Source organism: Palaemon carinicauda, chromosome 8 (genome assembly GCF_036898095.1).
Source record: "Palaemon carinicauda isolate YSFRI2023 chromosome 8, ASM3689809v2, whole genome shotgun sequence".
Lineage (NCBI taxonomy): Eukaryota > Metazoa > Arthropoda > Malacostraca > Decapoda > Palaemonidae > Palaemon > Palaemon carinicauda.
The window spans coordinates 169,488,109-169,560,197 of record NC_090732.1 but is presented as its reverse complement, the minus strand read 5'-3'; the positions used below and the strand labels follow the sequence as shown (position 1 = coordinate 169,560,197).

Sequence of the window (72,089 nt, the reverse complement as noted above, 5' to 3'; positions counted from 1 at the left end):
GTGCTAGTGCTTCTAAAACAGGCAAGAAAGGTTCTAGAGTAGCATGAAACTAAAATGACAAGAAAGGTTCTAGAGTAGCATGAAACTAAAGAAGGATATGGTCCATAAGTTACTGAGGTTGTTTAGTGCCATTAGAGCACCTGAAGGGTCTTTGCACCATCCTTTTGACCCCTAGCTGTGACCTGCAATTTGATATTGTAATTTACCTCCATTCCCCTTTCCCTTCTAACATCTTGACTTTGAACTTGTAGTGCAACTGTGAGGATCCCCACTACCCCTGTTGCATCTCAGGACCAAGTGGTCTATCCCCTGGCAACCAGTGTTTGGCCATATGGCCCAAACTTGACAAGACTACAACCAGGGTCACTAGACTTTTCAAGACAAACAGTTATGCCTTTTGAGTGTTGATTGAAAACCTGGTTACACAATCAACTGATGAGACTTCATTTCGTTAATCTTGTAAATTCTTGAAACTAATGGGCTTTCACCTGGTTACATGATAAACTATGATGACTTTTATGTAAGTCCATAAGTCTCTTTAGAATGGCCTAAAAAAATTATACTTCTTACCAAGATCTCTTGATGGAGAAAATGTTTGTGGTAGCTCAAGTCCAGTTGATTACTGCCTAATTTCTATAACTCCCATAATATCTAAAGGTTGTTTAATGTCTTTTGGCTGAACATCTAAACGGGTAATCATCGATTCTCTAGTTTACAATTTGGCTTTTGTAAATGCCTTGGAGCATGTGATGCCCTTCTTACAATCGCCAATGCTGTACAGAAATTCCTTGATTGTGGTCAAGAAGTTCTTGTGATTGACCTTGATTTAAGTGCTGCGTTCAACAGTGTTAATCATCAGGCTCTTATTTTAAAACTCTAGCAGCTGGGAGTAAGTGGGTCTCCTTAGCATCATTATTGAATTTTTAAGTAAAAGATTGCAAAGAGTTGTTGTTGATGGACACTAGTATGTGTAGCTTGTAGGAATGTGACATGTAGTGTTCCTCATGGTAGTTTTCTTGGCCCATTACTTTTCATACTATATACACATATATGATTTGGTGTGTTGCTGAATCCCTTAACACAGTTCTAGCTAAAAATAGTGCTTGGTGCAAAATCTGGGACATGAAGTTAATTGTAAATAGGTCAAGGATAGTGGCTCCTTAACATCTGGATCTCAGATTTGGTAATGTTTCTTCATCTCTGTATGACTTACAATTTAAGGTGTGATTCTTGGAGTTCTAACAAATAGTAATTTAGTAATATTTTTACAGGTAAATCCGATTGTGGGCCACAATGATACAAGACTGAAGCATTTTATTGAACTGAAATTGGTGAACAAGGAAAAATCAAGCCTAAGATTCTTCAAGCAATATACAATGAAAGTTTTGTTTGGTGTTGAATTGTTTAGGTTAGTATTTTAATGGATCCATTTTAATTTTCTCATTTTAACTTTATTGGGAGATTATGCATGATAATTTTGACTGTATTTGGTGCTTGTTTTATACAAGTTGTACAGCGTACTGTGCTCATAATTATGAAAAAATTTCCCTGGATGAATTTCAAGTTAACGATATGGCATTATCACCTCTATACAGCCCAAAATTAGATGAAAGGTAATGGCTGTTTGTCTAATTGGATGTGCTAGTGCTTCTAAAATAGACAAGAAAGGTTCTAGACTAGCATGAAACTAAAGGAAGATATGGTCCATAACTTACTGCGGTTGTTTAGTGCCATTAGAGCACCTTTATACATTACTGAAGGGTCTTTGCACCATCCTTTTGACCCCTAGCTATGGCCCGCAATTTAATATCTAATTTACCTCCATTCCCCTTTCCTTTCTAACATCTTGACTTTGAACTTGTAGTGCCACTGTGAGGATCCCTACCACCCCTGTTGCATCTCAGGACCAAGTGGTCTATCCCCTGGCAACCAGTGTTTGGCCATATGGCCCAAACTTGACAAGACTACAACCAGGTTCCCTAGACTTTTCAAGACAAACAGTTATGCCATTTGAGTGTTGATTGAAAACCTGGTTACACAATCAACTGACGAGACTTTGTAAATTCTTGAAACGAATGGGGTTTCACCTGGTTACATGATGAACTACTGGACTTTTAATTTAAGTCCATAAAAGTCTTTTTAGAATGGCCTAAAAAAAATTAAACATCTTACCAAGATCTCTTGAGGGAAAAATGTTTGTGGTAGCTCAAGTCCAGTTGATTACGGCCCAATTTCCATAACTCCCATAATATCTAAAGGTTGTTTAATGTCTTTTGGCAAAACATCTAAACGGGTAATCATCGATTCTCTAGTTTACAATTTGGCTTTTGTAAAGGCCTTGGAGCATGTGATGCCCTTCTTACAATCACCAATGTTGTACAGAAATCCCTTGACTGTGGTCAAGAAGTTCTTATGATTGACCTTGATTTAAGTGTTGCGTTCAACAGTGTTAATCATCAGGCTCTTGCTTTAGAACTCCAGCAGCTGGGAGTAAGTGGGTCTTCTTAGCATCGTTATTGAATTTTTAAGTAAAAGATTGCAAAGAGTTGTTGATGGACAGTGAGTGTAGCCTGTAGGAATGTGACATGTAGTGTTCCTCATGGTAGTTTTCTGGGCCCATTACTTTTCATACTATATACACACATGTGATTTGGTGTGTTGCTGAATCCCTTAACACAGATCTAGCTAAAAATAGTGCTTGGTGCAAAATCTTGGACATGAAGTTAATTGTAAATAGGTCAAGGATAGTGGCTCCTCAACATCTGGATCTCAGATTTGGTAATGTTTCTTCATCTCTGTATGACTTAAAATTTAAGGTGTGATTCTTGGAGTTCTAACAAATAGTAATTTAGTAATTTTTTTTACAGGTAAATCCTATTGTGGGCCAGAATGATACAAGACCGAAGCATTTTATTGAACTGAAATTGGTGAACGAGGAAAATGAAGCCTAAGATTATTCAAGCAATATACAATGAAAGTTTTGTTTGGTGTTGAATTGTTTAGGTTAGTATTTTAATGGATACATTTTAATTTTCTCATTTTAACTTTATTGGGAGATTATGCATGATAATTTTTACTGTATTTGGTGCTTGTTTTATACTAGTTGTACAGTGTACTGTACTCATAATTATGAAAAAATTTCCCTGGATGAATTTCAAGTTAACGTTGTGGCATTAACACCTCTATAGAGCCCAAATTTAGATGAAAGGTAATGGCTTTTTGTCTAATTGGATGTGGTAGTGCTTCTAAAATAGACAAGAAAGGTTCTAGAGTAGCATGAAACTAAAGGAGGATATGGTCCATAAGTTACTGAGGTTTAGTGCCATTAGAGCACCTGTATACATTACTGAATGGTCTTTGCACCATCCTTTTGACCCCTAGCTGTGGCTCGCAATTTGATATTGTAATTTACCTCCATTCCCCTTTCCCTTCTAACATCTTGACTTTGAACTTGTAGTGCAACTGTGAGGATCCCCACTACCCCTGTTGCATCTCAGGACAAAGTGGTCTATCCCCTGGCAACCAGTGTTTGGTCATATGGCCCAAACTTGACAAGACAACAACCAGGGTCACTAGACTTTTCAAGACAAACAGTTATGCCTTTTGAGTGTTGATGGAAAACCTGGTTACACAATCAACTGACGAGACTTCATTTTGTTAATCTTGTAAATTGTTGAAACTAATTGGCTTTCACCTGGTTACATGCTAAACTAAGATTAAAATCTCACTAGTCATGTAAGTCCATAAAAGTCTGTTTAGAATGGCCTAAAAAAAATTAAACTTCTTACCAAGATCTCTTGAGGGAAAAATTGTGGTAGCTCAAGTCCAGTTGATTACTGCCCAATTTCCATAACTCCCATAATATCTAAAGGTTTAATGTCTTTTGGCAAAACATCTAAATGGGTAATCGTTTCTATAGTTTACAATTTGGCTTTTGTAAAGGCCTTGGAGCATGTGCTGCCCTTCTTACAATCACCAATGCTGTACAGAAATCCCTTGATTGTGGTCAAGAAGTTCATATAATTGACCTTGATATAAGTGCTGCTTTCAGCAGTGTTAATCATCATGCTCTTGTTTTAAAACTCCAGCAGCTGGGAGTAAGTGGGTCTCCTTAGCATCGTTATTGAATTTTTAAGTAAAAGATTGCAAAGAGGAGTTGTTGATGGACACTACAGTGTGTAGCCTGTAGGAATGTGACATGTAGTGTTCCTCATGGCTGTTTTCTTGGCCCATTACTTTTCATACTATATACACACATATAGTTTGGTCTAGAAAACAAGTGCATTGCAAATGCAGATGATGTTCCTCACAGATTTTTGCCTCAATTCCATGTGCTGATGTAGATCGTGGGTTTCTGAATCCCTTAACACAGATCTAGCTAAAATTAGTGTTTGGTGCAAATTCTGGGGCATGAAGTTAATTCCAAACAAAACTCAAAGTATTATTGTAAATAGGTCAAGGATAGTGGCTCCACATCATCTGGATCTCGGATATGGTCAGGTTATCTCTGTATGACTTAAGATTTAAGGTGTGATTCTTGATGGTTAATTTACTTTTAAGAAACCCGTTAGGCCCCTCTCTCCTTTAATTGTACAAAAAAATGGGTTATTGATCACAACTTTCAAGATGTATGGTAATCAATCTGTTCTGAAGTGTTTTAATTCTTTCATTCTGCCTTGTTTTGAGTATTGTTCTCCTCTCTGGTCTTCAGACAATGAATCTCTTCTTAATTTGTTGAACAAGAACTTACGGTCTATCAAATTCCTTAGTTCTAATCTAGATATTAATCTTTGGCACCATCATTCAGTTAGTTCGTTATGCATGTTGCATAAGGTATTTCATAATTCTGACCATCACTTTCATTCAGATCTCCCTCTTAATGAGAGAATGCCTTGATGAAGTCATTAAGCTTCAGCACGGCATTTAATTCCCGTGCTGAAACTTGGTGACGGGCAAGAGGGCTCTCGAACTTGGGGAAATTGCTCCCCCAGTTCGAATCTAAATTTCTCTCTTTTACCTTTTTCTTTTTCTCAATACTACTTCGACCTTATCCTAATTTCACAAACTTTCTTTAGTCTTGCTTTCCAAACTCTATGAGAAAAATTTCCCTCATTATATGTGTGTATATATTATGTACACATATATTTTTTTTTTTTTTCTTTTCTCCTATGGCTTGGATGTTTTCACATCCATTGTAGCCCCGGCGGGGATGTTCATACATCCTTTATTGCTGCCTGCTTTGATGAGTGGGAGGAGGTATCACGGTTGGGAGGTGTTTGCATTCAAAGCTATATATGAGAGTATTGGATGATTTCAGCCATCCCGAAGATGGTTTGGACCTTTTTGGCGGAACTATTCTCAAGTGTTGGGTCTTCGGAATCCAGGGGGATCCAATGCTTGGGGTAGGACTCTCGGCTTTTGGCCGGAAGCCCGTCATTATAGATATGGGGAGGATGATTCCATAATTTCTTGGTCTCAGTCCTAACAGGCGGGTTCAGCTTACACCTGTGCCTCTATATCTGTTTTGATGCTATCCTTCGGGTAGGGTATGGAGTGGACCATCTGGGAAGTATACTCTCATTGTGCCGATAGTAGAGAGTGCAAATTTCCTTTCCGACGCGTGATGGCCTAACATTCTCGAGCAGGTACATCAAACTAACTCTTTTCCCTCTCTTTACTATAATGGATTCTTTAAGGAACGAACCCCCATCCCCTGGATACGCTGACTCTCCCCCGGCACTGTTGACGACCTCTGCTAATGTGATAAGGGATAGCTCTGTTGATGACCTCGGAACGGGAAAGGACCATTCTACTGATATTTCTAAATCGAGTAATTTGGGTAACACGAGGAAACTTCGAATCCTCCATGTTACACAAATTTCAATAGAAACAAATTATGATGATCTATGTAAAGCATTTGAATGCTATGGATGCATAAAAGAAATAAGGATGAAACTTGAAGCTGAAACTTGGGATTCATGGATATCTTATAGTAGTTATGACGAAGCATTTAGTGCAATAAGTAATTTGAATAATATTAAAATTAATAACTTGAATGTCGCGGCTGCTCTCTGCGATAAGGTACCAAAAGATTTAGATGTGTACAGGCCTGCCGATTGGTTGGAAAAAGGCGCAGATTTAGTCATGCCCTCCCAGAGAAATCCAAAACCACCGATGTGGCTTATAGCTGAATCAAAGGGGGTTACAGGGAATTATTTTAAAATATGCAAATTGATTCAGAAAAAAGTAGGAACTATTGCACCAGGCGATATATCTCGTTTCGGAAAAAATAGTTTTCTTATCCATGCCAAATCCAGTACACAGTCGGTAATATTGTCCAATATGAAAATAAATAATGATGACATTAAGTTAGATGTCAAACCCCACCTAAATTTTAGCTACGGAAGGGGCGTAGTTTTTAACAGAGACCTATATGATTTTACAGAGGAGGAGATACTGGCCATGTGTCCATTAAATGTTTGGAAAGTTCATAAAGTCCCAGGTACATCAATGATAATCCTTACGTTCCAGGATGCTGATGTACCTTTTCATATTATCGAGAACGAAAGGATTAAAGTAAGACCCTTCAAGCAGAAGCCATTGCAATGCTTTAATTGTTTTAAATTTGGGCACCCGTCCAAAGTTTGCAAAAATGAGATGATGTGTGGTATTTGCTCTAAATCTTACCATGGAGAGTGTGCACTTGGAGCCAGGTGTTTAAATTGCAGCTCGAATCACAAATCCACAGACAAGATTTGCGAGCTATATAAGTTGGAGGAAGCTGCCCTCAACAAATCAAACTTAGAACACATAAGTGTGACCCATGCCAAAAGATTATTAAATAAATCAAATACATATGCTAAGGCATTAAAATCAAACCAACCTAGCACTGCCAATAGCTCCAAAAAAAGTATACTATCTGACAAAATGTCAAATAACGAGGTAACCTTATCACCTCCTGAGGCTTTACCACGGTGTATTAACACTAGGTCATTGCCCATTGCTGTACAGCCTTCAGCCGCCATTACAAAAAGTAATACAAACCTCTCTCAGGCCATGTCCTTGCCTGATCTGATGGAGGTTCCACTTAAGACTAACTTACCTGATGCACCTGTTGTGGGAAAGGTGCAAAAACCTCGAATCCCACCATCTATTAATCGCAAAAGAGAGAGACCTCCATCTCTCTCTCCACCCTCCATTAGAAACGTTAAGGTTATGACATCAAATAAATTTGATGTTTTGTCTGTTGATGTTTCTAATGAACCAGAAGATGGACTGAATAAATCAGAAATTCAAGTTGAGGTCCACCATCCACCTCAACAAATAGATAAAAAGAATACAAAGAAAATCACCAACGTTAAACCCAACATAACAAGACCACCTCTGAAGAAACCTACTGGTAATAATGTTACATTAAAAACTGCTAATGGGAAGACCTCATCCAAGATGTCTTCCAGAAATAATCCATAGTTTTCTCCTCCATTTTGCAATGGAACTGTCAGGGTTTGAGGGCGAAATATGAAGAACTTAAGCTCCTAATTCATGAGCATTCCCCCATAATTGTATGTCTACAGGAAAGTATGCTTGATTCTAACACTCCTAGTCCTCGAGAGTATGTTAGCTATAGAACACCATATAATCAACAAGCAGGGAGCCATGGCGGAAGTCTCGTGTACATTCGTCGAGATGTTCCCCAAATACCCATGTCTATACGTACAACCCTGCAGGCAGTTGTTGTACAAATTGATATAGGGAGAAAATATACAATATGCTCTCTGTACTTACCTCCAAATGATATTTTATATGATTTAGCAGAGGTCATTCAACAACTCCCTCAACCTTTTCTCTTACTGGGAGATATGAATGGTAGACATCCTTTATGGGGTGATGTTTTGGCCAACACAAGGGGCAATATTATCTCATCAATTGCGGAGAATGAGGATGTGGGACTCCTTAATACAGGAGAGCCCACACACTTCCATGTTCAGACAGGTACTTTGTCATGCATTGACCTTTCAATTGCAAGCTCTAACTGCCTTCTTGATTTTGATTGGAGGACATTAGATGATTGGCATACTAGTGATCATGCACCAATCATTATAAACACCAACAAGGGTCCGCCTTTGCAAAGATCGCCACGTTGGAATCTAGACAAGGCAGACTGGGTTAAATTTTGTGAGCTAAGTGAAATCGAAGGGAGAGCAGAACAGTTTGAAAGTGTTGATGATGCCATAGACCTACTGAATGGAACTCTTCATACAGCAGGAGTCAATTCAATTCCCAAAACAACAGGGTTATTCAAACGACGACCAGTCCCGTGGTGGTCTTCAGAACTAACTGCACTCCACAGAGCCACAAGAAGATCTCTAACACGATTGCGTAGACGCAGAACTGATGAGAATTTAATAATGTACAAGAAATGTAGAGCACAGTTCCGTCGTGCCATGAAAGAAGCAAGGCGCCAGTCATGGATGTCTTTTGTTTCCTCTATTAACAGTAGAACACCACCATCTTCTGTGTGGAGGAAAGTAAAAAAGATAGCTGGCAAATTCACCCCCAACCCACCACCAGTGTTGAAGGTGAATGGCCAGTATGTAACTGAAGCAAATGAAGTTAGCAATGCCCTGGCTAATCATTTTTCAAATGTATCCAGCAAGTGTGAAGGAGCCCCTGGTCACCAGTATAGGAGCACTGAAGAAAAGAAAATTTTAAATTTTGCAACAAGAAGGGAAGAGTCGTATAATTCTCCTTTCACTGAAAGAGAATTTGATTCCGCACTTGCTCATTGCAACGATACAGCCCCTGGACCCGATGGAATTCCATATGCAATGATTAAACATGTACATTTTAATACAAAGCTATTTATTTTAAGCATTATTAATAGAATATGGCATGATCATAGCTACCCAAGTGTTTGGGAACTAGCCATTATTTTAGCCTTTTTAAAACCCGGTAAAGACAAGTTTTTAGCAGCAAACTATCGTCCTATTACATTGACATCTTGTTTATGTAAAATCATGGAGAAGATGGTCAATGCAAGGCTGATATGGTACCTTGAAAAGAAAGGTATTTTATCACCGATTCAATGTGGATTCCGAAAAATGCACTAAACGAATGATGTGTTGATACGACTTGAGTCATCTATTTGTGAAGCCTTTGCTTCCAAACAGCACCATGTTACAGTATTTTTTGACCTTGAAAAGGCATATGATACCACTTGGAGATATGGTATTCTTAAAACCATTCATGAATTGGGATTGAGAGGAGAGCTGCCACTATTTATTCAGGCATTTCTTTCACGTAGAGTTTTTCAAGTGAGAGTGGGGGAAACTCTATCAGAGAGTAAGTGCCAGGAAGGAGGAGTTCCTCAGGGTAGTGTGCTGAGTGTAACCCTTTTTGCACTAGCAATTAATGGGATATCCTCAGCCATTCCCCAGGATGTTCTCTCAACATTATTTGTGGATGATCTCTCAATATCATTTGCTGGCACTAGAATGGCAATGGTTGAGAGAAAAATCCAACTCTCTATTGATAAAATTATCCAGTGGGCTGACATGAATGGATTTAAGTTCTCGACAAGTAAAACTACCATTGTCCATTTTTGTCGTATCCGGGGAGTACATCCAGACCCGGATATATACATTAAAGGTCAACGGATACCATGTGTATCGGAAACCAAATTTTTAGGTTTGATATTTGACTGTAGACTTACATGGGTTTCTCACCTAAAAGCGCTAAAAGCTAAATGTGTTGAAGCTCTGAATATCTTAAAAGTATTGTCCCATACATCATGGGGGGCAGACCGCAATACTATTTTAAAATTATACAAGGCCTTGATTTTTTCCAAAATTAGTTATGGTTGTGAGGTATATTCTTCAGCCACCCCAAGCCGGTTAAAAATATTAGACTCGATACATCATGCAGGTATTAGATTATCTACTGGAGCTTTTAAAACCTCGCCTATCCCAAGTCTCCTTGTTGATGCTGGAGAGTTACCTCTAGACCTTTACCGAATGTCTTCCATTCTTCGGTATTGGTTTAGATTGCAAAGACTCCCTAGCTCTCTAGCCTTTCAGACTGCAAGCCTTGTAAGACACGCATCATACTTTGAGTTGCACCCAAAATCTCCTCAACCTTATGGCTTTCGGGTGAAACGATTTTTAAGTAGTCTGGATATAATTAGAAATAAGGTACTTCCATTCAAGGTATCATCAACACCTCCATGGAAATTACCTGACATATCATTTTGTAAATACTTTATTGGAGTTAAGAAGAATATGACTGACTTAGAATCCAGGTCTCTTTTTATGGAACATGTCGAAGAACATAGGGGATCGACTTTTATATATACTGATGGCTCCAAATCTGATGCTGGCGTTGGATTTGGAGTACATAGTAATGATTTTAATTGTAGAGGTGCACTTCCTCTAACAGCTTCCATATTTACTGCCGAACTGTATGGCATATTAACCGCTATTGAGAAAATAGCTTTGGAAAAGGAGGGTAATTTTACAGTTTTTAGTGATGCAAGGAGTGTTCTTCAAGCTTTAGAAGTTTTTAATTCTAGTAACCCTCTAGTTTTAAAGATTTTAGAATGGCTTTTTATTATTGGACGGAAAGGTATAACTGTTCGATTTTGTTGGGTTCCAGCACATGTAGGTGTGTCTGGGAATGAGAAGGCAGATTTACTGGCGAAGAATGCGGCATCCGAGTTGTTACCAAGGAGGTATCCCATTCCATGTAACGATCTCCTACCTTACATCAAGAAATTGGTTTGTGATAAATGGCAACAGCACTGGGACAGTCAAGACGGCAATAAAATGAGGGAAGTAACAAATATCATATCACCTTGGAGGTATAACATGATTCCCCGAAAATGGGAGACGACTCTTTGTCGTCTCCGTATTGGTCACACACGGTTGACACACGAGTTTCTGCTGAAGGGCCAACACCAACCGTATTGCGAGGACTGCTTAGTACCTTTAACAGTGAGGCATTTGTTGACCGAATGCCCTAATTTTACTAACTTAAGAAATAGATATCTGTTTGAGGCTCAAGGTGAGGATGGCAGGTTTATCCTTGCCAAGATTCTTGGACATGATGTGTCTTACTATGCGAGCGGAATTTTTAGATTTATTTCAGAAGCAGGTCTTCTGAAAACTATTTAACTATTTTAATGACTTCTTAATTTTTATGGTTTTAATCGAATTCTCTTTTAATTTTCATATACAGTAAATGGTATCGGCGTCAATGACCTTAGATGTCAGGATGCCAGAAAACTTTCAATCAATCAATCAATCCATTCAGATCTTCCTGGAGAATACCATACTGTCTGTAATACTGCATATGCACTTACTTATAAAAGTCTAGCCTTCTCCATCATGTCTCAATACTAAACAGTATTCTGGAAGTCTTATTCCATCTTTGACAAAGTTGTAGAATGATATTCCTAAATCAGGTAATTGAATCTGTGGAACTTCAAAAGTTCAAACATGCACCTAATGTTTTTATGTCGAATACGCTGACAAATCTCTCTAGTTTATATATATGAAAGATCTATTTTAATGTTACTGTTCTTAAAATTATTTTTATTTTAACTTTATTACTTGTAGTTTCCTTATTTCCTTTCCTCACTGGGCTATTTTTTACTGTTGGAGTCCTTGGTCTTATAGCATCCTACTTTTCCAACTAGGGTTGCAGCTTAGCTAGTAATAAAAATGTTGTGGTACTGGGCGGCAGTTGCCAGAACCTTGATAATTCTTCATTGGCCTTTATCAGCAGTCACCAGAATCTACTCCTAGTAAAGAACTTGGGTTTGTATAGCTAAGAAAAATACAAATTACTTTTAAAATTTGGAATACTGTAGTTTTTAAAATGATTAGGGTTATGTTCACAATATACCCCTTTGATAAAAATTGCAAGTAACTAATTTAAACAGCACCTTTAAGTAGACTGCTGAAAACCTTGTTACATTTTTTTTTTTTTTTTAAGTTTCAAGAAATTCTGTATCCTTCAATTTTTTTTTTTAGAATACTGTAGCACAAAACAATTAAATACAGATGTTTGAAAATGTTTGAAAATGTCAAACATAGAAATTCCACTTTCTCATTAAATACATGTTTGTTATTCTTTAAGAAAACATGTAATGTCTTGGAATACAAGCTATTAGTAGTACTTTTAAAGTTGGTGTCATGTTACTTGATAAAAAAAAAATAGTCACAAGTAGGGCCTAGTTTGCTTTAATTGTTTCTCGGTAGTTTAATTTTTGGATGTCAGTTTGGGAAGTATATATCTTCCTATCACAAATAGATTTTTGGTCACAGTTATTTTGCTACATTTAATTAATTAAATGCCTGATCACTTCTATTTGTAGATAAATTTCATTTGGTTTTGCCTTATGAGTTGAACAATGTTACCTGGTTTGGCGATACTATTTTAAGGAATTTATATCCTTGAAAACCTCAGATTTTAACTATGTTGTATTACCAGGGTTATATTAAATACCCCTTCTTACATATGATCACGTTTTATTTGAAGGGTTTACAGCCTAATAGTAAAACATGCATACATGGCCGTCCAGGTGAAATTGCTTTATTCTTGCTATCAATTTCCTTGTCTACAGAAATTATCAAATTTTTAAATGGTTCAACAGAGGTTATGCATGCACTTGGGTTTTTGGGGCTTCAGTTAGTTTTAATATGCACTAGAAATATGTATTTTCTCTGTAAACTCAGTGGGTGTAAGCTCTGTTTTATTCACACAAATTGTTTTTTTCCACTGCTTTCCTTCAAGAAGGTTAATGTAAATATTCTTTCCTCTTTACTGCTTTGTTCACTAACTCTTGGAAAACCTAGGTTTTTGTATGATAAACCCTTATCTATGATTTTCTGGCTCTTATAGGTGTTCTCCCTGCCATTTTCATATCAACAGTACTTCTGACAAACCGTTCTCATCCCTCTTACCTTATTACTTGTTTGAACCATAGTTGCACTTTGGCTCCGAATGGCATCCCAGCTGTAGTGCTGGGCCATATGGTCCAGATTCCATAAATTGAATAAATCTGTTTTTTTTTTTTCAGTCTTTGTTTTACTGACTTGGCTATAGTACTCCAGCCATAAATCTTGAAATTCTGATGTTACACTTTTTCAAAGTCTGCCATTGTTCTTGTCAATGTCAGCATTTCAAGTACACAAATTGGTGCAGGAGTTCAGTACAATCTGTCTATATGTTCTCCACCCATAAATATTATGGGTGGGGACAATGCAAGTTGTTACATGGTGTAATCATGGAGATTTTCTTTACATGAGAGAGTGCTGAAGTGGTTATTGAATCATAAGTGTAATAGCATTCATCCTGAGATATTTACAAGAGAATATATATAAGGAATTACTTTTCCTATGGGTTCCAATATACTTTTATTAATATAAGTGACTTTCTTATTGTATATATCATTTGGAACTTGGAGTTTTCAATATTAAACTTAGCCGGTGATCATATAGCTGTCAGCTCTGCTGCCCGACAGAAAAACCTAAGGACAAAATACGCCAGCGATCGCTATACAGGTGGGGGTGTACATCAACTGCGCCATCTGTCGAGCAGGTACTCAAGTACTCCATGTCAACACAGAACCAATTTTCTCTCTGTCGTGCCACTGGCAAGACCTACTAAATACGCTGTTACTAACTGGATTTGTTTTCACAACTATTTGGTGAAGTACACTATTCTAGTTTTGAGCTTTCGCTATGCAGGGGTTTTATCTTCATCTCAAAACTTGAACTCGTTTTGGATAGATTTAATTATGGTGAAAAAGAGAGTATGGACTCTCTTTCACTTTTAAATGGCCGACCCTTCCCTTAGACGGAAGTGTGTTTAGGTTTTTAGTAATTTTGCTTAACACGTTATAGATCTATATATTTTATATCTCTCCGCCTTTATTAGGCCTCTTCGATTAACTTTCCATTTATTATAAACATATAAAAATAAATTTTTATGTTCTGTTTATATGCGACCTTTCTTGATAGTAGGCGGTCCTAACTTGGAACCGAAGTTAATCAACGTTGAGCCCGTTATATCGTATTTAGCCTTTAAAGAATTTAAAACTTTTTAAATTTAATGTTTTATGAAAGAATTTCTTTGACAGTCTCGTACTGTTTTCAAAGATGAACTAACGTTTAGTTTTTTAGACTACGCAGTTGTTGACGTTCAGGACGTTCAACATGCGCTCTATCGTTACGATAGAGAGTGTGTGTATCACGGTTTCACTTTGCAGTAAGAATAATCGATTCTGACGTTTCGTTCATTCTTTCTTAGCTTAAATGGTTTAAATTCTAAATTAAAGGAACTTTTTATTTGGAAAACCTTTTTAGTTTTTTTTTTTTCCTTTAGCCAAATAACATGTTTTGACGATATATAATTGGGCTCTTCTCTCAGGTGCGATATCAAGAGAGAAAGAGAGAGAGAGATAGAGACGGAGGGAGAGAGAGGAGAAAAAACGTTCCGTTCAAGCGGGTAACGTTGTTCTCGCGTTACTCTCCTCCCTAGTCGCTGTACGGGGAAGAAGGTAAAACGTTTCTAGGGTTTTATTCTTGTCCCCAGGCTATGTACGGTGAGAGATTGTAAACGTAGTTTATTTGAACTAGTGTTTAGTCTCTTTCCCAGCCACTGAATTCTTTATCTTTATATATGTTTTTTGTTTTTGCTAGTATTAATGAGCTGCATTATACGACTGTTTTCGCAATTACTACCTTTTAATGAAGGGTAGAATTGCGTGTTTCAGGTAGAAATCAGTAAAAGTTTCGATTTCAGTGAAATAAGTGCAAAACAGAAAATCTAAGTGATAAAGTGATATGCGCAAAGTGTTACAGTGTTGCGTCCGAGGGTTCGTCTGTTCGTGCCTGTCGTTCACCTAGTCCGGGACCTCTTGCAAGCTCCCAAGCCCAGGGGAGAAGTAATGTCGAACGACTTATGGGTTCGTCAGGCCTTGATCAACGAACAGACGTTTCCCTCCGTGGTTTCGGGCGTATCTACCCAAGATCGCCCCACCCACACAAAGACGAGAGAGCCCATTTACTTCTCGTCTGCGGAAGAGGTTTCTCGTAAGAAACCATGGACCAAGGTCTCGCAGCTTATTAAGCGCAAGTCGGTCCCTTCCGCGCAAGTCCAACGGCCCAGTTGTAGCCACTGGGTCAGTTCGGATTCGCTGCAGTCTTCCGACGACTGCTCACCTCCTAAGAGAGGCAAAGCGGTACCGCAACAGGCATTAACACCGTCTGTTGCCGCACCTGCTGCTGTAGACCCTAAGTGGTCTTTGCTACATTCTATGCAGACACAGTTAGCATCTTTTATGCAGGAGTATCGTGCGGAGAAGGTTGACGCTGCACCCGTTAGCCTACAACCAACCACGGTTGTGCGTACAGTAGACGCTGACGCTACCTGCTCCCGCACTCCGGCTGTGAGAGTTCCACCTCCCATGCGCAGTGTACCCTGCCAGCCGCACGTTGACGTTCACAGACGCACGGAACCCTCCGTTGACGTTCGCGAGTTACAACAACAACCTAAGTTGTTTTGTTTTGACGCGGTGCGTCAACCTCCACATTCTAGAGTTGTTTTGAATGCTCAGTATAGACAGTCAAAGCAGTCTCGAGTGAACACTGTATGTCCTCACGCACCTGTTGTGGTTGACAGTTCAGTTGTTGACAGTTCACAGACTGTCAAGCAGTTACATGACGTTGCCTTCTGGTCTGCTACTAATGCACCAGTGCTGTATGTCCTCACGCACCTGTTGTGGTTGACAGTTCAGTTTTTGACAGTTCACAGACTGTCAAGCAGTTACATAACATTGCCTTCTGGTCTGCTGCTAATGCACCAGTGAGACCCTCACTGAGATAACCTAGCTTTTCTCGGACAAGGTTCCTGTAGATGAGAAAGTGCTGTTCTCCCTCCTACTGATATTCCTTTGAGGACTCTGTCATTTGGAGAGGAGCCTTAAGCTGCTTAGCCTCCTATGGACTTTAATTAAATCATGATGATTTTTTAAGGATCTTCGTCCGGATCTTGTAACTGCTGCTCCTCGTTCGCCTAACGTCAGAACTTACACTAGGCCTAGCTACTTCGAAGCCGTTGTTGTTAAGCTAGTGCTCTCTCGCTCTCCTAGAGAGCGTTACGTTGGCTAGGCGACTGGTTTTTGCACCAGGAGGAGTTTTAGGGATACAGCCTTTGATTTCCCTTCTTTTAAACTGGCTTATAGAGCGAGAGTCTGATAGGACACGAGAGAAGTTCTCGGCTTGGGAGTTCATGCCTCTGCCCAGATAGACTTCTCAATTCTGGTAGACTCGCCCTGGCGCCTAGCCAGGAGACGCTCCAAGTTGTTTACAGGTCAACTTCTCAACTTTTGTCGAGCCTTTGAATTTTTGCTGTACTATTATGTCACACATAACAAGGCTTCCATTGATGGTAAATGGTTCCGCCTCAGTCGCTAACCCCGTCTGTTGCCACACCTGCTCCCGTAGACCCTAAATGGGCTTTGCTGCAAGACATGCAGTCCAAGCTTGTGTCCTTGATAGAGGACTTAAAATACGGAGAAGAACCTTCTGGCCAACAACCTTCCAACCGGTTGGTTGTGCGCCCTGTTGACGATGAGGTATCCTACTCGCGTCTGCCAGTTGAGGTGGTTCCTCCACCGATGCGACCCAGTGTGGGTTGCCAGTCGCACGTTGACGTTAAGCGACGCTCGGAGGTGGTTGTTGACGTTCAGTGTGTCACTAGGAAGACGTTCAACAACCAGCAGAGGTGACTTGTTGTGACGCAGTGCGTCAACCTCAGCAACCCGGTAGGGTGTTGACTGCACAACCCAGACAGTCTAGACAGTTTCGGGTTGACGCTGTACTTCCTCGCGCACCCATGGTTGTTGACAGTTCACAGACTGTGCAGCAGTGCCATGATATTGCGTCCGGCTCCGTCACGCATCCACCAGTGCGACCGGATTCAGCGAGTCAGACGTTGCCCACTCCGTTGCCGTTTCCTCATCGGTTTCGGATGAGGAACCCTCTGATAAGGACGTTGCTGAACAAGACGATCAACCCCCAGCCCTGCTATCCATCCAGAAGATGCTGAAGAAGGAACGCTGCCCAGTCAGGCTGTGGATGAGTCTGGTAGGGACACTCATCCGTGGATCAATTTGTGTCACTTGGAAGACTACACCTCCGTCCTCTTCTATACCATCTAGCTTTTCACTGGAAAAAGGACAAGACGCTAGAAGCGGTCTCGATCCCGGTTTCCGGAAAGATAAAGTCTGGTCTGACTTGGTAAAAGGACTACAGTGATACCTCGGTACTCGACCATAATCCGTTCGAGATCCGTGTTCGACCTCCGATTTGTTCGAGTACCGAATTTTTTTTCCCCATAAGAAATAATGGTATATATTCTATTCCGTTCCCAAGCACTCGAACAGGCCCAAAATATTAATAAAACGTGTACCTAAACAACAATAATTATCTAAATGTGTATGAAATTGGTCAGAAAATCCTATAAAACAATTTTAAACCATTTACTGTACTAAAATAAAACAATTTTAAACCATTTTCTGTACTGTAGTGAACATACCTTTGAGCAGCGGTTCGATGGCATACAGGGATGGATGTGGAGAGGATGGAAGGGGGAGGTTACTGCTTGGAAGGAGAGTCCCCTTCCATGATGTGGCGGGGTAGTTCTCCTTCAGGAGTTGTTTCTCTCTCCAATGAAAGGGTGGGCAGATCTATTTCAGGGGTTTCTTCTCTTCTTTGTCTCTTCTTTGGAGGAGAAACAGGCTTTGATGTAGCAGCTTTCTTTTCTTTTGTGAAAAACTGGTCTATTGTTAATTGTTTCTTCCTCCTCTGCAGTATTCTTCGAAAATGATACATGACACTATCATTAAACATATGCACTGCCCGGTTTGCTACTGCAATTTCTGGGTGGTATTTTTCAGCAAAAGCCTGCACATCTGCCCACTTGGAACAAATTTCATTGATGAGAGAACTTGGAACATCCTCCCTTACCTCATCCTCTTCTGAAGATTCCTGCTCCACAATCAGATCCTGCTGCTGTTGTTGTTGCAGGTGCAACAATTCCTCCACAGTCAACTCGGTAGAATGGCTTTCTACAAGCTCATCAATATCATCCTTGTCGACCTCAAGCCCCAAACTCCTGCCCATGACAACAATTTCCTCAACGACATCAGTGTCATCAGAAATTACAGGGGTAGCAGTGCTTGGACCCGCCTCTGGTTGGAAACCTTCAAACTCCCTCTCTGTGACACATGATGGCCACAGCTTACGCCAGGCAGAGTTCAATGTCCTATAGGTCACACCTCGCCAAGCTTGGTCAATCATGTTAACAGAGTTGAGGATGCTGAAGTGTTCCTTCCAGAATTCCTTTAGGGTCAACTTCGTGTCACTGGTCACTTCAAAACACTTTCTGAAAAGGGCCTTGGTATAGAGTTTTTTGAAGTTTGAAATGACCTGTTGGTCCATGGGCTGGAGTATGGGAGTAGTATTGGGGGGCAAGAATTTGATTTTGATAAAGCTGTATTCTTCTTTCAAGTCATCCTCGAGACCTGGAGGATGTGCAGGAGCATTGTCCATAACCAGAAGACATTTCATTGGCAAGCTCTTTTCAATGAGGTAAGCCTTAACCTGGGGGGCAAACACTTCGTTTATCCACTCAGTAAAGAATTGTCTTGTAACCCAAGATTTAGTGTTCGAGCGCCACATAACTGGTAGTGCACTTTTACAAATATTATTTCGTTTGAACACCCGGGGGTTGTCCGAGTGGTACACTAACAAGGGTTTGATCTTGCAATCGCCACTTGCATTTGCACACAGCAACAATGTTAGCCTATCTTTCATTGGCTTGTGACCTGGCATCTTCGTCTCGTCCTTGGTAATGTACGTATTGGCTGGCATTTTCTTCCAAAATAACCCAGTCTCATCACAATTAAAGACTTGTTGTGCGATCAAATTTTGTTCATTTATGTACCGATCGAATTCCCCCACGTATTTATCGGCTGCAATTTGATCCGAACTAGCTGCCTCCCCATGCCTAGTAACACGATGAATACCTGTTCTATTACGAAACTTTTCAAACCAACCCCTGCTCGCTTTAAATGTAAATGAATCACTTTCACTGGTACTCGGACTTTTCTTCACTAATTCTTCATAGATATGCAACGCTTTTTCACAAATGAACGCTTCACTAACACTTTCCCCGGCCAACTGTTTTTCTTTAATAAATATTAAAAGCAACTTTTCCATCTCCTCAATCACTTGTGGCCTTTGCTTAGTTACCGCCGTAACTCCCGTTGCAACATTCGCCTTCTTAATTATTTCTTTATGCTTTAAAAACGTAGAAATGGTCGACTTCGCCATTCCGTATTCTACCGCTAAATCGGACACTCGTACACCATTCTCATATTTCGCTATAATTTCCTTCTTCAACTCGATCGTTGTTCGCACTGTTTTCCTCTTCTCCTTCCCCTTAACACTCATTACTTTCTTGGGACTCATTATGAAAGCTAAAAAAGCAATTAAAAGCACTGAAAATCACTAAATCACAACGAATGCTGATCGCGCGTTGTCTGAGTGACGCTCTCGAGAGAACTGATGCTTCCCGAACAAGCGAGAGTGGCCGAGATGGCGCGATCATCACAAAGCCCATGCGGTCGTCACGTGTTCGGCTGGTCGAGTACCGAATTTTTGGTCGAGCACCGCAGCAAAAATTTCTCGAAAATTTTGGTCGAACTCCGAATTGTTCGAGTATAGAGTCGTTCGACTACCGAGGTATCACTGTATATCAACCTTAGAGAGGGTCTTCCCCTGACTGTTCAGACTCCCAACCACGTTCTCTTCTCGGACGCATCGGACGTAGGCTGGGGTGCGACATTAGACGGTAGGGAATGCTCGGGATTATGGAACTCGAGTCAAAGGACAATGCATTTCAACTGCAAGAAGCTACTGGCAGTACGTCTGACCTGGAAAAGCTTCAGGTCTCTCCTTCAAGGCAAAGTGGTGGAGGTGAACTCGGACAACACCACGGCTTTGGCGTACATCTCCAAGCAAGGAGGGACCTACTCTCTGACATAGTACGAGATCGCAAGGGACCTCCTCACCTGGTCAAAAGGTCTAGACATTTCACTAGTAACGAGGTTCATCCAAGGCAACTTGAATGTCATGGCAGATTGTCTCAGTCGGAAGGGACAAATAATTCCAACAGAATGGACCCTCCACAAGGATGTATGCAAGAGACTTTGGGCCACCTGGGGCCAGCCAACCATAGATCTCTTCGCAACCTCAATGACCAAGAGGCTCCCAATATTTTGCTCACCAATCCCGGACCCAGCAGCAGTTCATATAGATGCCTTTCTACTAGATTGGTCACATCTAGATCTATATGCATTCCCTCCGTTCAAGATTGTCAACAAGGTACTGCAGAAGTTCGCCTCTCACGAAGGGACAAGGTTGACGCTAGTTGCTTCCCTCTGGCCCGCGAGAGAATGGCTCACCGAGGTACTTTGATGGCTAGTAGACGTTCCCAGAACACTTCCCCTAAGGGTGGACCTTCTACGTCAGCCACGCGTAAAGAAGGTACACCAAGGCCTCCACGCTCTTCGTCTGACTGCCTTCAGGCTATCGTAAGACTCTCGAGAGCTAGAGGCTTTTCGAAGGAGGCAACCAGAGCGATTGCTAGAGCAAGGAGAACATCCACCCTTAGACTCTACCAATCGAAGTGGGAAATCTTCCGAAACTGGTGCAAGTCAGTATCCGTATCCTCGACCAGTACCTCTGTAACTCAAATAGCTGACTTTCTCTTATATCTGAGGAAAGAACGATCTCTTTCAGCTCCCACTATCAAGGGTTACAGAAGCATGTTGGCATCAGTCTTCCGTCACAGAGGCTTAGATCTTTCCAACAATAAAGATCTACAGGACCTCCTTAAGTCTTTTGAGACCCGAAGGAGCGTCGTTTGGTTACACCTGGTTGGAATTTAGACGTGGTACTAAGATTCCTTATGTCAGACAGGTTCGAACCGCTACAATCAGCCTCCCTGAAAGATCTCACCTTTAAGACTCTTTTCCTGATATGCTTAGCCACAGCTAAAAGTCAGTGAGATTCATACCTTTAGCAAGAACATCGGATTCTCATCCGAAACGGCTACATGTTCTACAACTTGGTTTTCTAGCCAAACACGAGCTGCCTTCTCGGCCTTGACCAATATCGTTCGATATTCCAAACTTATCGTATGGTTGGAAATGAACTAGAAAGAGTCTTATGTCCTGTAAGAGCTCTTAAGTTCTATTTAAAAAACCTTTACGAGGCCCGTCTGAAGCTTTATGGTGTTCAGTTAAGAATCCATCTTTGCCTATGTCAAAGAATGCTTTATCCTATTTTATCAGACTGTTAATACGAGAAGCTCATTCCCATCTGAATGAGGAAGACCAAGCTTTGCTGAAGGTAAGGACACACGAAGTTAGAGCTGTCGCAACTTCCGTGGCCTTTAAACAATTTAGATCTCTGCAAAGTATATTCGACGCAACCTATTGGAAAAGCAAATCAGTGTTCGCGTCTTTTTATCTTAAGAATGTCCAGTCTCTTTACGAGAACTGCTACACTCTGGGACCATTCGTAGCAACGAGTGCAGTAGTGGGTGAGGGCTCAACCACTACAATTCCCTAATTCCATAACCTTTTTTAATCTTTCTCTTGAAATGTTTTATTATTGTTTTTGGGTTGTCCGGAAGGCTAAGAAGCCTTTCGCATCCTACTTGATTTGGCGGGTGGTCAAAGTCATTTCTTGAAAAGCGCCTAGATTAGAGTATTTGATGAGGTCCTTTAGTATGGGTTGCAACCCTTCATACTTCAGCTCCTAGGAGTCGCTCAGCATCCTATGAGGATCGCGAGGCTCAGTAAGGAAGACGTACTTAAAAAGGCAGAGTAATTGTTCAAGTCGACTTCCTTACCAGGTACTTACTGTATTTATTTTATGTTTGTTATTTTGAATAACTGCTAAAATGAAATACAAAATACTTAGCTCATAATAATGTCAACATATATGCTGGTCTCTACCCACCCCCCTGGGTGTGAATCAGCTATATGATCACCGGCTAAGTTTAATATTGAAAAATGTTATTTTCATTAGTAAAATAAATTTTTGAATATACTTGCCCGGTGATCATAAATTAAAGGACCCACCCTTCCTCCCCAATAGAGACCCAGTGGGCCGAGGAGAAAATTGGTTCTGTGTTGACATGGAGTACTTGAGTACCTGCTCGACAGATGGCGCAGTTGATGTACACCCCCACCTGTATAGCGATCGCTGGCGTATTTTGTCCTTAGGTTTTTCTGTCGGGCAGCAGAGCTGACAGCTATATGATCACCGGGTAAGTATATTCAAAAATTTATTTTACTAATGAAAATAACATATTTCTAACAAATATTTTTTTTACAGGTAAATACTATTGTGGGCCACAATGATAAAAGACATGGAATTTAGTGATCTGAAATTGGTGAACAAGGAAAAATCAAGCTTAAGATATTTGATCAAGTAATATACAATGGAAGTTTTGTTTGATGTTGAATTGTTTAGGTTAGTATTTTAATGGATGCATTTTAGTTTTTTCATTTTAACTTTATATGGGAATTATGCATTATAATGTTTACCGTATTTGGTGCTTGTTTTATACAAGTTGTACAGTTGTACTGTACTCATAATTATGAAAAAAATTCCAAGGATGAATTTCAAGTTAACGATGTGGCATTATCACCTCCATACATCCCAAAATTAGATGAAAGATAATGGCTGGCTGTGTAATAGGATGGCACTAGTGCTTCTAAAACTAGACAAGAATGCTTTGAAAGTAGCATGAAACTAAAGGAGGATATGGCTTATTAGTTTCTGAGGCTGTTAATTGCCATTAGACCACCTGCTCCGTTGCAATTTACACCAAATTAAAGGGTCTTTACACCATCCCTTTGACACCCAGCTGTGGTCCACAATTTGATATTCTAATTTATCTTCATTACCCTTTCCTTTTTAACATATTGACGTTTAACTTGTAGTACAATGGTTGTGGTGGCTTATTGAAACATTCTTGCCTGGCAATCTGCTGGACTGGGTTCTCAGTGCTACTCACTCGATATTTCTTGTAGTGTATGCAACCTCGCCATTCTTGTGAGCTAAGGATGGGGCGTTTGGGATACCCTATTGTATCTGCTGAGTCGGCAGCCATTATTTGGTCCCCGCTGGTCCTAGTTTGGTTGGAAAGGATGCTTGGCTCTGATCGTATGTATACATGGTCAATCTCTAGGGAAATGTTCTGCTAGCTAGAGTAATGTCACTTTTCCTTGCCACTGTCATTTGTGAGCAGTCTTTAAACTGTGAGGATCCCCCCACCCCTGTTGCAGCTCAGGACTGATTGGCTTCTCCCTGGCAACCAGTGCTAGGCCATATGGCCCAAATTCTACAAAACTAAAACTAGGCTCGTTTATTGGATTTTCAAAGTTGAATGGTTTGTGTCATATGAAATTTTCTTTTAAAGATCATTAAAATTATTCATTGTGTTTTAGACCTGATAGTCATGTAACAAATTTGTACTATCTTGCAGATATAGCTGGAGATTTTATGGACAAGTTGAAGAATGGTTTTAAAGTCAATTAGCTGACAGTGGTTGCTTTTAGGACGACATTTTTTGGTTCATATTGAGGTAAATTTTTTCATCATTAGTAATATGTTATTTTGTCCTTTTACTAACTGTTTCTTTAAGTTGAACATTTAGAAGATTAGATATAAAAACTGTTTATTTGTTGGTGTTGTAGATGAATTTAATGTAACAATTTTACACTGTCCATAATTTATTTCATACCTATATTTTATGGCATGTGTGTTCAAAGAAAATGGAATATTTTACTTAATCAAGCATATCCTTTTAATGAACACTAATATAACTTAATGTTTACATTTCTACTGCTACTATTGTTACTATTCTACTAATACAATTACGACTACTACCATAACCACTATTACTACTATATCTCGCCATGGCTTGTAATACTACTTGGATTACAACTGTTGTTGCTGTTATTACCAGCATTTGGTTGTTGCTGTTATTACCAGCATTTGGTTTTACATTCACACTGCTAGAGTGGTATTCTAGATAAGTATAGCCTAGTAGCCAGAGGGGCTCTTTGCCAAAGAAATTCTGTGCCCTATGTTTTCCAAAGGGGAACTGATGTTGCATCAGGAGTGAGAGGATATTTAAGTTAGAGTTAACTAGCTGGCTAGCTATTGTTCAAGAGTAAATACCCTCTTACATACATATACCAAGGCACTTCCCCCAATTTTTGGGGGTAGCCGACATCAAACAAATGAAACGGAAAAGGGGACACTCCTCTCTACGTTCCTCTTAACATAAATAAATGTAAAGCATTATTATATACTTGTGATATTTCTTATTTGCTATTAGATTTGGAGGATGGGGTATGTAGAGAAACCAAAGGTACTAGTGTTAGTTTGACCCAAGATATCCTGTCAGTAAGGTGTCGAAAGTACAGTAGTTCGCTAATTGAAACTGCACTCAAAAATATTATGGGTGGGAACATTGCAAGTTGTTACATGGTGTAATCATGGAGATTTGCTTTACATGAGAGTGCTGAAGTGGTTATTGAATCATAAGTGTAACAGCATTCTTCCCGAGATATTTACAAGAGAATATAAATAAGGAATTACTTTTCCTGTGGGTTCCAATATACTTTCATTAATATAAGTGACTTTCATATTGTATATATCATTTGGAATGTGGAGATTTCTAACAAATAATAATTTTTGTTTACAGGTAAATCCTATTGTGTGCCCCGATACAAGAATGAAGCATTTTAGTCATTTAAAATTGGTGAACAAGGAAAAATCAAGCCTAAGGTTCTTAATCAAGTAATATACAATGGAAATTTTGTTTGATGTTGAATTGTTTAGGTTAGTATTTTAATGGATGCATTTTAATTTTCACATTTCAACTTTATAGGGGGATTATGCATTATAATGTTTACTGTATTTGGTGCTTGTTTTATACAAGTTGTACAGTGTACTGTACTCATGATTATGAAAAAAAATTCCATGGATGAATTTCAAGTTAACGATGTGGCATTATCACCTCCATACATCCCAAAATTAGATGAAAGGTAATGACTGGCTGTCTAAGAGGATGGTAAGCGTGCTTCTAAAAATGGACAAAGTTTTGAAAATAGCATGAAACTAAAGGAGGATATGGCTTATTAGTTTCTGAGGCTATTTAGTGCCATCAGACCACCTGCTCCATTGCAATTTACACATTACTAAAGGGTCTTTGCACCATCCCTTTGACACCCAGCTGTGGTCCACGATTTGATTTTCAAATTTATCTTCATTACCCTTTCCTTTTTAACATATTGACGTTTAACTTTAAAGTACAATGGTTGTGGTGGCTTATTGAAAACATCCTTGCCTGGCAATCTGCTGGACTGGGTTCTCAGTGCTACTCACTCGATATTTCTTGTAATGTATGTAACCTCGCCATTCTTGTGAGCTAAGGATGGGGCGTTTGGGATACCCTATTGTATCTGCTGAGTCGGCAGCCATTATTTGGCCCTCACTGGTCCTAATTTGGGTAGAAAGTGTGCTTTACTCTGATTGTATGTATACATGGTCAATCTCTAGGGAAATGTTCTGTTAGCTAGGATAATGGCACTGTTATTTGCCACTGCCCGACCCACCCCCGTTACAGCTCAGGACAGTGGCTTAGCCCCTGGCAAACAGTGCTTGGCCATATGGCCCAAATTCCACAAAACTATAACTAGGCTCGTTTATTGGATTTTCAAAGTTGAATGGTTTGTTTTATATGAAATTTTCTTGTTTGAAAATCATTAAAATTGTTCAATGTGTTTTAGACATGATAGTCATGTAACAATTTTTTTACTAACTTGCAGATATAGCTGGAGATTTTTTGGAGAAGTTAAAGAATGATTTTAAAGTCAATTAGCTGACAGTGGTTGCTTTGAGGAGGACATTTTTGTTTGTTCATATTGAGGTAAATGTTTTCATCATTAGTAATATGTTAATTTGTCCTTTACTTACCATTTCTTTAAATTGAACATTTAGAAGGTTATAGATCTAAAAGCTGTTTATTTGTTGGTGTTGTAGATGAATTTGTTGTAACAAATTATCCATAATTTATTTTATAACTATTTTTTATAGCATATGTATTTAAAGACAATGGGATATTTTCGTTATTCAAGCAAAACCTTTTGATGTACACTAAAAGTAACTTAATGTTACCATTGTTTCTGCTGCTACTATTGTTACTATTTTACTAACACTTACGATTACTACTACTACCATAATTACTATTACAACTATATCTCACCATATCTTTTAATACTGCTTGGATTACAACTGTTTTTGCTGTTATTCCCAACATTTGGTTATACATTTATACTGCTAGTGTTGCATTCTAGATAGCTGTAGTCTGATAGCTAAAGAGACTCTTTGACGAAGAAATTCTGTACCCTATATTTCCCAAAGGAAGTGAGAGAATATTTAAGCTAGAATTAATTAATTAGTTAGCTATTATTCAAGATTAAATACCTTCTTAACCAAAATAAATGTTAAGCATCATTGTATTCTTGTGATAGTTTTTCTTTGCTCTAAGATTTTGATGATGGGGAATGTTGAGAAACCAAAGGTACTCCTGTTAAGTTTGACCTAAGATATCCTGACAGTAAGTTGTCATAAGTACAGTAGTTCACCGATTGAAACTGCACTCATGAATATTATGGGTGGGAACATTGCAAGTTGTTACATAGTGTAATCATGGAGATTTGCTTCACGTGAGAGAGTGCAGAAGTGGTAATTGAATCATAAGTGTAGTAGCATTCATCCTGAGATATTTAGAAGAGGATATAAATAAGGGATTACTTTTCTTTTGGGCTCCAATATACTCTAATTTAACATTGACATTCTTATTGTACATGTCATTCGAAACTTGAGTTCTAACAAATAGTAATTTTTATTACAGGTAAATTCTATCGTAGGACACTGATTCAAGATATAAGAATTTTATTGATCTGAAATTGGTAAACAAGGAAAAATCAAGCCTAGGATTCTTAATCAGGTAATTTGCAATTTAGGTTGTTGTTCGATTTAAAATGTTTTATGTAGTATTTTACAGTAATTGACACATTTTAATTTTCTCTTTAACTTTATAGAGAGATTGTACATCATAACTTTTACTGCATGTGTTGCCTGTTTTATAGTTGTATAGTATACATGTAATTATGAAAAAAAAATTCCATAGATGAATTTTGAATTTATGATGTGACATTATCACCTCCATACAGCCCAAAATTGGATGAAAGGTAATGGCTGGCTGTCTAATAGGATGTGCTAGTGCTTCTAAAATAGACAAGTAGGTTTCTAAAGAAGCATGAAACTAAAGGAGGATATGGCCCTTAAGTTACAGAGGTTGTTTAGTGCCATTAGAACACCTTGCTTTGCATTTTACACATTACTAAAAGATCTTTGCACCATCCTTTTGACCCCTAGCTATGGCCCATAATTTGATATTCTAATTTACACCTCCATTCCCCTTTCCTTTTTAACAACTTGACTTTTTACATATAGTGTAACTGTGAGACTCTCCTACCTCTGTTGCATCTCAGGACTGAGTGGCTTTCCCCCTGGCAACCAGTGTTTGGCCATGTGGGCCAAATTTGACAAAACTACAACCAGGCACACTAGACATTTGAAGACAATCTGTTATACCCTTTGAGTGTTGATTGAAAACCTGGTTACATAATCAACCAACGAGACTTAATTTCGTTGATCTTGTGAATTCTTGAAGCGAATGGGCTTTCACTTGGTTACATGATAAACTAAGATATCTTTTAATCTCACCAGTCTTGTAAGTCTTTAAACCAAAGTCTTTTTATAATGACCTAAAAAAAAATTATATTCTTCCCAAGATTTCGAGGGGAAAAAATGTTTGTGGTAGCTCAATTCCAGTTGATTACTTCCCAGTCTCATATTGTCTAAAGTTTTTTAATGTCTTTTGGCAAAACGTCTAAATAGATTTGCTGAAGGTAATCATCGGTTTCCTAGTTAGCAATTTGGCTTTTCTAAAGGTCTTGAAGCATGTGATGCCCTTCTTACAATCTCCAACACTACAGAAATCCCTTGATTGGGGTCAGGAGGTCACGAAGATTGTGAGATTGGCCTTGATTTTATTACCATCTTTAACATTGTTAACCATGAGGCTCTTGTTTGAAAACTCTAGCAGCTGGGAGTAAATGGGTCTCCTTAGCATAGTTATTGAATTTTCAAGTAAAAGATTGCAAAGAGTTGTTGTTGATGGACACTAGTGTGTGTAGCCTGTAGGAATGTGACATGTATTGTTCCGCATGGTAGTTTTCTTGGCCCATTAATTTTCATACTATATATACACATGTGGTTTGGTCTACAAAACGAGTGCATTGCAAATGCAGATGATGCTCCTTGAGGCTTTTTGCCTCAATTCCATGTGCTAAATGTAGATCTGGTGTTGCTGAATCCCTTACCACAGATCTAGCTAAAATTAGTGCTTGGTGTAAAATCTTTGGCATGAAGTTAATTGTAAATAGGTCAGAGAGAGTGGCTCCTCAACATCTGGATCTCAGATTTGGTAATGTTCCTTGATAGCAAATTTACTTTTGAGAAACTCAGACCTGTCTCTTCTTTAATTGCACAAAACATTGGGTTATTTATCAAGTCTTTTAAGTGGTTTGGTGATCAATCTGTTCTGAAGTCTTTTAATTCTTTCATTTTGCCTTGCTGCAAGTATTGTTCTCTCTGGTCTTGTCTTAATTTGTTGAACAAGAACCTGGGTCTATCAAATATCTGTCCTGGTCTAGATATTAATCTTTGCCACCATCGTTCAGTTAGTTCGTTATGCATGTTGCATAAAATCTTTCAATTCTTACCATCCCTTGCATTCAGATCTTCTCGGACAATACCATCCTGTGTGTAATACTAGGTATACAGTTTCTTCTAAAAGTCTGGCATTCTCCATCATAAGTCTCAATACTAAACAGTATTCTTGAAGTTTTATTCCATCTGACAAAGTTGTGAAATGATATTCCTAATCAGGTAATTGAATCAGTGGAACTTCAAAAGTTCAGACTGATTTTAATGTTACTGTTCTTAAAATTATTTTTATTTTAACTTTATTACTTCTCTTGTATTTTCCTCTCTTGTATTTTCCTTATTTCCTTTCCTCACTGGGCTGTTTTACTGTTGGAGCCCTTGGGCTCACAGTATCCTACTTTTCCAACTAGGGTTGCAGCTCAGCTAGTAATAAAAATATAGTGGTACTGGGCGGCAATTGCCAAAACCTTGATAATTCTTCATTAGCCTTTATCAGCTGTCACCAGAATCTACTCCTCATAAAGAACTTGGGTTTGTATAGCTAAGAAAAATACAAATTACTTTTAAAATTTGTGATAGTTTTTAAAATGATTAGGGTTATGTTCAAAATATATTCCTTTGATAAAATTTGCAAGTAACTAATTTAAACAGCACCTTTAAGTTGACTGCTGAAATCTTGTAAAATTTATTGTTTTACAATTTTCAAGAAATTCTGTATCCTTCATGTTTTTAGAATAATTTAGCACAAATCAAATACAGATCGTTTGAAAAAGTCAAACATAGAAATTTCACTTTCTCCTCACATACCATTTAGTTATAATTCAAGAAAACACGTAATGTCTCAGAATACAAGCTATTGGTAGTACTTTTTAAGATGGTGTTATGATACTTGATAAAAAAATAGCCATAAGTAAGCTTATGCCTTGCTTGCTTTGATTGTTTCTAAGTAGTTTCATTTTTGTGTGTCAATTTGGAAAGTATATCTTCCTATCACAATTAGATTTTTGGTCACATAGTTGTTTTGCTACATTTAATGAATTAAATGCCTGATCACTTCTATTTGTAGATAAATTTCATTTGGTTTTGCCTTATGAGTTGAACAATGTTACCCGGTTTGGCGATACTATTTTAAGGAATTTATATCCTTGAAAACCTCAGATTTTAACTATGTTGTATTACCAGGGTTATATTAAATACCCTTCTTACATGTTATGATCACTTTTTATTTGGAGGGTTAACATCTTAATAGTAAAACATGCATTAAGTGTAGAAATACATGGATGTCCGGGGGAAATTGCTTTATTCTTGCTATCAATTTTCTTGCCTACAGAAATTGTCAAATTTTTAACTGGTTCAACACAGGTTATGCATACACTTGGGTTTTGTGGAGTCAAGTTAGTTTTAACCCTTTTACCCCCAAAGGACGTACTGGTACGTTTCACAAAACTCATCCCTTTACCCCCATGGACGTACCGGTACGTCCTTGCAAAAAAATGCTATAAAAATTTTTTTTTCATATTTTTGATAATTTTTTTAGAAAATTCAGGCATTTTCCAAGAGAATGAGACCAACCCGACCTCTCTATGACAAAAACTAAGGCTGTTAGAGCAATTTAAAGAAAATATACTGCAAAATGTGCTGGGGAAAAAATTACCCCTTGGGGGTTAAGGGTTGGAAATTTCCAAAGAGCCTGGGGGTAAAAGGGTTAATATGCACTAGAAATATGTTATCTCGACTGCAAATTCCAGTGGGTGTAGGCTCTCTTGTATTCATACAAATTAATATCTGACATTCAACCTTTCATCCTAAGCATCACTGTTTTTTCCACCCCTTTCCATTAAATAAAAGGTAAAAGTAAAAGTTCTTTCCTCTTTACTGCATTGTTCACAAACTCTTGGAAAATCTAGATTGTTGTATGATAAACTCTTTTCCATGATTTTCTGGCTCTTCCTATAGATGTTCTCCCTGCCATTTTCATATTTACAGCACTTCTGATAAACTGTTCTCATCCTACCTTATTACTTGTCTGAACCATAGTTTCACTTTTTCTCTGAATGGCGTCCGTAACTGTAGTGCTGGATCATGTGGTCCAGATTCCATAAATTGAATAAAACTGGTTTTTCAGTTGGGAGGGGACCCCCAGTTCCTCATTTGTAGTACTCCAACCATAAATCTTAACATTCTGATGTTACACTTATTCAAAGTCTGCCATTGTTCTCGTCAATGCCAGCATTTCTTGTACATAGAGTAGGTGCAGGCCTTTTGTACAATTCAAGTCTACTCTGTTCTCTAGTAAGGGAACATTTCTATTGACTAGTAGTTCAGCTCATTGGCTCTGCAGCACTCCTTCAGGCTTAGATGCACTTACTTTTATCCTTCTATTTTGCTGTCAAACTTTTACTTAATTGTAATTGATGGATTTTACCCTAAATGTACCTGGCCGCTGAATAGCCTCTTAGTCCCAGTTCTTGGACATGTAGTCTAAATCCATAAATCCAATCCAAGAAACACAGTACTGTGGTCCAGTTATCTCCATTTTCCCATGCTGGTCTCTCAGTTCTTGTTAAATGTTCTGCCTTTTGTAAGGCTTTCCCATGTATCACATGGTTTCTACCATTTACATACACATTTTATGTAATTTATCACATCTTGTTACATAATTTAGTACACTGTATATGCACACACCTTTCACCCGAAGCAATGTGGCCAATATCCTTATTGAATCTATTCAGGTTATCTCTCGTCATCATTAACATTGTTTTACTTTTTTAGTTCTCTCCTCCCTATTACATTCTTCCACAGAAAAATCTTTCCACCTCTTACTCACATTTTGTTGTCAGCACTAGATCATCAGAAAGTATCTTCCAGGGACCAATTTCATGTACTAAATTGTAGCTTCCTCTATTACTATGAAAAACAGCCAAGTGCTCCATGCTGATTCTGGTACATATCTGACTTTTGATACCCCTTGTCAATACCTTAAGTGAGAAGTAATGTTATAGTAGTTACATCACTAAATAAATGAAACTTTCTGGTTTACCTTCCCTTAGTAATGCCATTTTAAAGTTACTTCTGATAATCCTTGGACTCTCGTACTTTTTCAAAGACTTTTTTTTTACAAAGCCTCTTTTGGCTCGATGTTCCCCCATTGATCTTTCTGTTATGTCATGATCCTTTAGTTCATATTCATTCTATTCAGTCAGGATATTTTGAAAACCCTGCCTCCATTTATTCAATACTTTTTCAATATCAATTTCTACATTTATCTACTGTATCAATAATTTCTAAGCAATTTTAACCATTTATTTTCTTTTGATGCTATATTTTTTTTACTTTGAACAATTTATTTTTGTTTCCATGCTTTTTACCATCTACTGCCATTTTTACTTCATAATTTTTTAACTTAAAATAGCTTGTAGTAATTTTCTATCAACCCAACCTAAGCTCCACTAGTATTACATAACAATCCAAAATTCTTCACGCTTTGTTTTCTGATTTCTACTAGACTGATGATTGTATAATCCTCATTAACAAGATCTTAGTCTTCATTATTCTGATTAATTCACTTGACCTTTTATCACATATTTTGCTGATACATCCTCGATTAGTATGTCTACTCCATTTTACCCTCTTAAAAAAAAAAGTAATTCTAGAGAAAGTAAACTCGATGTAGTACAGTATTTGTTTTCAGATGAAAATTAAGACTTTGTAATTCTAGAGAAAGTAAACTCGATGTAGTACAGTATTTGTTTTCAGATGAAAATTAAGACTTTGACCAGTAAAATGTCTATATTTGTTGGAGTCTTTACTTGGTTTTCATGAATTTTTTTTTAATTTATAGTAATGGTACTTCGGTTTAGGTGTTTAATTCGTTGCAGGAACAAGCTTGTAAATATGAAAAAGTTTATCGTAAGAAATGAAGGAAAATCACTATGCATTCCACATGTCCATAAATGCTTATACACATTTTTTTTTTTTTTTTTTTTTAAAGGTTTGCAATGAATGTCATATAAAGAGCAAATAACACCTAACATGAAAAATTAATACAAATTAAATCCTAATAAAAAATTTAAACATTGTCAGTAACTCTCACTTTACATTTTAGGAGAGTTATGTCTGGTGTACAGGAGACAAGACAGAGGATGAAGAAGGGATACTGCTTGGGGAGCAAATCTTTCTCTATGAGAACTTCAGGTAAAGTATCTGAGTTCTTGATTTATGTTGCTTTTTCATAAAGTGTTAGTTCATACTTGGATAGAAACCTTAGTCATTTAATTTTGTTACCTTTGGTGTAGCCTCTTACGACCAATTGAAGAATTATCAATCTGGCAGTGTGAAGAAGGCTGTATCATCCACCTTAGGTCTGGTGCGTTAGTGCTTGTGGCCGAGATCCCCATTCTGCTCCTGTTCGCCACTTTGAATGGTTTTCTGTTACTGACCTCTTCAGCACTTTTATTCTTTATCATCTTGAGCATGAGTGTGAAGTAAGTTCATGTGTAATTGCCCTTTTGTTGAAGGGCACCCTTGTGGTAAATTTATGACCTACATTGACGTTGATCCTCATCTCGTTCGTCCTTTGTGCAGAGGACATGGGTGTTCTATGGATTCTCCTTGTGATGTGTGTAGTAAGTGGATTATCCTCCCAATGGGAGAAGTTCAGTTGATGCAGGAAGAAGGCCAGGTGTGATAGTTCTTTTCCAACTGCTTCAGCCTCGAAAGAGAAATAAAGCTGAAGCCATCCCTTTCCAGGCCAGATCTTTCTTTGGCTGTTTCGTTTCAGTCTCGAAACTTAATTATGAAGAATGATAATTAACCTTTTGATAGTGGTTGTTGGCATAGTTTTTCCTGCCCTTCTTAGCGAGCCAAGACTTTAAGCTTCTGCCTTCATCTCGGCCATGGGTATTGTGCAGGCCCATGTTTATGGGTTTTCAGTCTTATTTAATAATTTAAAATCCTCATTTGCCCTATCCTCCTATAAGTGTGCTTTGCACTTGCATGAAACTTTATCTCAAAAATAGGAAACCAAGGGAATTTTTCTGTTTACGTTCCATAAGTTTTCTGTGCTTGTGACCTGTAAATTTCCTTGCCATATGTATATTTTGTCATTCTTCAAACTATAGTATGTAAAACTCATTTAAAATTATAGGCGTGATTTTTTTATTTCAAATTTACTTTGGAGAAGCTCATTTGGTTGGTTTCATCTCCAATTGAACTACAAAATGTTGGCCTAGTCTGATAATTGATAAGATACATGAGGAAATAGTTTTACTAATTAATAAATTTTACCCTGTTTTGAATATACTTTTGCTCCTCTCTTATTGCAGCTGCTGACACTCATAAAATGTTGGAAAGAAATATGGGGTTTGTTGAATTCCTAATTTGGATTTTTAGCTCTGACAGTCATTCACTTCTTTGTGCATGTTGTATAAGACTGTTCATGATTCAAATCATCTATTGCATTCAGATCTTCCTAGGTCTATGGGGCCAGATATGAAAATCAGGCCCCCTCCAGAGGAATTTTGGACCTTTAAAAATTGAAGTCTTTAATTCAGTACTTTCTGTTGGACAAACAGCATATCTCAACAATCACTTATCCCTTTTAACCACCAAGCTTTTTTGCAAATGCAGGTATTTTTCCCCCATATGTTATAAACTCTGACATTATTAAGCTAGAGATTTCGGTCTGTGGGTTTGTAATTTTTTTTTTTCTTGGCCATTTTATTGATGTTTCATGTGTTGAATGATCTTATATGCAAAATGTAGCTAAATTTGCTGAACTAAAAAAATTTGTACTTTTGTATTCTTATCATATTTTCCCCTCAAGTTTAGACATCCTACATTTTTTGTTTCTCACATTTTTTGTTTCTTATATATTTAGTTTTTGTTAATCTTTCTCCTCATATCCTGGTTAGATCATATATATTGTTTATCAAATCTTTATCTTCAAAGAAGTGATAACATAATTGATAAGTATTGCAAAATCTGGTACTAGACATCATGCGAGAAAATTTTGACCCCCGCTAGACATCATGCGAGAAAAGTTTGACCCCCATATAAATTATAAAAAATTAATTCATTACTTTAAATGAATGACATAATTTACAAAGTGAACAGATTGAAAAGTATTCAAAATTCACATATCATATTTACACTTATACTATTTACAAAATTAATTTTTTTTTTCTTTACAGGGCATGTTGTGCTCTTGAATGAGATGGTCTTGTCTGGAATTAAAGGCATATATCTTCAAGTATCAAGTATAAAGTCTACTGCGAGAAGCAAAGTACACTTCAAACATGGAACTAATTGGGTATTGTCTCTGCTATACCGTGTAGACACTAAAGTCTTTAAGATTTGGTTCGCATGAAATCTGAAGAAGAATGTAACTTTAAGACTTCAATTCCAAAGAAAATGCAGGGTAAAAGAATCTGAAGAAGAATGTAACTTTAAGACTTCAATTCCAAAGACAATGCAGGGTAAAAGAATCGGAGATGAACAAAGTACAAATTGCTGTTGGCACGAAGGTAAACATGTAGTTGGCACAAAGGTTACACGTGCATTTATGTGTAAGACATTGTAAATAAAACTAATAAGTAACAGGACTAGCTGAAATTTTCATATCTTTTCTTTCAATTTATTTATGTATTAGGTGATCTGCACATGATTACTGTTATTTATTGTTACAGTGGTCTATTTCCACTCAACCAGTAGTATCTTGGGCCTAAATATCAAATTATTTGTAATAGCTATTTTGAAAGGGTAATGAATATACAAAAGTATTCCTATAAAAAAATTTCGAACCAGCAGTTTTACATTTAACATAAGGGTATCTTGTAATTGTGCTTGGTCTGCATACTACTGTATTACTTTTATTTCTGCGTCTCCAAGACTGAGGATCAAGTCTTGGAGACGCAGAAGAAATAAAAGTAATACAGTAGTATGTTGACCAAACAGTTATAAGATACCCTTATGTTAAATGTAAAAACTGCTGGTTTGAAAATTTTTTTTTATAGGAATACATTTGTATATTCATTCTCCTTTCAAAATAATATACTACAAATAATGTGATATCTTGCCTAAGATACACAGGTTCAGATGAAATAGGCCACTGTAAAAAGGAACCAGCCATGTCACAGAACTGGCAGGTGAGGCGAGCAGGACCATCATATGTCATCAACTCGTTCTCAACTGTGTGTGGGCCAACTTCTCTTGGTGGATCCTGGGTATCAGTAGCAATAAGGGTAAAGAACCCACTCGTTTCCCACACTGTGCTGCAGTTTTCTTGAATATAGTAGTTTCATGGGTATTGAACACAACAGTTTACTTGAATGAAGTAGTTTCATGGGTATTGGACACAAAAGTACATGGAACTACCAGAAGCATTCCAACACGTAATTCCAGTTTGGTATTCACTTGCTGAAAAAACAAAAACCATCTTTGAAATCTAGTGATGATCATAGCATTTAGTATTTTGCTTAGCGTAGTCTTTGAATCTAAGCGTATATAGTAAAATTACTAATATTTTCTGGAGCTTTTTAAGCATAACAGAAACACTAACATGCTGAAAATTTATATCTAAATCAATAATTGAAAACCTTCAATCAAAATATTGCCCACATTTTAGTTTTATCAGGTCAAACCAACAAAATAGCTTTATGACAAAAGAATACAGCAGAAGTCATATTCAAATTAACAATTGTAATTGTATCAGGATTCTAAATGTTATTTTTTCTATTGAGCTGTAAGGAACAATGTTATCTCACATAGTGTGTCTATGAGTACTTGGAAATAATTATCCTGAACACACTAAACCATTACCTACAAGGGAAACTAAATAACATGTATGGTTTTATAAACAAAAAGTACCCAATTCTGCATATATGAGGTCATGAGAGGACCAAACACAGAGATCATCATCGACCTAAAATGGGCACTCCACAAAGCAAACCATGAAGTCCATCAAACATCATGAGCAGTAACCTGCTATACATCATCAAAGATTACCTAGTAGACAGACAGTGCACAGGCTAATTTCAGGGACCGATGTCATCATGGAAGACACTCAAGTTGGGAAAACCCTAGGGAGGTGTATTATCACCAACATTATTTAATGTACTTATGAGCATTATAGACATGAAGCAGCCAAAGGGGATGAGAAGGAGCATATATGCAGATGACATAGTACTCAAGATTGAACTATACAAGAAGTACACAAAACACTAGACCAGATCACCAAAGTCTGGCCTCACCATTTCTACTGATAAGACAAAGATCATCAGATGAAAAGGAAAAGAGGGACTGCAACTTCACAATACAAGGACATAAGACAGAATAAGAAAACTCCTACAAGTAAATGGGTGTGATTAAAACACCACCACACTGACAAGTGATATGGGTCAAGAGTCTATGTAACCTAAGGATCAAGACACTGGCAACGCGGGACATCATGTCAACTGTCGGAATGCTCAAAAACCTACATCTTGATACGATCCATCATTCAATACAGGGGCAGCTACCTGACAATTATCACCTAAGAGGCAGGCTAAAATATTAGTGAGCATTCAGCGTAAGGTAATCAGAATTGTCTATGAAATCCTGATGTGTGGTAATGCTCACATTCTGAGAAAGGAGGTAGGACTGCCAACCATACAACAGCGCCTTAAGGAAATAACAGCTCAATAACTCATAAGAACAGTAGCTGACAAAGATGAATATGAATGTAGGGACAGACTGCTAAGTGGGTCGAAGGCATCTACAAAGTGCCAAACAAAAGTAAGAGCAAACTAATGCAATGACAACGTACAGTAGAAGACAACACTGAAGCAAAGGCGAAGTACAAAACACACAAAATGGCATTCGTGACATACCATCGATATCAGTGGAATGGAACGAATCCATACGAGAAAGAGACAGTGTGGGGTAAGAATTACAAGAGTTCCTAAGAAAATTGGAAAACATAATAAGGAGTAACAGTATACACAGATGGATCTGTACTCAATGATGGAAAAAGTAGAGGGTGGGTGGGTTTTGTGGGACTTCACAGAGGGTCTAAATTGTTAGTGATGGGAGCTCCAGTACTCTTAAAAGATTACCAGGATTCTAGACAGAATCAAGTTGGGAAAGAAATACAGCAAAGACATCGTTTTGGTTAGCAACAGCAGGAGTATCTCTAACCAGTAAGAATAGAGAGTCTAAAACATACATGTGGAGAAGACTACAAAAAATAAGCCAGAACAACAACAAAGGAGGGTCAGTCAAGTTCATCTGGACCCCCTCACACGGAATACTGGGAAATGAGCGAGTGGATGTCTTAACCTGAAAAGGTGCGGGAAATCAAGTCCAGTATGACAGCAATAACAATATCTTCCATCAAGAGGAAGGTGGGAAGAGAGAGAGCTGATAAAATGGAAGAGACAATGACAATAGTAATACCGAGTCAGTTAGGAGATACTGTAGCTTGCAATCAATGGGAAATCAGTACCATCAAATTACAATGCCATCTATCTCCACAATCGCTGAAAATTAAAGGCAATGTCCAGAATAAGTATGGGGTACTCATACATGTGGAAAGTTACGAGAGTAAACACAAATGCAGAGAAACCAGTCATTACCAAGTGTAGAGTCTGCCACAGACGGGATAGTCATACTCTACAACACTACATTACCTACGGGATTGTCTGCCCTTACAGGGTATATGGTTGAAGAGCTCAGATGAACATGGCTTCAGAGAACACTTCATTTGTCCAGATGTACTTGAGCAAACTATAAGCATAGCAACACGATTAGCATCCTCCAGATAACGAAGACGACCAAATGATATTGTATGTCTTCTGTTCCAGATCACTTTGTTGCCGATTTGTGTATCAGGATAACATTTAGTCATTACTTAGCCGAGTGTCTTATCAACCTGGAAAAACATTATTATATTAGAATACAGGTGGAAAAGCTTCAAAGTTCATTAAGATGTAATATTCATTTGATACAGACCATCCTTCTATTTCCCGGAGATTTATTCAATTTATTGTCTATCTCTATATCAGTATATAGCACATAGTCCTTAACTAGCCAAGTACCTTATCAGTCTGGAATCACATGGAAACATGTCAGAGTGCAAGTGGAAAGGCTATTAAGTTTACTACAGTAATATGCATTACATACTAAACCCAAACTGTAAATAATATGTACGGCAAACCTTCTACTGTGCAACAGTAAGGCGCCTCCTGTATATATTGCAGGCCTTATCTTTAATAAATATGATAAATAATATTTAGTTGAAAACACACCCAAATCTATTGTATATAGAAATACCATATAAAAAGGCAGAATTACTCGGGATGAAAACACAACTAGTATAAAACTCCCAACTCGCAAAAGTATGACTATCTCGGGTAGCAAAGTTTATAATTTTCAAACTAATCTTTTTGATACTATATATTTAGAAGTTTGATATACAAAAATAATTTCCATACTTTTAAACCAAAACACTAGTTCCATTTGCATATAATACTAACATTCTCCGAGTGTTTTCATAGTGAACACAAGACCTTAGAAATAAAGTATAGCATTGCTGTATTGTTTATGATATACACTGTAACAATATTTGTTTATGTCAATAAAATTCCAGGACACAATCATGTTGACCCAAATAGCAATCTGATGCCCAATTCAACTTAATACTTCAGACAGGTTATAGGTAAGAATATATGTTGCATGTGTATGTGATATTTTATACAGTATATAAGCACTGTAAACAAAGTACAACGTAAAATAAAACTAAGGGAAACCATAGAACAAGTAAAATAAAAATGAAAAAAATAAAGGATCTTTCATAAATCACGAAAAGCATTGGAAATCCAAACCTCTAATACAAAGAAATAACTTATCCACAACCTAATATAAAAATAAGCATGAAGCACCAACCAAGAATGTTAGAAAAAGCAATGGTTATCCATAACTTAATAGCATCATCAAATAGCCAGGGTTTTAGGCATGTGCACAAATAGCCAGGATTACGTACGTGTACAAATAACCAGATTTAATACTACTAAGGTCAAATGTAGAGCTACTACAGAATCAAATGTAGAGTCATACAAACTATTATATTCTCCCCAGAAAAATCTCAAAACTCAAGAAATCTATGAGCTAAAAACTGTACTTTCTTTTGCAATACATACAAGAATGAGATTAAGAATCTAATCAACATAAACATGAGTGAATTGACAATTTATGCAAGAATAGTACAGTATTTGAATTCTACCTGCATTGAAAAAAAAAATTTAGCAAATACAAAAGCTAGAACCATTACAAGAAACAAATTGAAAAGCAGTGACAGTTTGTGAGGAAGTGATAGTATAAAGCACAATGGAACTATGTTATCATTACAGCTTTGTAGAAAATGTTAGTTTCGCAATGAATATTTCCTTTACTGTACATAAGGAAAACCTACAAGACAATGAATATTTCCTTTACTGTACATAAGGAAAACCTACAAGACAATGAATATTTCCTTTACTGTACAAAAGGAAAACCTACAAGACAATGAATATTTCCTTTACTGTAGATTAGGAAAACATACATGACCAAAATTTCCTTAGATCAACAAAGAAAAACCAGAGGGTTTATGATTAAAGCTTTTTTTTAGTTATGCTCAAAACAAGTCCCCCCCACCATTTGTTATGCTGAAGGTGAAAAATTTTTTTTGGAATATACAGCACGAAGAACATGGCAATCAGATTGATGTATGTACCATCATATAAAAGTATATCAGGCCTGCAGCCCATTACTCAAAATGATCCACAGAATTATTATTACCTAAGCTATAACCGTAGTTTGAAAAACTGAATGCTGTAAGCCCAAGGGCTCCAACAGGGAAAATAGTCCAGAGAGGATAGGAAATTTAAAAACAGAATAGTTTGCCCGAGTGTACTCTAGAGAACTCTAACAAGACATAGGAAGACCATGGTACAGAGGATATGGCACTACCCAAGACTAGAGAACAATGGTTTGATTTTGGAGTTTCCTTTTCCTAGAAGAGCTGCTTTCCATTAGCATACCAATGTATTAAGATAAAAAATAATCCCAAAACATCACTTAAATAGGTATAAGAATGAACAACAACAGTTGCCTTGTCTGCTGCGAGCAATAAGCTGAACCTTTTGTAGGGTATCATAAGCACTTGAGTCTTGCCTTTAAAAAAAAGAAAAAAGATGGGGATGAGCAAAACTACATAATGTAACCCCAAACTAAACAGAAGTCTACAAAGTACCATCATATGATTAAGAAAAAATAAGTCTGAACAAATAATTTGTAAGTACCAGACCTTTGTCTAACCAAAGACAGGTGGGAGCTAGAATCTTTAAATTAAAATGCAGCAGCTAATTGCAACAGATATTCAGCTAGCTGAAGCAGAGGAAAGAGTAATAGCTGCTGATGAGATGAGCAGCTGTTGACATTCATCTTGCCTAAAAAAAATTCTTCTACAAATAAGAACAAATTTCAGGACCAGAAGGGTAAGTCCTAATTAAAATTTGAGGGGCTTTTTCAAGTAATACCATATAACACCTAAAATATATTTACTTGCCTAATGCACAGGCACTCCTTAGAATTAATGATAAAGACAATCCATCAGACTGTTTGTAAGAAAAATAAATATATTCTGGATCATAATACTAATGCATGTAAAAAAAAATATTGTACTTGACTTTAAATGGTAAAAAATCCAGGCCTCACAGAGTTGAGAATTCAAGCTCTATGAAAAAATATTGACCAAAAACAAAAGAAATTTAAAGTGATTGGAAATCAAGCATATTACAAACCATTTAAGTTATTAGGAAGTCAGTCATGAGTGGAGCATAAAACAAATAGTTTGGACACAACAGAAACTAACTTTAAATGAATAATGTAACTCAAACGTAGGAAAATTTTTCCTACTAAGGAAAAGGAAGTTAGTTTAGAATAAAAATTTCAAGCTCAGAGAGAAACCATTTAGAATTATCTTGGGACTTAGGCACATTACAAGGCTTCCAGACTCTACTAAAGTATGTCAACAGAGTGGAACTAAAAACAGAAAAAGAAAAACCTTATGACCAGAAAAAATGTATTGTACAATAAAAACCCTCAGACTATGGAGTTAAAAAATCAGGGAACAAACTTCAAATCTGAGAAAAAGAAACTACAGATTAATCATTGAATTCAATGGAGTAAATCCCCAAGAGAACATAAACATAACCAAAATGTAATTAAGAAATCAAGCATAGAATATAAATTTCAAATGTGAGAGATGGAAATTCTGTATAAATTTTTCAATTGAAGAATCCATCACACTATAGACAATGAAACACTGTGATGAAGCAAAAAACATTCTAGCACAAAATGAATACTTTTAGACCTTAGAGGAGGAACTTCTAGATAAACCTTGAAATTCGAGTACAATCACTCTGACCGTGAAAAACAAAAAGCTGAACAGATGAAATAAAAACAAAAAACAAAAATCAAACATTCTAAAAAAATCTTGGACATCAAGCATAAAAGGAATCCAACAGACTTTGGAGAGAGAAAAACAGATACTAATAATTTTGATTACTAAACAACTTCAGACCAGTGAGAAATAACTTAAAATTATGTCCTAGGTAACACATGCTTCCTGCTATGGAAAGACACCAGAAAGGAAAACTGTCTATCTTTCCTTTCTTTCTAGCCAGATGCCAGATAGGCTTTTCAAGCCTGTCAGTCAAAACAAAGTATCTCAAGTATAAAATACCAATGTCAGACCTTATAAATAGAAATTCCAAATGAATTTCAGAATCAGTATATAAATTCCAAAGAATATTGAAAAAGAGAAAAAGAGAAAAATATAGTAAAACACATGAATGAAGAACTCGAACATAGAGCACAAACTAAGAGCACAATCACCAAATGAATCTTCAACTTTAATCTGAGTCCAAAATCTGGGATACTGAGGTATGACCATTGAGATATATTACAGATTGCTAAAATTCACAAAACACAAAGCAATTCCTCCATGAATTACTGTTACGTTTAAAAAGTTAGTTTACCCCAATCAGTTAACAATCTTTACCTCCATATTGTTGGCAAGAATGGCCTACTTTTAATCAATTTCTTCTTACTTAATAAAAATGTTCTGACAAAATTTCCTTTAAGGATTTGTTTCCAATGTATATGTTACGAGTTGAAAACTGGACAATCTTAAATATAATATTATTATTCATTATTATTATTACTATTATTTGCTAAGCTACAACCCTAATTGGAAAAGAGATTTAATTATTTTTTTGCTTCTTATGTTTGCAATGTAAGATTTCAAATTTAAGTGTGCCAAAGATTAAACCCAAGAATTTTACTGTTTGGTTGGTATGGATTAGGTGATTTCTAATGTTTATATCTAGACCCTAATTTTTTGCTCCCTCTTGTAACTTTGAGAAACATGATTGATTTAGTTTCTTCTATAGAAAGTTGGAAGCCTACTGTACTAACGAAATCAAAGAACTATAATTACTTTTTAAGAGAAATGCTGAGTAAATTTGATTATGTAAAATATTATAGAATCCTCAATTTATGTAAACTATTTGTCATTCCATTTTATAATCGATTTACATTTATTTCACTGTAATTAAGAATGTCACTATGAACACTTTCCTGTGGGACACCATTTTCCAATCTACATACTTCAGCATAAATGTTATCTAAATGTCCCTGAAAAGTACACTTTGTAAGATCCATTTAGTACAGTATGTCTCCATGAACTTTCATAAACCCTTTTGATGCCAAGAAGTATGACAACAATTACTTATTTTTCTCTAAAATCTCCTTTGAACATGGTATTCAAAGGAACAATGGATTAGCTATAGATATATTTTTCTGTGATCTGTCTCAAGGTAAGGTTATTACATTGTTTTTTAAAACCAAATGTATCTTGAATTTACACTTTTTCCATAGTCTTCATACAGACAGCTTGTTAACCTTATGGTTCAAAAGTTTGATGGATGACTAGTGATTGTCTTGATTTGCTTTTGCTAGATGATAGCACGTCACCATTCAACTGGAAAATTTCTGTCCGAAGATGGTTACATAATTAAAATAAGTAGGTATTGACTAGATTCTGTTTTATTTATATTCACGTTACTATGTCAAGATTTTCCTGACACCTAATTTACTCCATGTGTCTTCCATGTATATCAGATATTGTAAGTGAATCATAAAACTCCTTGCTCATGTCTTGGAAGTCGTGTCGTGTGTTTCATACGTGGATTTTTAAAAATGTTTGGAATAAACTGTTTCCATTATTTTTTTTTTTTTAATACTTCATTACCATCTTTGATCAATTCCAGTTCTGTGGAGTTCACTGATATGTTTCTCAGCTTGTATGACAGGTCCTTAAAGACTAAATATAATTCTAGGCTGGAGAAATCTTCCTTTGACTTGCAATACTGTATTAATCTATCACCTTGATACTTATCAATTGTTGATTGAAATGGAAAATAAACGTAAAATTGATATGGAAAATAAGCCTAGAAACGTAGTGGAAAATAAACCTAAAATTAAACGGAAAATAACCGTAAAATTAAAAAGAAAATAAATCTAAAAATTAAATGGAAAATAAAACTAAAACATTGGCCTCTAAAGGTTGAACTGCTTAGGAAATCCATAGGAATGAGAGGAAGAGTACAAAATAAAAATGGTATAAATCTTAACAAAAAACTAGTCAATCTCAATGAAAAAAGCTTGAAAATATAAAATTACAGCAATATATGAACAATGTAATCTCACATAGTGTGTCTATGAGTACTTGGAAAGAATTGTCCTGAACAGACTAAACCATTACCTACAAGGGAAACTAATTAACTTGTATGGTTTTATAAACAAAAAGTACCCAATTCTACATATATAAAGTCATGAGAGGACCAAACACAAAGATCTTCATCGACCTAAAATAGGCACTCGACAAAGCAAACCATGAAGTCATCAAACCACATGAGCAGTACCGTGCTATACATCATCAAAGATTACCTAGTAGACAGACAGTGCACAGGCTAATTTCAGGGACCGATGCCATCATGGAAGACACTAAAGTTGGGGAAAACCCTATGGAGGTGTATTATCACTAACATTATTTAATGTACTTGTGACCATTATAGACATGAAGCAACCAAAGGGGAAGAGAAAAAGCATAAATTCAGATGACATAGTACTCACGTTTGAACTATACAAGATGTACATAATGCACTAGACAAGATCACCAAAGTCTGCAATAGCACTGGCCTCCTCATTTCTACTGATAAGACAAAGATCATCAGGTGAAAAGGAAAAGAGGGACTGCAACTTCACAATACAAGGACATAAGATAGAACAAGAAAACTCCTACAAGTACATGGGTGTGATTAAAAGACCACCACACTGGCACAAGTGATATGGGTCAAGAGTCTATGTAACCTAAGGGTCAAGACACTGGCAACATAGGACATCGTGTCATCTGTCGGAATGCTCAAAAACCTACGTCTTAATACGATCAATCATTCAATACAGGGCCAGCTACCTGGCAAATATCACTTAAGAGGCAGGCTAAAATATTAGTGAGCATTCAGCTGAAGGTAATCAGAATTATCTATGAAACCCCAATGTGTGGTAATGCTTACATTCTGAGAAAGGAGGCAGGATTGCCACCCATACAACAGTGTCTTGAGGAAATAACAGCAGGACAACTCATAAGAACAGTAGCTGATTAAGATGAATACAAATGTAGGGACAGACTGCTAAATGGATCGAAGGTGATAACGTACAGTAGAAGACTACACTGAAGCAAAGGCGAAGTACAAAACACATGAAATAACACCCAGTGACATACCATCGATATCAGTGCAATGGAACGAATCCATACGAGAAAGAGACGGTGTGGGGCAAGAATTACAACGACTTCCTTAAAAAATTGGAAAACATAATAAGGAGTAACAGTATACACAATTGGATCTGTAATCGATGATGGAAAAAGTGGGAGAGGGTTTTGTAGCTTTGTGGGAGTTCACAGAGGGTCTAAATTGTTAGTGATAGGAGCTCCAGTACTCTTAACAGATTATCAGGATTCTAGACAGAATCAAGTTGGGAAAGAAATACATCGTTTTGGTTAGCAACAGCAGGAGTATCCCTAACCAGTAAGAATAGCGAGGGTCATCTGGACCCCCTCACACAGAATACTGGGGAATGAGCGAGTGGATGTCTTAACCTGAGAAGGTGCGGGAAATCAAGTCCAGTATGACAGCAATAACAATATCTTCCATCAAAAGGAAGGTGGGAAGAGAGATAACTGATAAAATGGAAGAGATAATAACAGAATAGCAATAGTCAGTCAGTTAGGAGATAGCTTGCAAACAATGGGAAATCAGTACCATCAAATTACAATGCCATCTATCTCCGCAAGCGCTGAAAACAAAAGGCAATGTCCAGAATAAGAATGGGGTACTCATACATGTGGAAAGTTACGAGAGTAAACACAAATGCAGAGAAAACCAGTCATTACCAAGTGTAGAGTCTGCCACAGACAGGATAGTCATACTCAACAACACTACATTACCTACGGGATTGTCTGCCCTTATAGGGTATATGGTTGAAGAGCTCAGATGAACATGGCTTCAGAGAACACTTCATTTGTCCAGATGTACTTGACCAAACTATAAGCATAGCAACACGATTCGCATCCTTCAGATAACGAAGACGACCGAATGATATTGTATATCTTCTGTTCCAGATCAAGTATTCACTTTGTTGCCGATTTGTGTATCAGGATAACATTTAGTTATTACTTAGCCGAGTGTCTTATCAACCTGGAAAAACATTATTATATTAGAATATAGGAGGAAAAGCTTCAAAATTCATTAATGTGTAATATTCATTTGATACAGACCATCCTTCTATTTCCAGAATATTTATTAAATTTATTGTCCATCTCTATATCAGTATAGCACAGTCCTTAACTAGCCAAGTATCTTATCAGTCTGAAAAAACATGTAAACATGTCATAGTACATGTGGAAAGGCTATTAAGTTGACTACGGTAATATGCATTACCTACTAAACCATAACTGTAAATAATATGTACGGCAAACCTTCTACTGTACAACAGTGAGACGTGCCTCCTGTATACAGTATAATGCAGGCCGTACCTTTAATAAATATTATAATATTCAGTTCAAAACACATCAAAACCTATATATATATATATATATATAGAAATACCACATAAAAAGGCAGAATTACTCCGGATGAAAAAACCACTAGTATAAAACTCCCAACTCTCCAAAGTAAGACTTTCTCGGGTAGCAAAGTTTATCATTTTCAAACTAATCTTTTTGTTACTATACATTTCAAAGTTTGATTACAAAAAAAAACTAATTTCCATACTTTTAAACCAAAACATCAGTTCAATTTGCATATAATACTAACATTCTCCAAGTGTTTGCATAGTGAACGCAAGACCTAAGAAATAAAGTATAGCATTGCTGTATTGTTTATGATATACACTGTAACAGACGAATATTTGTTTGTCAATACAGTTCCAGGACACAATCATGTTGACCCCCACCAGCAGTAAAGCATAGGTTAAATATAGTTTGTTTTTATTGATGCTTAATTTAACTTAATACTTCAGACAGTCCTTAGAGATCAGGTTATAGGCAAGAATAAATGTTGCATGTGTTATGTGATATTTTATACAGTATATAAGCAATGTAAACAAAGTACAACGTAAAACAAAACTAAGGGAAACCACAGAACAAGTACAATTAAAAAAACCCAAGGATCGTCCATAAATCAAGAAAAAAAATTTGAAATCCAAACCTCAAATACAAAGAAATAACTTATCCACAACCTAATATAAAAATAAGCATGAAGCACCAACCAAGAATGTTAGAAAAAGCAATGGTCATTCATAACTTTATAGCATCAACAAATAGCCAGGGTTTTAGGCATGTGCACATAAGAGCCAGGTTTAAAACAACTAAGGTCAAATGTAGAGCTATTAAGAATCGAATGTAGACAGTCATACAAACTATTATATTCTCACAAGAAAAATTACCTCAAAACTCATGAAATCTATAACCTGAAGATTGTACTTTCTTGTGCAATACATTCAAGAATGAGATTAAGAATCTAATCGACACTGACATGAGTGAAATGAAAAATTCTGCAAGAATAGTACAGTATTTGAATTCTACCTGCATTGAAAAAAAAATTCAGCTAAGACAAAAGCTAGGATCATTACAAGAAACAAATTGAAAAGCAGAGACAGTTTGTGAAGAAGTGATAGTATAATGCACAATGAAACTATGTTATCATCACAGCTTTGTAGAAAATGTTAGTTTTGTAATGAATATTGCCCTTACTGTACATAAGGAAAAACCTACATGGAAATGAATATTTCCCTTACTGTACACAAGGAAAAACCTACATGGCAATGAATATTTCCTTTACTGTAGATTAGGAAAAACATACATGACCAAAATTTCCTTACATCAACAATGAAAAACCACAGAGGGTTTATGATTAAAACTCTTTTAGTTATGCTCAAAACAAGTCCCCACCATTTGTTATGCTGAAGGTGAAAAACTTTTTAGGAATTTACAGCACAGAGAACATAACAATTAGATTGTTGTATGTACCATCATATAAAAGTATATCAGACCTGCAGCCCTTTACTCAAAATGATCCACAGAATTATTATTACCTAAGCTATAACCCTAGTTGGAAAAACAGTCCAGAGAGGATAGGAAATTTAAGAACAGAATAGTTTGCCCGAGTGAACTCTATGAGAACTCTAAAAGACATAGGAAGACCATGGTACAGAGGTTATAGCACTACCCAAAACTAGAGAACAATGGTTTGGTTTTGGAGTATTCTCCTAGAAGAGCTGCTTGCCATTAGCATAATGTATTATGAAAAAAGTAATCCCTAAAAATCCCTTAAATAGGTACAAGAATGAACAATAACAGTTGACTTATCTGCTGCGAGCAACAAGTCTTTTGTAGAGTATCAGAAGCACTTGAGTCTTGTCTTTTTTAGAAAAAAAAAAAAAAGATGGGGATGAGCAAAACTACATAATGTAACCCTAAACTCAACAGAAGCCTACAAACTACCATCATATGATTAAGAAAAAATAAGACTGAACAAATAATTTGTAAGTACCAGACCTTTGTCTAATCAAAGACAGGAGGGAGCTAGAATTTTTAAATTAAAATGCAGCAGCTAATTGCAAGATATTCAGCTAGCTGAAGCAGAGAAGAGAGTAATAGCTACTGATGAGATGAACAGCTTTTGATGTTCATCTTGCCTAAAAAGATTCATCTACAAATATGAACAAATTTCAGGACCAGAAGGGTAAGTCCTAAATAAAATTTGTGGGGCTTTTTCAAGTAATACCATATAAAACCTAAAATATATTTACTTGCCTAATGCACAGGCATTCCTTAGAATTAATGAAAAATACAATCCATCAGACTGTCTGTAAGAAAAATATATTCTGGATCATAATACTAATGCATGTAAAAAATATAGTAGTGTATTTGACTTTTAATGGTAAAAAACCCAAGCCTCACAGAGTTGAGAATTCAAGCTCTATGAAAAAATATTGACCAAAGACAAAAGAAATTTAAAGTGATTGGAAGTCAAGCATATTACAAACCATTCAAGTTATTAGAAAGTAAGTCATGAGTGGAGCATGAAACAAATAGTTTGGACAAAACAGAAACTAACTTTAAATGAATAATGTAACTCAAACGTAGGAAAATTTTTCCTACTAAGGAAAAGGAAGTTAGTTTAGAATAAAAATTTCAAGCTCAAAGAGAAACCATTTAGAATTATCTTGGGACTTAGGCATATTACAAGGCTTCCAGATTCTACAAAAGTATGTCAACAGAGTGGAATGAAAAACTGAAAAAGAAAAACCTTATGACCAGAAAAATGCATTGTACGATAAAAACCCTTAGACTATGGAGTTAAAAAATCAGGGAACAAACTTCAAATCTGAGAAAAAGAAACTACAGATTAATCTTTGAATTCAATGGAGTAAATCCCCAAGAGAACAGAAACAACCAAAATGTAATTAAGAAATCAAGCATAGAATATAAATTTCAAATGCGAGAGATAGAAATTCTGTATAAATTTTTTAATTGAAGAATCCATCACACTATAGACAATGAAACACCACGATGAAACAAAAACATTCTAGCACTAAATGAAAACTTTTAGACCTTAGAGGAGGAACTTCTAGATAAACCTTGAAATTTGAGTACAATCACTCTGACCGTGAAAAACAAAAAGCTGAACAGATGAAATAAAAAGCATAAAAGAAAAATCAAACACACTAAAAAATCTTGGACATCAAGCATAAAAGGAATCCAACAGACTTTGGAGAGAGAGAAAAACATACTAATAAATATTTCATTACAAAATAACTTCGGACCAGTGCGAAATAACTTAGTATTATATCATAGGTAACACATGCTTCCTACTATGGAAAGACACCAGAAAGGAAAACTAACTATCTTTCCTTTCTTTCTAGCCAGACGCAAGGTAGGCTTTTCAAGCCTGTCAGTCAAAACAAAGTATCTCAAGTATAAAATACCAATGTCAGACCTTATAAATGGAAATTCAAAATGAATTTCAGAACGAGTATATAAATTCCAAAGACTTGAAAAAGAAAAAAAAACCAGTAAAACACATGAATGAAGAACTCAAGCATAGAGCACAAACTAAGAGCAAAATCACCAAATGAATCTTCAACTTTAATCTCAGAGTCCAAAATCTGGGATACTGAGGTATGATCATTGAGATATATTACAGATTGCTAAAATTCACAAAACACAAAGCAATTCCTCCATGAATTACTGACATGTTTAAAAAGTTAATTTACCCCAATAAGAGTTAACAATCTTTACCTCCATAGTGCTGGCAAGAAGGGCCTACTTTTAATCAATTTATTACATATTTAATATGCTACAACTCAAAAATTTAACGAGGATAAAAATGTTCTGACAAAATTTCCTTTAAGGATTTGTTTCCAATATCTATGTTACAAGTTGAAAACTGGGCAATCTTAAATATATTATTATTATTCATTATTATTATTACTATTATTTGCTAAGCTACAACCCTAATTGGAAAAGAGATTTAATTATTTTTTTGGCTTTTTATGTATGCAATGTAAGATTTCAAATTTAAGTGTGCCAAAGATTAAACCGAAGAATTTTACTGTTTGGTTGGTATGGATTGGGTGATTTCTAATGTTTATATCAAGACCCTAATTTTTTGCTCCCTCTTGTAACTTTGAAAAACATTATTTATTTTCTTCTGTAGAAAGTTGGAAGCTTACTGTACTAACGAAATCAAAGAACTATAATTACTTTCTAAGAGCAATGCTGAGTAAATTTGATTATGTAAAATATTATAGAATCCTCGATTTATGTAAATTATATGTCATTCCATTTTATAATTGATTTATATTTTTTTCATTGTAATTTAGAATGTCACTATAAACACTTCCCTGTGGAACATCATTTTCCAATCTACATACTTCAGCATAAATGTTATCTAAAGGCCCCTGAAAAGTACACTTTGTAAGATCCATATAGTATGTCTCCATGAACATTAATAAACCTTTTTGATGCCAAAAAGTATGACAACAATTATTTATTTTCCTCTAAAATATCCTTGAACATGGTCTTCAAAGGGACAATGGATTAGCTGTAGGTATATTTTTCTGTGATCTGTCTTAAGGTAAGGTTATTACTGTAAATTATTTTTTAAAATCAAATTTATCTTGAATTTATACTTTTTCCATAGTCTTCATACAGACAGCTTGTTAAGCTTATGGTTCAAAAGTTTGATGGGTTACTAGTATTTGTCTTTATTTGCTTTTGCTAGATGATAGAATGTCATAATTCAACTGGAAAGTTTCTATCTGAAGATGGTTACATAATTAAAATAAGTAGCTATTGGCTAGATTCTGTTTTATTTATATTCACGCTACTATGTCGAAATTTTTCTGACAACTAATTTACTCCATGTGTCTTCCATGTATATCAGATATTGTAAGTGAATCATAAAACTCCTTGCACATTACAAAACACGGCATGTCTTGGAAGTCTTGTGTTTCATACATGGATTTTTAAAAATGTTTGGAATAAACTGTTTGTTATTTTTTTAATACTTCATTACCATCTCGTTCAATTCCAGTTCTGTGTAGTTCATTGATATGTTTCTCAGCTTCTATGACAGGTCCTTTAGGACTAAATAAACTTCTAGCTGGAGACCTCTTCCTTTGACTTGCAATATGTTTTTTTTCTCTCATACTGTCCCCTCATTTCTTTCATCCCTCTACATTTTCTGTCCAATCCCTATCAAACTTTACTTCTCGCTATCTCTTCCCCTGCCAACTCGCCATGGGCCAGCACGGCAGGGTATGGCCCACAATCTCCCCAAATGAGTTACAACCAAAGACAAAATTCGGCCGTTCCTGTTGGTCAGTGGATTTAAATCAAGGCCCAACCACACAGTCTGATTTGGGTAGGGACTGTGTGCTGTATAAGTGACTACCCAACCCTAAAACAGTGCTTAACATTGCTACGTACAATTTAAGAACCCTCTCTGAAGAGATACACCTGAGTAGCCTGGAAACAGAGATTATGAACATCAATTGGGATATAATCAGAATCTCCGAGATGAGAAGACCAGGTGAGAAAATCCAAATGCTTAAAAGCAGACATTTGCTTTACAACAGTGGCAAGGAAAACAAGCAAAATGGTGTTAGATTTCTCATAAACAAAAACTTACACAGCAACATTGAGAAGTTCACAGCCACATATACAGAGTTGCTAGTGTCACTCTTAGAATTTCAAAGAGGTACAGACTAACTATCATACAGGTATATGCTCCCACATCATTGCCATCCCAAGAGGAACTGGATAACTTTTATGATGGCTTATTTACCACTCTAAATAACAACAAAGCCCATTACAACATCATAATGGGGGATTTCAATGCTAAAATTGGAAAAGGGAATGAGGATTGCGTTGGCAAATTTGGATATGGGGAGAAAAATGAAAGGGGAGATGACTTGATAAATTTTGCTGTAGCACATAACTTCAAGATCATGAACACATTCTTTCAAAAGAGTAAAAGCAAGAGATGGACATGGCAAAGCCCAAACCATGAAACACGTAATGAAATAAGACTACATACTGGTAGAAAAACATAATATAGTTAAAAATGTTGATGTCCTGAATCAAGTCAATGTAGGCAGTGATCACAGGATGATAAGATGCAAAGTCCAAATCAACACCAAACAAGAAAGGCAAAAACTATTCTTCTTAAGACCAGAACATATCAAAGTACCTGAAGCTCTCAAATCTACATTTCAGATAGTTAAAAAACCGCTACGAGATTCTTGAAAATTTAGAAGAACAAAACAGTAATGAAACTGATCTTAAAAACTTGCATAACAACATCATTATCCCCCTGAAAGAAGTAGCAAAGTAGTTCCAGGACACAAAAACCCTCTGACAACAGCAAATTCTCGGAAGACACAAAGAACCTCATGAAAAAACGGAGAAATCTCAAGCCCCGATCAACAGTGCGGGAGAAAATTGAAGCTGCAGAACTAAACAAAACTATACATAAAAAGCAACAAGAAGACCTTCGCAATAGAACGACAAAAATAATTGAAGATGTCATCGAACAAGGCAGAGGGTTTAAAACAGCAAAAAGAAAACTCGCCCAAGGGAAACTGCAATTCACTGGGGTGCTAGAAGACGACGGATCCCTTACAACCAACCGTGATGGAATAGCTAAGCGAGCAATTGAGTACTACCAAAAGCTTTACTCCTCAGAAAGACCTCGTTACCATCTTCGTGAAAGAGCAAATCAACACCTATCTCATCACTTTCCAGAGATCACTGCAGGCGAGGTGCGACTAGCTGTCAAGCAAATGAAGAAGGGGAAAGCACTGGGACCAGATAACATCACGTTAGACCTAATAGCAGATGCTGATGAGCCAATCCATGACAGACTGGCGCGACTATTCAATGAATGTCTGAAGAAGAGCAAATCGCCAGAAGAGTGGAATAAAGTTATCCTCATTCTACTCTACAAAAAAGGCAACCCCAGGTACATGAGCAACCAACGGCCAATCAGCCTCCTTAATGTTATTTATAAAATCTTCACCAAAGTTACCAACCGAATTGTAGGAAAGCTTGATGAAAATCAGCCAAGGGAACAAGCGGGCTTTAGAAGAGGCTACTCCACAATTGATCATCTACAAACAGTATACCAAATCATTGAGAAAACAAATGAATATAAGATACCACTTGTAGATTACACCAAAGCATTTGACTCGGTTGAAACTGAGGTGGTCATGTCAGCGCTGGAAGAACAGGGAGTTGACTCAGTTTACATTAATGTACTCTGTCATATCTATGATCATGCAACATCATTTATTCGCCTCCACAAGGACTCTGAACCATTCCAACTCAAGAGAGGAGTCAGACAAGGTGACACTAGCTCACTCAAACTGTTTACTGCCTGCCTGGAGAGAGCTTTCCGACGACTCAACTGGCAAGAAAAGGGAATAAAAATAGATGGAGAATATCTAAGTCACTTAAGATTTGCTGATGACATCATTATCATTGCTCACACCAAAGAAGAGCTTCAACATATGCTCACTAAGCTAAATGAAGCAAGCAAATCAATTGGCCTCCACATGAACTTCCAAAAGACCAAAGTCATGAGCAATAAATATACTGAAAATGCAGATGACATACTTGAAATTGAAAACCAACAAATTGAGGAAGTGGACCACTACATCTACCTAGGACAACAAGTCTCTCTACATGACGCCTGTAAAGAGAGCAAAATAAAAAGAAGAATAACCCTCGGTTGGCAAGCGTTTGGAAGAGCCAGTAAAGTATTAAAAAATAAGATTCCTATCATCTTAAAAAGGAAAGTCTATGACCAGTGTATCCTCCCCACTGTCACCTATGGGGCCGAAACTTGGAATCTAACAAAAAAGCTTTCCCTTAAATTACGAACAATGCAGCGGACACATGAGAGAATTATGCTAAATCTAACATGGAAGATAGAAAAACAGCTAAATGGATACGTCAAAAAACTAAAGTAAGCTCAAATGGAACTGGGTGGGGCACATTGCCAGACAACAGATGGACATCATGAACAACCTTCTGGACACCCCGAGGATACACAAGAAACCAAGGAAGACAAAAAACCCGCTGGTTAAATGACTTAGACCAACATAAGCAACAGTGGCACAGAATAGCTTGGGATAGAAATCTGTGGAGGAACCTAGGGAAGGCCTACATCCAACAAAGGACTTTTGAAGGCTGAAATGATGATGATGATGATGATTAATCTATCATCTTGATACTTATCAATTGTTAATTGGAATGGAAAATAAACGTAAAATTGAAATGGAAAATAAGCCTAGAAACGCAGTGGAAAATAAACCTAAATATAGAATGGAAAATGAACCGTAAAATGAAAAGGAAAATAAATCTGAAAAGGAAATGGAAAATAAACCTAAAACAATTGCCTCTAAAGGCTGAACTGCTTAGGAAATCCAAAGAAATGAAGAGAGGAAGAGCACAAAAAATAAAAATGGTATAACTTTGAAAAAAAAAAACACTTGTCAATCTTAAAAAGAAAGCTTGAAAAGGATATAAAATTACAGCAATATATGCACCAACTCTAAAAATGAAGGAATAATCCATGCCATTCACCTTATTACACAATAAGAATTAATCTTGTATACAACAAGAGGTCTAAACCAACACCAGCTACAATTATTATTATTATTACTATTACTTGCTAAGCTACAACCCTAGTTGGAAAAGCCTTATGTTATAAGCCTAGGGGCTCCAACAGGGAAAATAGCCCAGTGACAAAAAATAAATGTATAACTATCAAATGAATCCACTTCATACAACCAGTAAAACACAATGTTGAGACAGCTCTTTTTCCTATACAGTATGCACAGTAACCTGTCCTTTAGGGAATTTGTGAAGTATTTTGTCAAATAAATCATCACTGAAAACCAACATTCAACTTCTTTATTATCCCTTGGAGCCATCAGTTTTATTGCATTCCGCTTTTCCAACAAGGGTTGTAGTAGTAATAATAATAATTTACCTTCTTCCTTCTGTTCCTTCCTTATGTCCTTGATATGCATTTACATAAATATCAAGTAAATTCCCACATTAATCCTATTCAGCACTGTACCTGTATTTCCAAGCTCTTATGTTCCCTAAGCAAACACTCAAGACAGAAAACATTAAAGACAAAGTAAACAAATGTCTTTGGCCTGAATATGAAAAAAGTAAACTACTGGGGAAAAAATGTTTTCATTATCAATACATTCTGAAGATACAATTATCTACAGATTAAGCCCCCAAAACCTTTTAGATAAATATTTCAGATGGTACTCAGCAAATAGAAAATCACACTAGTGACAGAATTATTCTGGTAACTCCACACACACGGTGCCAAGTACCATATTATTTACCTCCATCAAGAGAAAAACAGCAGAGCTCCATATTTGTCACAGGATTTAACCAGGGATACTTTATGTTCCACATGATGGCCTCTGGTGGCAGGGCAAGAGGGAGGGGCTCAGTGTCGCTACCAAACTTCTTTTCGTCCTCACTGCCAGCCCTGTTTTGGGTGTGGGAGACAAGCCCCGTTTCCACATGGCTATATCTGGAAGAGAACTTCAATTAAACATTTTAAATTGTAATATTAGATTATATTTCTTCTTGAATTAAGAGTGGAGTCACATTCTAATCAACGAAAAGCAAATAATTGAATTATATGGATTGTTATATCTGGTTATATCAATTGAATTTCTTCTCTGTGGTCTGTTTATACATGATTTGTGTATACAGAAGGTTCCCAACTTACAAAAATTCGGAGATACAAACAAATCCAACTGAAAATAAGATGCAATAAAGAAATACTGAAATAAAACAATATTATATCATTTAATACAGTAAGTAAAATTACTTTTGTAATAACCTGATGTCTATCTCATATGAAACCACATTATTTGTTGACTTTTGTAGCTGGAAATCAGAGGCATGGGATTCAGGTTAGGCCTATCCCAAGCCAAATTTAAAAATATTTGACTTGCAAACAACCTCCTGGAACCTATTAAGTTCTGTACATACATCCATCCAGTTTTTACTTCATACTTTAGAAATCATTCTATATAATAAACTTACTTCTTTTTCAATAACTCAAAAGACTGAACAGCTGCTGGATAACCTGACAGACTCAAAGCACTGCACTTTCAAATACAAACAACTCCTTAATGAAACTAAATATTTCCCACTGTATGCTTTCTATAATACAAATAATTTCCCTTCCTTACAACTAGTTACAGATTAACACAACTTAGTAAGTACCTGAAACTCTCTGTATCCGTCCTTATAGCTAAGGGAATACACTTAAATGCTCACATATACTGTATATAATTAAAGTACCAAATATCTTATAACAAATCATTGCTCATACACACTTCACTCTGCTTTCCTCTTAGCATCATATTATTTGTTTTACCTACCGCCTTCGTGAGGTTAACTTATCAATGGAATTAAAAACCCTTTTGATTTGATATCCACAAAAATAAATGCTGAATTTTCAATTGCAACTAGTACCAAAGATAAACCGGACCTCCGGGGTTTTATTTACCTAACATTAGTTCTCCCTTTTTTGTAACAATCTATGCCTTGTTTATGTAATGATAAAACATTAATAAACCTTTTTTTGTGCTTTGATGTCAGCAAAAATAATTACTGTATTTCCATTCTCTGCTTGGTTGTGAAAGAACATTATCAAACCTTACTGCTTTGATATCAGCAAAAATAATCACTATTTTCATTCAATAGTTGCTTGTGATAAAACATCAATTTGAACACTGATTTGAAATCTGCAAAAATAATTACTGTATTTTCATTCTATAGTAGGTCGCGATAGAACATTAAAAAACCTTATTGCTTAAATATGCACAAAAATAATTTGTAATTTCATTCTATAGCTGTTTGTGGTAGAACATTAATAAACCTTATTGTTTTTTATATCTACAAAAATAATTACTATATTCTCATTCTATTGTTACTTGTGATAAAACATTAATAAACCTTACTACTTTGATATCAGAAAAAATAATTATTTTATTTTCATTCTATAGTTGTTTGCGAAAGAACATTAATATACATTGTTTTTATATCTACAAAAACAATTACTGTATTTTCATTCTACAGTTGTTTTCTTTGCAACTAGTAACAGAAATGAACATGTTTTCCTAGGTTGTATAGATTTTTACCTAAAATTAGCTCTCCCCTTTGTATAACAATATATACCATTGTAAATATAAATGATAAAACATTATTAAACCTTATTGCTTTGATACCAGCAAAAATAATTACTGTATTTTCATTCTAATTTCCTTACCTAACATTATTCTCACCTTTGTATAACAATCTAAACCATTGCTTATATAAATGATGGAACATCAATAAACCTGCACACTCATCAAAATTAACCCAATAAGGAAACATTCAGAGCAGGAACCAAGTTGAAAAATTTACAAATCTTATGTCAAAAAGTTATACTGAATCATAAATGCAAATGTGAATAACTGTATCAAAGCCATCTTTAACAATAACCAAATCACAGTACAAAACCTTCATACAGTATTATTTAAGATATACAATGTAAGGAAGACTTAATAACTGTACAGTACAGCGTGGGTGGTGAAGTACAGTATATCTACTTAATGTTCCATTTGGCAAACAAGTTAAACAATCTTAAACTACCAAACTAAAAGCAAAGCTAATTCATGATACTACTATCAAATAAAATACATGACAACAGATTACACTGTACATATTAACCCGTTAAGCATTCCCCCTGGACCACCTCGCTGCTAACGTACCATTATGCTTTTTGTGCAGTAGTGGTCATAATAGTTTTTCAATTCCATAATAGTGAATGAAACACATACATTATGCATTAATATTCTTTTGTGCCATTCCCTAAAACAAGGGGCTACTCACAATCCTACTTACCAGTCCCTGCACCAATTTTAAGTCATTTCCCACATGAATCCTATTCAGTACAGCAGCACTGTACCCATATTTCCAAGCTCTAATGTTTACTAAGCAAACACTCAAGACAGACCACATTAAAGACAAAGTAAACAAATGCCTTTGGCCTGGATATCAAAAAGGTAAACTACTAGGAATTTTTTTTTTCATTAACAATACATTCTAAAGATACAATTATCTACAGATTGAGCTCCCAAAACATTTTAGATAAATATTTCAGATGGTACTCAGCAAATAGAAAATCACATTAGTGACAAAATTGTCATGGTAACTCCACACACACGGTGTCAAGTACCATATTATTTACCTCCATCAAGAGAAAAACAGCAGAGCTCCATATTTTTCACAGGATTTAACAAGGGATCCTTTATGTTCCACATGATGGCCTTTGGTGGCAGGACAAGAGGGAGGGGCTCAATGTCGCTACCAAACTTCTTTTCCTCCTCACTGCCAGCCCCGTTTTGGGAGACAAGCTCTTGTTTCCACTTGGCTATATCTGGAAGAGAACTTCAATTAAACATTTTAAATTGTAATATTAGATTATATTTCTTCTTGAATTAAGATTGCAGTCATATTCTAATCAATGAAAAGCAAATAATTGAATTATATGGATTGTTATATCTGGTTATATCAATTGAATTTCCTCTCTGTGGTCTGTTTATACATGATTTGTGTATACAGGAGGTTTCCAACTTACAAACATTCGGAGATACAAACAAAGCCAACTGAAAATAACAAAGATATGATAAAGAAATACTGAAATAAAACAATATTATATCATTTAATATAGTAAGTAAAATTACTTATGTAATAACCTGATATCTATCTCATATGAAACCCCCATTATTTGTTAACTTTTGTAGCTGAAAATCATAGGAACGAGATTCAGGTTAGGCCTATCCCAAGCCAAATTTAAAAAAAATTTGACTTGCAAACAACTTCTGGGAACCTATTAAGTTGTACATACTTCCAGTTTTTACTTATCCATACTTTATAAATCATTCTATATATTGAACTTACTTCTTTTTTAATAACTTAAAAGACTGAACAACTGCTGGATAACCTGACAGACTCAAAGCACTGCACTTTCAAATACCAACTCCTTAATGAAACTAAATATTTCCCACTGTATGCTTTCTATAATACAAGTACTTCCCCTTCCTCACAACTAGTTACAGATTAACACACACTGGTATAAGTACCTGAACCTCTTTGTACCCGTCCTTATAGCTGAGGGAATATACTAAAATGCTCACACATACTGTATATAATTAAAGTACCAAATATCTAATAACAAATCATTGCTCATACACACTTCACTTTGCTTTCCTCTTAGCATCGCAATAATTTGTTTTACCAACCGCCTTCATAAAGTTTACTTATCAATGGAATTAAAAACCCTTTTGATTTGATATCCACAAAAATAAATGCTGAATTTTCAATTGCAACTAGTACCAAAGATAAACCGGACCTCCGGGGTTTTATTTACCTAACACTAGTTCTCCCTTTTTTGTAACAATCTATTCCTTGTTTATATGAATGATAAAACATTAATAAACCTTTGTGCTTTGATGTCAGTAAAAATAATCACTATTTTCATTCTATAGTTGTTTGTGAAAGAACATTATTAAACCTTACTGCTTTGATATCAGCAAAAATAATCACTATTTTCATTCTATAGTTGCTTGTGATTGAACATTAATTTGAACACTGATTTGAAATCTGTAAAAATAATTACAGTATTTTCATTCTATAGTAGTTTGTGATAGAACATTAAAGAACCTTATTGCTAAAATATGCACAAAAATAATTTGTAATTTCATTCTATAGCTGTTTGTGGTAGAACATTAATAAACCTTGTTTTTTATATCTGCAAAAATAATTATTGTATTCTGATTCTATTGTTATTTGTGATAAAACATTAATAAACCTTACTGCTTTGATATCAGAAAAAAAATAATTTTTTCATTCTATGGTTGTTTGTGAAAGAACATTAATAGACATTGTTTTAATATCTACAAAAACAATCTGTATTTTCATTCTACAGTTTTCTTTGCAACTAGTAACAGAAATGAACATGTTTTCCTCGGTTGTATAGATTTTTACCTAACATTAGCTCTCCCCTTTGTATAACAATATATACCATTGTAAATATAAATGATAAAACATTATTAAACCTTATTGCTTTGATACCAGTAAAAATAATTACTGTATTTTCATTCTAATTTCCTTACCTAACATTCTCCCCTTTGTATAACAATCAATACCATTGTTTATATAAATGATAGAACATCATAAATTTGCATACCCATCAATATTAACCCAATAAGGAACATTCAAAGCAGGAATCAAGTTGCAAAATTTACAAATTTTATGTCAAAAAGTTATACTGAATCATAAATGCAAATGTGAACTGTATAAAAGCCATCTTTAACAATAACCAAATCACAGTACAAAACCTTCATACAGTATTATTTAACATGTACAATGCAAGGAAGACTTAATAACTGTACGGTACATCATGGGTGGTGAAATACAGTACAGTATTCCTACTTAATGTTCAATTTGGCAAACAAGTTCAAAAAATCTTAAAATACCAAAATAAAAGCAAAGCTGATTCATGATACTACTGTATTATCAAATAACATAACAGATTATACTGTACATATTAACCTGTTAAGCGTCGCCTTCCCCCCTGGACCACCTCGCTGCTAACGTACCGTCATGCTTTATGTGCAGTTAGTGGTAATGATAGTCTTTCATAGTTAATATTAATTCTTATGCTTATTATTCATATTTATAGTTAAATGTAGGAATATCAATTAAATACTGGAATAAAAAACAATACTACTATTTTATTTCAAAAGCCTACATAATACTGAATGAAAAATATACATCTATGCATTATTATTCTTTTGTGTGCCATTCCCTAAAACAAGGGGCTACACATTCGGCTTGAATGAATTTCAAATGAGCCCAACTACATAAAAAAAATAAGCTATGCACTGCCATTGTAGAAATTAATGAAACCAGACCATCCACTCAAATGGAAAGAGACTTGATGAGTCAACCAGTGACAATGGAGCAACATATTTGTGACTAAATCACTGTACAATTGGCATGGTCACCAAACCCAACACTTCTTGCTAGGAAGTTTGTACCTATAGTCTATTTTTTATAGCGGTGTATATTTGCACTGACTCACAGGGAGTGCCCGTTTGGCTCGGAAAGGTTCCTGATACCTGATTGGTCGGAAGTATTTTTGTCCGAACACCTTCATTGTTCTCAAACAATTACCAAGTAATGTGAATCAAAACTTATTAACTAACCTATATTTCTTCATCACATATATGTTTTGTCAATAAACAATATGAAAGAATAAATATATTATAAAGTATCGTCATGGTAAGTCTACATTTAATAACCCAATCCGCCGAAGTCAACGACAGCAGCTTGTTTTCGGATGCATGCTTTGTAATTTTGTAATTTTTCACATATTTTAACACAAATTGGGATAAATTATACTCAGCATAAGGTAAACATGTTATTATAAACTTTCTTTGAATACCAGAATTTACCAAAAACATGGAATTAATAAAACCCTATATTTGTGAAAACATGGGGAGGTAAAAGAACAGCCTGCAGCGTCCTGGCGGGAAAACAATCCCTTCTGATTGTCATAGACGCAGTTTTTTTTTTCCATAATATAGTTCGGCCTATTCCTTTCAGTTAAAATAGTCTTGCACTGTCTCTCTTCTTAATATTTTGCTTAGTATTTTCCCACATTCCTGTTTCTCACCTAATATCTATCCATTTTTTCCGGATATCCCTTCTTTCATATGGGTCTATATGATATCCGCACTACGATTGCTTATGTTTTGTACCTTACGTCAGTAAGTATGTAAATAATAATAACAGCATAAATTTTATGCTGAGTAGCATGTATAGCCTATTTTGTAAACCTGTTCAGTAGCTCACATTATATCAAATGAAATTAAGCATAGTATATTTTTTTTATTCACGCCTCTACACTATTTTAATGAGACTAGCACGCGCTTCCCTTCAGGCCAACACTCTCCACAGAGGCTAAGAAATAAGGAATCGTAGTGCGGATATCACATAGGCCTATATGAAAGAAGGGATATCGGGGATAATACAGATATTAGATGAGAAACAGGAATGTGGGAAAATACTAAGTAAAATATTACGAAGGGAGACAATGCAAGACTATTTAAACTAAAAGGAATAGGCCGAACTATATTACGAAAAAAGAAAAAAAAACTGCATCTATGACAGTCAGAAGGGACTGTTTTCCCGCCAGGACGCTGCAGGCTGTTCTTTTACCTCCCCATAAATTTTCACAAATATAGGGTTTTATTAATTCCCATGTTTTTGGTAAATTCTGGTATTAAAAAAAGTTTATAATAACATGTTTAACTTATGCTGAGAGTAATTTATCCCAATTTGTGTTAAAATATGTGAAAAAATAAAAAATTACAAAGCGTGCATCCGAACATAAGCTGCTGTCGTTGACTTCGGCGGATTGGGTTATTAAATGTAGACTTACCATGACGATACTTTATAATATATTTATTCCTTCACATTGTTTATTGACAAAACATATTTGTGATGGAGAAATATAGGTTAGTAAATGAGTTTTGATTCACATTACTTGGTAATTATTTGAGAACAATGAAGGTGTTCGGACAAAAATACTTCCGACCAATCAGGTATCAGGAACCTTTCCGAGCTAAAAAGGGCACCCCCTCTGAGTCGGTGCAAATATGCACCGCTATAAAAAATAGACTATAGTTCAGGCATCCATCAACCACTTGACATACACACAAGAAATGAACCACCTTAGGAGCACTAAATCTTAGCAACATGAGCATGATTTATGTGGGGTCTGTGTCAAAAGAGGCCAGAGATTATTCAAAGGTCTACAATCTCCAATGCCTCAGCAAATAAGCTAAATAATGTCCAAATCCCAAGTATTCTGGCTTCTCCCCATGAGCCAGTTACAGCATAAAAACAAATACACAGCTTACACAATCAGTTATGCTGACGTTACATTATTCAAAGTAGATCATTCATCAAAAGGAATCCGCAATGAAAATATTGCATACAATTATAACATGAAATTTGCGTTCAGCAACAACGATCACAATCCTGTACAGTATATTGAAGTATAGAAAATATATGAAAGACTAACTTAATTTATTAACCGGATGCAAAAATAGGCAGATAATAAACTTGGAAAAAAGCATTCTTATTACAGAAATGTAACCACCCACATACATCAATCTCCATTCACAACCACAAAGCTATTTCAAGTTCTAGGCAAATGTAATCGTATACACAAGAAAAAGTGAGCTTAACACTAATTACCGGAATGAAGAAAACAGAACCTAAATGAACTACCTGTATATATATCATTGTCATGTACTGAAATAGTTTTGCTAAATTCCCTCTCCTAACTCTTGGCCTCAAAGATCTCTTATATGATGGGTCAAAATTACTTTATTATCACCAGCTAAGCTACAATCCTAGATGGAAAAGCAGGATGCTATAGGCCCAAGGGCTCCAATATGGAAAAATAGCTCAGTGAGGAAAGGAAATAAACTGAATAAGGCGTAATGCGTATGGGCTAGGTTGTGAGCTGTGTTTAGATGGATTGAGTAGAAGAAATTATGTAGTTGTGTTGTGTAACTTAAATGCCAGCGTGGCTAGTGGAGAGATAGAAGGTGTCATTGGGAAGCATGGCATACCAGGTAGAAATGAGAGGTGTGAGAGACTGTTAGATATGTCAGTTGAACAAGAGAGGGTGGTAAGTAAATTTTCCCAAGGAGATATAAACAAGTATACATGGATAAGAGTGGTAGAAAGACCATTGGTAACAAGAAGGATGATCGGAAGATTGAAAGATGTGCACGTGTTTAGGGGTATGGCACCCAGTATGTCCGATAATTTTTGGTTGAAGCTAAATTCATTAAGCACTAAGTTTTTTCAATAGTTAAAAAGCTTCTAAGCGTTTGTGCTGCTCACTTATAAAAATGTACAGTATGAGGCATATACATTAAAAATATTGACATTCTAAACCATTATTCATAAACTTTTCTCAATTCAAAACTTTGGAACACTTTGCTATTTTTTGAATTGTCTTTCTTACCATACCTAAAATAATTGACAAAAATAGCCCAGTGAGGAAAAGAAATAAGGAAACAAACAAATGGTGAGAATAAATTAACAATAAATCATTCTAAAAACAGTAACAACGTTAAAACAGATATGTCCTCTATAAACTATTAACGTCAAAAACAGATATGTCATATATACTGTAAAAAGACTCATGTCAGCCTGGTCAACATAAAAACATTTGCTCCTACTTTGAACTTTCGAAGTTCTACTGATTCAACAACCCGATTAGGAAGATCATTCCACAACTTGGTAACAGCTGGAATAAAACTTCTAGAATACTGTGTAGTATTGAGCCTCATGATGGAGAAGGCCTGCCTATTAGAATTAACTGCCTGCCTAGTATTACGAACAGGACAGAATTGTCCAGGGAGAGCTGAATGTAAAGGATGGTCAGAGTTATGAAAAATCTTATGCAACATGCATAATGAACTAATTGAACGACAGTGCCAAAGATTAATATCTAGATCAGGAATAAGAAATTTAATAGACCGTAAGTTTCTGTCCAACAAATTAAGATGAGAATCAGCAGCTGAACACCAGACAGGAGAACAATACTCAAAACAAGGTGGAATGAAAGAATTAAAACACTTTAGAATAGATTGATCACCGAAAATCTTGTATGATTTTCTCAAGTCAATTTTTTGTGCAATTGAAGAAGACACAGACCTAATGTGTTTTTCAAAAGTAAATTTCCTGTCGAGGATCACACCTAAAATTTTAAGTCATACAAATTTAAAGAAACATTATCAATACTGAGATCCGGATGTTAAGGAGCCACCGTCCTTGACCTACTTACAATCATACTTTGAGTTTTTTTAGGATTCAACTTCATACCCCATAATTTGCACCATGCACTAATTTTAGCTAAATCTCTATTGAGGGATTCACCAACCCCAGATCTATATTCAGGGGATGGAATTGATGCAAAGAGAGTAGCATCATCTGCATATGCAACAAGCTTGTTTTCTAGGCCAAACCACATGTCATGTGTACATAGTATGAAAAGTAATGGGCCAAGAACAATACCCTGTGGAACACCGGATATCGCATTTCTATACTCACAATGGTGCCCATTAACAACAACTCTTTGAATAAATGAATAAATGATTTAAAGTTTTCAGGCATCCTGACATCTAAGGTCATTGACGCCGGTAACATTTAATTTATGTATACAAAAATAAAAGATAAAATAAAATAAAAAATAAAAGACTATTCAATTAAAATCATAAAAGTTGAATGTCATAAAAGTTAAATATTTTTCAGAAGACCTGCTTCTGAAATAAATCTAAAAATGCCACTTGCATGGTAGGACACATCATTTCCAAGAATCTTGGCAAGGATGAACCAGCCACCCTCACCTCGAGCCTCAAACAAATATCTATTCCGCAAGTTGTTATAATTGGGGCATTCGGTCAACAAATGCCTTACTGTTAGAGGTACTACACAGTCGTCACAATACGGTTGATGTTGGCCCTTCAGCAGAAACTCGTGTGTCAACCGAGTGTGACCAATACGGAGACGACAAAGAGACGTCTCCCATTTTCGGGGCATCATATTATACCTCCAAGGAGATATGTCATTTGTTATCTCTCGCATTTTATTGCCATCTTGACTATCCCATTGCTGTTGCCATTTATTGCAAACCAATTTCTTGATGTCAGGTAAGAAATCATCACAGGGAATAGGATACCTTCTTGGCAGCAACTCTGATGCAGCCTCCTTAGCCAGTGAATCTGCCTTCTCATTCCCGGACACACCTACATGTGCTGGAACCCAACAAAATTGAACTGTTATACCTCTCTGTCCAATAATGAAAAGCCATTCTAAAATCTTTAAAACTAGAGGGTTATTAGAATTAAAAACTTCCATAGCTTGAAGGACACTCCTTGCATCACTAAAAATTGTAAAATTACCCTCCTTCTCCAACGCTATTTTCTCAATAGCGGTTAATATGCCATACAGTTCGGCAGTAAATATAGAAGCGGTCAGAGGAAGTGCACCTCTACAATTAAAACCATTACTATGTACTCCAAATCCAACGCCAGCATCAGATTTGGAGCCATCAGTATAGATAAAAGTTGATCCTCTATGTTCTCTAACATGTTCATTAAAAAGAGACCTGGCTTCTAGGTCTGACATATTCTTCTTACCTCCAATAAAATATTTACAAAAAGTTATCTCTGGTAACTTCCATGGAGGCGTTGGTGATACCTTGAATGGAAGTACCTTATTTCTAATTATATCCAGACTATTTAATAATCGTTTCACCCGAAAGCCATAAGGTTGAGGAGATTTTGGGTGGAACTCAAAGTATGATGCGTGTCTTACAAGGCTTGCAGTCTGAAAGGCGAGAGAGTTAGGGAGTCTTTGCAATCTAAACCAATACCGAAGAATGGAAGACATTCGGTAAAGGTCTAGAGGTAACTCTCCAGCATCAACAAGGAGACTTGGGATAGGCGAGGTTTTAAAAGCTCCAGTAGACAATCTAATACCTGCATGATGTATCGAGTCTAATATTTTTAACCGGCTTGGGGTGGCTGAAGAATATACCTCACAACCATAACTAATTTTGGAAAAAATCAAGGCCTTGTATAATTTTAAAATAGTATTGCGGTCTGCCCCCCACGATGTATGGGACAATACTTTTAAGATATTCAGAGCTTCAACACATTTAGCTTTTAATGCTTTTAAGTGAGAAACCCATGTCAGCCTACAATCAAATATCAAACCTAAAAATTTAGCTTCTCCTGCACATGGTATCCGTTGACCTTTAATGTATATATCCGGGTCTGGATGTACTCCCCGGATACGACAAAAATGGACAACGGTAGTTTTACTTGTCGAGAACTTAAATCCATTCATGTCAGCCCACTGGATAATTTTATCAATAGAGAGTTGGATTTTTCTCTCAACCATTGCCATTCTGGTGCCAGCAAATGATATTGAGAGATCATCCACAAATAATGTTGAGAGAACATCCTGGGGAATGGCTGAGGATATCCCATTAATTGCTAGTGCAAAAAGGGTTACACTCAGCACACTACCCTGAGGAACTCCTTCTTCCTGGCACTTACTCTCAGATAGTGTTTCCCCAACTCTCACTTGAAAAACTCTACGTGAAAGAAATGCCTGAATAAATAGTGGCAGCTCTCCTCTCAATCCCAATTCATGAATGGTTTTCAGTATACCATATCTCCATGTGGTATCATATGCCTTTTCAAGGTCAAAAAATACTGTAACATGGTGCTGTTTGGAAGCAAAGGCTTCACAAATAGAAGACTCTAGTCGTATCAACACATCAGTCGTTGAGTGCATTTTTCGGAATCCACATTGAATCGGTGATAAAATACCTTTCTTTTCAAGGTACCACATCAGCCTTGCATTGACCATCTTCTCCATGATTTTACATAAACAAGATGTCAATGCAATAGGACGATAGTTTGCTGCTAAAAACTTGTCTTTACCGGGTTTTAAAAACGCTAAAATAATGGCTAGTTCCCAAACACTTGGGTAACTATGATCATGCCATATTCTATTAATAATACTTAAAATAAATAGCTTTGTATTAAAATGTACATGTTTAATCATTGTATATGGAATTCCATCGGGTCCAGGGGCTGTATCATTGCAATGAGCAAGTGCGGAATCAAATTCTCTTTCAGTGAAAGGAGAATTATACGACTCTTCCCTTCTTGTTGCAAAATTTAAAATTTTCTTTTCTTCAACGCTCCTATACTGGTGACCAGGGGCTCCTTCACACTTGCTGGATACATTTGAAAAATGATTAGCCAGGGCATTGCTAACTTCCTTTGCTTCAGTTACATACTGGCCATTCACCTTCAACACTGGTGGTGGGTTGGGGGTGAATTTGCCAGCTATCTTTTTTACTTTCCTCCACACAGAAGATGGTGGTGTTCTACTGTTAATGGAGGAAACAAAAGACATCCATGACTGGCGCCTTGCTTCTTTCATGGCACGACGGAACTGTGCTCTACATTTCTTGTACATAATTAAATTCTCATCAGTTCGGAGTCTACGCAATCGTGTTAAAGATCTTCTTGTGGCTCTGTGCAGGGCAGTTAGTTCTGAAGACCACCACGGGACTGGTCGTCGTTTGAATAACCCTGTTGTTTTGGGAATTGAATTGACTCCTGCTGTATGGAGAGTTCCATTCAGTAAGTCTATGGCATCATCGATATTTTCAACTTGTCCTGCATCCCCCTCAATTTCGCTTAGCTCACGAAATTTATCCCAGTCCGCCTTGTCAAGATTCCATCGTGGCGATCCCTGTAAAGGTGGACCATTGTTGGTGTTTATAATGATTGGTGCGTGATCACTAGTATGCCAATCATCTAATGTTCTCCAATCGAAGTCGATTAGGCAATTAGAGCTTACGATTGCTAGGTCAATACATGACAAGGTACCTGTCTGGACATGAAAGTGTGTGGGCTCTCCTGTATTAAGGAGTCCCACATCTTCATTTTCCACAATTGATGATATGATATTTCCCCTCGTGTTTGCTAAAACATCACCCCACAAAGGATGTCTACCATTCAAATCTCCAAGTAAAAGAAAAGGTTGAGGGAGTTGTTGAATCACCTCCACTAAGTTGTCATACAAAATGTTATCATTTGGAGGCAAGTACAGAGAACAAATTGTATATTTTCGCCCTATATCGATCTGTACAACCACTGCCTGCAGAGGTGTACGAATAGACAGAGAAACTTGGGGAACATCTCGACGAACGTATATGAGACTTCCGCCATGGCTCCCCACTTGGTGATCATATAGTGTCCTATAACTAATGTATTCGCGAGGACAAGGGGTATTATGATCAAGTTTGCTCTCCTGTAGACAAATAATTATGGGGGAATGCTCATGAATAAGGAGCTTAAGTTCTTCATATTTGGCCCTTAAACCCTGACAATTCCATTGCAAAATGGAGGAAAAAACTATGGTTTATAATTTGGTAGACCCCTTGGATGGAGTCTTCCCATTAGCAGTTTTTGATTTAACACTATTTTTAGGTGGTTTTATTAAAGAAGGTCTTGATAGATTGGGTTTAGAATTTATGATTTTCTTTTTGTCTTTTTGATCTGATTGTTGAGGAGGTTGGTGGACCTCCACTTGAATTTCCGATTTATTTAAATTGACTTCCAGATCAGAAATATCAACAGACAAATCATCATATTTATTTGACGTCGTAATTTTGATATTTCTTATGGAAGGGGGCGAGAGAGATGGAGGTCTCTCTCTTTTCCGATTAGTAGGTTTTGAGCTACCAGGTTTTTGCACCTTCCCCAATACAGGTGCACCCGGTAACTTGGTGTCAGGTGGCATCTCCATCAAATCAGGCAAGGACATGGCCTGGGAGAGGTTAGTACTATTGTTGGTAATGGGGGACGAAGGCTGTACAGAAATGGGCAATGACCCATTTTTAATACGCTGTGGCAAAGCCTCAGAAGGCAATACGATTACTTTGTCATGCAGTACTTTATCATCAGAGGTTGTATTTCTTTTCTTAGAATTACTGGCAGTGCTAGGTGGGGTTGCTGTCTCCTGTGGTAAATTTACCTTTGATTTTAAGGCCTTTGCATAGCTGGTTGATTTATTCAACATTCTTTTTGCATGTCCCACACTTATGTGTTCTAAACTTGATTTGTTTAGGGCAGCTTCCTCCAACTTATACAGTTCGCATCTCCTATCAGTTGATTTATGATTCAAATTGCAATTTGAACACCTGGCCTCAAGTGTACATTCTCCATGATAAGTTTTGGAGCAAATACCACACATTTTTCCATTTTTGCAAACTTTGGATGGGTGTCCAAATTTAAAACAATTAAAACATTGCAGGGGCTTTTGTTTGAAAGGCCGAACATTAATCCTTTCATTTTCAATAAAAATATGGAAAGGTACATCAGCATCCTGGAAAGTAAGTATAATCATTGAAGTTCCAGGAACCTTATGCACTTTCCATACATTTAATGGACACATAGAAAGTATCTCCTCCTCTGTAAATTCGTATAGGTCCTTATTAAAGACCACTCCCCTTCCATAACTAAAATTTAGATGAGGTTTCATTTCCAATGTAATTTCATCACTGCCTGTCTGTAAGTTGGACAGTATTGCAGACTGAGTCGAAGATTTGGCATGGATGAGATAACTGTTCTTCCCAAAACGAGATATATCTCCAGGTGCTATGGTTCCTACTTTTTTTTGGATAAACTTACATATCTTAAAATAATTCCCTATTATTCCTTTAGGTTCAGCTAAGAGCCACATTGGTGGTTTGGGTTTTCTCTGTGAAGGCATGGATACATTTCTATCTTTTTCAAACCAATCAGCAGGTTTGTACACATCCAATTCCTTTGGGACCTTATCACAAAGAGCTCCCATGATGTTCAATTCGTTAATTTTGATACTACTAATATTACTTATGGCATTAAACGCTTCATCATGACTTTCAAAAGATATCCAAGAGTCCCATTTTTCATCTCCAAGTCGCATCCTTATTTCCTTTATCAATCCATAGCACTCAAATGCTCTATATATATCATCATAATTTGTCTCTAATGGGATTTGGGAAACATGAAGGAATCGTAGTTTCCCTGTGTTACCCAAATTGCTAGATTTTTTAACATCAGTAGAGTGGTCCTTTTTAGTTCGAAGGTCGTCAACAGAGTTTTCCTTAATTACAGTAGCAGAAGTCGTCAACAGTGCCGGGGGGGAGTCAGCAAATCCAGGGGATGGGGAGTCAGTAT

General features: G+C 36.3%; 1 long non-coding RNA gene across 3 annotated transcripts; it reads right to left on the bottom strand.

Annotated features, from left to right (window-relative positions):
* Positions 1-35,948: 35,948 nt before the first annotated feature.
* On the bottom strand, positions 35,949-59,622 carry LOC137646123 (uncharacterized). 3 transcript variants are annotated; one of them, XR_011045394.1, is made up of 4 exons: positions 59,438-59,622; positions 56,529-56,722; positions 38,621-38,862; positions 35,949-36,371 (listed from the first exon to the last, which is right to left on the bottom strand). It is a non-coding gene; the product is annotated as an uncharacterized lncRNA (long non-coding RNA). The 3 variants fall into 3 exon arrangements; XR_011045395.1 differs by having other exon boundaries at positions 38,625-38,862; XR_011045396.1 differs by having other exon boundaries at positions 38,643-38,862.
* Positions 59,623-72,089: the final 12,467 nt, after the last annotated feature.